Raw genomic sequence first — 72,089 nt, 5'->3', positions numbered from 1 at the left:
GGAATTGTTTTTATTACCATTTAATTCAGACTTTGTGTGTGATCAGTTACAGGAATCAGTTGAGCACCTATTGAGAGGGCACCATATAGGTCCAGGATGTCAAGTGCTTCAATTAGTCAGAGATGTTCCAAGATAGGCCTTGCAAGGGAATAAAATAATCTGTGTGCAGGAACAAATCAATGCTTAATAAGGGATAATGTTAAAAACAAATCTTGTCATAAAGTATTTCAGTAAACCTTCTTGGAAGTACAGATTTGGTAATGAGAGGCAAGTTGAACTACTACCAAAAAAATCTTGGGAGGATTTAGAGCAGAAAAAAGACCTTTATGATCATCTCATTTAAACCCCTCATTTAAAGTCAAATGACTTGCCCAAGGTAACACATGAAGTAACTAGCAGAGATGAATTCTGAATCCAAGTTCTCTGGACTCCAAAGCTGTTTTTACTATTCCAAGTTGTCTGAGTTAGTCTGTTCACTGTCCAATTTATAACATTGTTCTATAAGGTTAAATTTCCTTGAGTTTTTTGTTTTTAAATCAAGCATTTATCAAATGCCTGCTCTCTGTCAGGTGTGGTTCTAGGGATACCAAAGACAAAAATGGACCAATCCCTATTCATCAGGAGCTCACATTCTGTGAAGAGAGATGTGTACATAAGTACATACAGAGTTAGACAAAAGAAATGGAAGGTAGCTGGACATACTGAGCATATAGTAGAGCTTGAGGAAATCGGGAAAGGCTTTGTGTAGAAGGGGGTGCTTAACTGGTCTTGAAGAATGTGAAAGGTTCTGAGGTAGAGGTGAGGAGGAAGTACTTTTAAGGAATGGCCAGTGCCAGGCCATGGAACCATGTGGTGCTTTGTGTGAAGAAGAGATGGCCAATTTGACTGAACCAGCAGAGAGCAATGTATAACATAGTAGGAAACCTTAGGCTGAGAGCAGTTTATCAAAGCCAGTTTGAACTCTAAAGGCCAAACAGGAGTTTGTTATACCTTAGAGGTAATGGGAGGCCACTGGACCTTAGTAAATAGGGAGAGGGATGATATCTGGGCTTGAGAAAAATCTCTATGGCAGTTGTATGGAGTATAGATAGGAGACCAGTTAGGCCATTGCAATAGTCAGGCAAGAGGTGATAAGGATCTGAAATGAGGTGGTAGCTATGTCAGTAGAAAGAAGTATTAAATGGGATAGATGCTGAAGTAGAAATGGCAATATTTGGTAATTGATTGGATATGGAGGGTGAGAGGAAAGTAAGGAAATGAGGATGCCACCAAAATTAAAAACCTAGGAATAGCGGTGCCAAAGACTTGTTACTGAAGTAAACTCACAGAAGTTCTGAGAAAACCAGAAAACAAGTCTGTAAAAAAAATTAGACTAACATGTGACAGCATATACCAAGATTAGCTCCAAATACATATACAACTTAGATAACATAAGGTCATATTATAAGCAAATTAGAGAAATGAGAACATTTCTTTTTGGATCTATGGATAAAGGACAATTCATGATCAAACAAGGGATCATAAAATAGAAAATTTTGTAACATAATTTTAAAGTTTTTGAATCAAAACCAATAAGGTTAAAATTAGAAGGGAGACATAACTGTAAAAAAAAATCTTTTAAAACAAGTTTTAGCCATAAAGGTCTGATTTATAAAATATTTAAGGAATTGGTTCAGGTTTATAGAAATAAGAGCCATTCTCCAATTGATATGGTCAATGGATATAAACAAGAAATTGTCAAAGAAAGGAACTTCAAGCTTTCAATAGCCATATTTTCAAAATGTTTTGCATCACTAATAGAGAAATGCAAATTAAAGCAACTTAGGTTCCATTTCAGACCCATCAAATTGGCAAAGATTTTGAAAAAGGAAATGATAAATGATGGAGGGGCAGGAGGAAAATGGGTGCATTTCAGCCAATTCTAAAAGCAATTTGGAACAATGGCAATGTATTTTCTTGCCCTCTTGTGGGAGGAAGAGAAAATAAATACTTGCTAATTGAAAAAATATTTAATTTCTAAAAAGAAAGATACCATCAACATAAATAGGAAGTTCAGAGGGATGGATTTTGAGGGAAAGATGAATTCGGTTTTGAACTTGTTGAATTTAGGCTATCCAGTTTTAAATCTCCAATTGATAGCTTTGTGCTGTGTCAGACAGATGGATTAGGCTATGGATCTTTGAGTTACCTGGTTAGAGATGACAAATCCATGGGAACTGTGGTCACCAAAATAAAGAATAGGACCTAGGACAGAGCCTGGGGAAATATGATATGGATATGAATAAGATATGATGTGGATGATGAGACTGAGGAGAGATCAGGTAGGAGAACCAGTAGAGGCCAGGGTCATAGAATCTCCGAATATCTAGAAGGTTAACTGTCAGATTTGCTGCAGATCATCCAGAAAGATAATTGAGAAGAAAGCGTCAGATGCCAGATTAAAGAGGGTTGAGGAGTAACAGAAAAGAATGTGGAAGAAATCAGTGTAGACAGTTTTGGCTGGGTTGGGTAGTAGACATACAGGATGGTAGCTTTAAGGGATGGTAGGGGCCAGTGAAGGTTTTTTAAGGATTGGGGAGACCTGGGCATGTTTCAGGGTAGAGAGGGAGTCAGTAGCTTGGGACAAATTAAAGATGGAGGTGGAGGGGATACTTTGAGAGGAGAATCTACTTGGAGGCAGCCAGTGATGAGATCAAGAGCACATACAAAGGGTTGGCTTTGGCCAGTAGAAGGATCACTTTATCAGAGACCAGAAGAAAGAAAGAGTGGGGGCTATATATAAGGGACTTGAGAATGAAGAGAAGGGGGAGCTCATGGCAGTCTCAACTATCTTAGTATAGTACAAACTTCCTGTTTCTGAAACACAAGAGTTGGCCTATATGATCTCAGAGGACCTGTAGTCCAAACTTTGAAAACCTATCAATATCATGAAATAAGTTATATTTATAATGTCTGTATACATGGGGTATTCTCCCACTTAGGTTTTATTAAAATGAGGGGCAATGACAATAAACATTTATTGAGTGCCTTCTATACTAAGCACTGACTATAAACAAATCTTAACAAGGAAAAGTGCCAAATAATAGCTCATATTTCCAAGCTACTTTAAGAGTTCGCCAAGGGTTTTCCCCCAAACAGCCCTGTGAGACAGGGAATACAAATACTTTATTACTGTATTACAAATGAGGAAATAGAGGTTAGGAAACTGCCTACCCAGCTAGAAAATGGCAGAACTGAACCCAGGAACCCAGGAACACTCCCTGTTTCACAGGGTTATTCTGAGAAAAGTGCTTTGTAAATCTTCCAAGTGTTTTATGAACTGAAACTACTGTTCTTAATGATTGAAAGGTGACCAGTCTGTCTCTTACATGGCATTGTATAAACTGTCTTTTGGTGATTAATACTTTGAATTTCAATACCATATATAGTTTTCCACATCCTTTTCTTCATCTTATTTGATGTTCACAATCCCAAGAGGTAGGCAGAGTAAGGATTTGTTTTCATGTCTGTAAAATGAGGATAAGACCCAGAAAAGGAAAGTGCCCTGGCCACCTTCATGTGGTTAGTTAATCTAAGAGCCCAGGCTTTCCCCACTATCAGCCAAACCCGATAATCCCTAGCTAAGTGTTATGATTGTGATATCCTAGACTGTGGCTCCCTTCACCCCAACACTGCCATTTGTTCAAACCTAGCCCAAGCCTTCTGCCATCCTGGCCACTGCAAGCTGCCATTTAGTCAAAGTACACACCAAAGGTCCTCTTAGGTGCTTCCCTCATAGCCACCCTGCGTCAGACGGAGGACAAAAAAGTGCGAACGATCATTCCTATTTTAAAGATGAGGAAACCAAGGCTTAGATGAAGCTAATTGGACTGGTCATATCTCTATATTTGTGTATATATTTCTCTATATCTCTCTCTATATTTATAAAGATATATCTCTATATTAAATCACAGAGATATATCTATTATATAATATGTTATATCAAGATACAGCTGGGCAAATTACCTACATAAATGTGTTCGCATATTTACTTATATATGTGCATATATCTGTATGTATATATGCATATATGTGTGTATATATCTGTTCACATACCTATACTTATGTATATGTATCTATGTGTGTACATATAAATTATCTATATATGTGTGTATACATGTGTGCATGTCTGTACATATGTGTAAATTATCTGTGCATGTCTACATATCTATATCCACATGTATCTACAAATATGTAAAAACATCTATATTTATACATCTGTGTATAGACATCTCCACTATATAGTTGGGTCTATATCTACATATGTGTATCTATATAGAAGTATTTCTATATATGTACATGTATGTAAATATATTTATATGTGTGTGTAGATAGATAGATAGATTATAGATATAGATCTTTGTAACTAGAGAGATAGCTGGGCAAGTGACACCTCTAAGGCCTCACTGCAGTCCAGAACTCCAGAACACGAAACTTCTGCCTACAATATTGTGCCATAAATGGGGGGAAAGCCAAGATGATGGAGAAGTGGCAGCAATTTGCCTGATCTCTCCCCAAAATCCCTCTGAACACCTTTAAATAATTCCATAAAACGATTCCTGGAGCTGCAGAGCCCACAAAAGGACAGGGTGAAGTCATTTTCCAACCTAAGACAACTTAGCAGGTCAGCAGGCTCTCACCTGGGAGAGAGTGGAACATAGTCCAGCGCAGGCTGAATAAGCACAGACTGGGCCTCAGCAAACCCGGAGCAGATCTTGGGAGTCAGTGAGTCAGCAGCGTCAGCTACTTCTGCAGCTCTCAGCCCCGGTGATAAGGGGGTTGAACAACTGATCGGATGGAGATTTCAGGTGTCTTTTTGCTGGCACTGGGGGCAGGACTCTGTTGCTTTGCCCAACATCAGACCCAATCGCAGTCCTGGGTGGCACTCCCAGGGCAAGGAGGAGCAGTAGCATGCCAGAGCTTGTGGCCACGGGGCAGCAGGCCATGGTTCCAGGGCAGAAAAGAGTGTTTGTGGTTGCTCAGAGACCAGGAGAATAGTAAACAACCTCTCACTGGATCATATCACCTTGGAAGATCTGAAAATGTACAGGTCCCTAGACATATCTCTGAAAATAGCTGCACAGAAACCCTGAAGTTTGGGACAGCGTGTCTTCCACATCAAGACATAGATCAGGGAAATGAGCAAACAATAGAAGAAAAAATTCTGACCCGACAAAGTTACTATGGTGACAAGGAAGATCAAAACACAATCTCAGAAGAAAGATAACAAAGTCAAAGATCCTATATCCAAAGACTCCAAAAAAGAAAAAAATATGAATTGGTGTCAGGCCATGAAAGAGCTCAAAAAGGATTTTGAAAATCAAGTAAGAGAGGTAGAGGAAAAATTTGGAAGAGAAATGAGAGTGATGCAAGAAAATCAAGAAAAATTAATCAACAGCTTGGTAAAGGAGGCACCAAAAGAAAAAATACTGAAGAAAATAACACTTTAAAAAACAGACTAGGCCAAATGGAAAAAGAGGCACAAAAATTTTCTGAAGAAAAAAAAAATCCTTAAAAAGTAGAATTGGCCAAATGGTAAAAGAGGTACAAAAGCTCACTGAAGAAAAGAATTACTTAAAAATCTGAATTGAGCAAATGGAAGGTAGTGGCTTCATGAGAAATCAAGAAACAATAAAATAAAACCAAAAGAATGAAAAAATAAAAAACAATGTAAACTACCTCACTGGAAAAAACAACTGATTTGGAAAATAGATCCAGGAGAGATAGTTTTAAAATGATTAGACTACCTGAAAACCATGATTTAAAAAAAGAGCCTAGACATGATCTTTCAAGAAATTATCATGGAAAACTGCCGTGATATTCTAGAAACAGTAGGTAAAATAGAAATTGAAAGAATCCATGATCACCTCCTGAAAAAGATCCCAAAACAAAAACTCCCAGGAATATGATAGGCAAATTCCAGAGATTCCAGGTCAAGGAGAAAATACCGCAAGCAGCCAGAAAGAAACAATTCAAGTATCATGGCACCAGTCAGGATAACAAGATTTAGCAACTCCTACATTAAAGGATAGGAGGCCTTGGAACACAATATTCCAGAGGGCAAAAGAGCTAGGATTACAACCATAAATGACCTATCCAGCAAAACTGAGCATAAACCTTTGGGGAAAAAATGGATATTCAATGAAATAGAGGACTTTTGAGCATTCTTCATAAAAAACCCAGAGCTGAATAGAAAATTTTGCTTAAGAGAATCACAAAAAGGTAAACAAGAAAAAGAAATCATAAGAGACTTAATAAGGTTAAACTGTTTGTAGTCCTACATGGGAAGATGATACTTGGGACTCATAAGAACTTTATCATTATTAGGCAGTTAGAAGAAGTATATATAAACAGAGGGCACAGGTCATGAGTTAAATATGAAGGGATATCTAAAAATATAAAATTAAGGGGTGAGAAGAATATAAGAGAAAGGGAGAGGAAGAAAGGGGATAATTATCTCTCATGGAAGAAGAGGCAAAAAAAAAGTTTTTATAGTGGAGGGGAAGAGGAGGGAGGTGAGGTGGAGTGAGTGAACTCATCAGAATCGGCTCAAAGAGGGAGTAACATACACACTCAATTGGGTGTAGAAATCTCTTACCCTACAGTAAAGTAGGAGGGGAAGGAGATAAGAGTAGAAGGGGGAGTGTGAGAGAAGGGAGGGCAGATTGGGGGAAGGGCAGTCAGAAGCAAAACACTTTTGAGGAGAGACAGGGTGAAAGGAGAGAGAGAGAACAGAATGGGGGAGAGGATAGAAGATGAGAGAAATACACTTAGCAGCTGTGAAAAAAAAATCTGAAGCAAATTTATCTGATAAAGGCCTCATTTCTCAAACATATAGAGAACTGAGTCAAATTTATAAACATAATCCCCCAGCTGATAAATGATGAGATGCAAATGCCATATGAAAAAATGCTCTCACTACTGATTGGAGAAATTAAAATTAAAACCTCATTCCTATCATATTGGCTAATAGGACAACAAAGGTAAGTGACAAATGTTGGAGGTGTTGTGGGAAAAATGAGACATATTAATGCCATTGTCGGTGGAGTTATGAACTGATTCAACCATTCTGTAGAGCAATTTGGAACTATGCCCCCCCCCCAAAAAAAATCCATGCTTACTTACCCTTTGACCTAGAAATACCACTACTAGATCTGTATCCCAAAAGAGATTAAAACCAAAAGGAAAAGGACCTATATGTATACAAATATTTCTATCAGTTCTTTTCTGGAAGCAAATAATTGGAAACTGAGGAGATGGTCATTAATTGAGGAATGGCTGAACAAATTGTGGTATGTGATTATGATGGAATACTGTTGTGCTATGAGAAATAGTGAGCAGGATACTCTTCAGAAAGACCTACATGAGCTGATGCAAAGTGAAACGTACTGTGTATAAACGATACTGTAAAATGATCAGCTGTGAATGACTTAGCTATTCTCAGCAATACAATGATCCAAGAGAACTCTGAAAGGACTTAAGATGAAAATTGCTATCCATCCCCAAAGAAAGAACTAATGGTGTCTATGTTTTCTTTTTACAATGCGACTAATAAGGAAATGTTTTTTGCATGACTACAATGTATAATCTATATTGAATTGCTGGAAGGGAGAGAATTTGGAACTCAAAATTTTAAAAAAATTTTCCATGTAACCAGGGAAAAATAAAATACTAAATAAAAAAATTTTTAAAGGGTGGAAAAAAAGATTGTGCCATAATACTGAGAAGACCAGACTGGACAAGGCTAATCTGGTGTGCTATGCCAGCTAAAATTTAAGTTATTTTAAAGTCCAGGCAGCATTACTAGTGGAAATGAAAAACTGACTTTCATAGAGACCCATGTGTTAATGTTTTTAATTCTTTGTAACTGAATGATCAGAAATTCAAATCCCTCTCCCTGAATCATCAAGGCCTTTTTTGGGCTGTGCTATCTGAAATAATTGCCTTGTTTTTTTCTTCCTATTTCTGTTTCACACATCAGGAATCCATGTTATTCAGAGGGGATCAGTGGTTCGGTGGCTGGCTAAGGCCAGTAGAATGTAAATTTAGTAAATGCTTATGTGTACTGTGCTCAACACTGCAAACACAAAGAAAAAGCAAAAATCCCCTGGAGTCTCCACCCTCAAGAAGCTCACCGTCTAATGGTAGGTGAATCATACCTCCCATTGTACTTCCTGGCTTTTCCTTCCAGCTCACCACATGCCCAATGCTTTCATACCAGTTCGTCTTACAGATGAGGAAACTGAGTCCAGAAACTTGCCCCCGTCACACAGCTAGCAGCTAGCACAGCCAGCATCTTCTAGCTCCAAGATGAATGTTCTTATGACTTTCACTGAGATGTAGTAGGTAGGCTACAGTGAATACACTGGACTCAGAGGCAGGAAGACCTGGGTTCGAATCTTGAATCAGACGTACTATAGCTGTATGAGTGCAGGCAAGACACTTAGTCCTCTACCAAACACCTTCCATTTCATTAAGTATAAGCTGAGACAATGGGAATGGATGGCCTCTGAGGTCCAGCTTGTGAAACTAGTCCACCCTCTACATCCAACTGCCAGTAGTTACAAAACCACTGAAGCAAAATCTCATCCTCCTTAATCAAATTCCTTGAAGGCAGAGACTTGATTATTTTTGAATCTCTAATAATAATAGCTAATTTGTCTACTGCTTTGATGTTTGCAAATATTATTTCCTTTGATCCTTTCAACAACCCTATTATTATTATTACCCCCATTTTGCAGAAGAGGAAACTGGGGCAGGCAGTGGTTAAGTGACTTACATCCAGGGGTTTATGTCTGAGGCCAGATCTGAACTTGGGTTTTCCTCACTTCAGACCCTAGCCCTCTTAACCACTGCAATGCCTAGCTATCTCACTGAGAGGCTTGCCACGTTCAAAAAGGTCCATCCTTTGGAAGAGGCATGTAGGTTAACTGCTTACAGACACCATTTTCACAAAAGACCTAAAATCCTCAGAGCTGTTCAGCAGTGGAACAAATTACCTTGTAGTTCGGGTGGTGAAAAGCCCCATCCAAAGAACCTCAGTTACCGTCTACTAGATGTGTGACGATGGGAAACTCATTTCTCCTTCTTGGAGTTTCAGATGAACTTTCCTCATCTGTAAAATGAGGGGAATGATTTTTGTACTGATTATGGGGCCTGATGGGGCTGTGATGAAGAAAGCATTTTGTTAAGTCCAAAGCAGTTGTGACCCTAGAGCCAAGGGTATGAAAAGAAGGAAGTGAAGGAAATCAAGTGGGAACTTAGAGGGAGGTGTTGGGGGAATAGTAAATACCAGGCTGGTCAGGAATGCAAGACACAGAAGTAGAATGAGGGGCTGAAATCAGACCTGGAGGGGTCCTGGACACAGTCTCCACACCTACCACTTCATTGACCAAGGGTCCCAGAGTTAGGAAGCCCAAAAGGTGGTTGAGCTGGGCCTGGAAACACCATCTCCTGATTCTTACCTCCTGGCTCTCTCCACCACACACAGCATCTCAGAGCTGGATCTCATCCACTTGTGGCATGCATAGCCACCCCCCTCTATGACAGTGTCTTCAGGTGTGGTTGGCTATTCAGCCTCCACTGGAAGGCTGCCAGCGAAGAGAGCTCGCTCACTCTTGAGGAAGTCCATTCTATTTCTGATCGACGCTAATCGTTAGGATGTCCTTCCTCTCATCAAACTGAAATCTACTTCTTGGCAATATCTATCCACTCTCCCCTGAAAAATGGAAAAGACCAAGCCTCCCGATCTCTGTTATGGCCAGCCACAAAGATGGCACAGTATACAGAGCACTGGGTTCAGAACTAGGAAGACTCATCTTCATGAGTTCATATCCGGCCTCAGACACTTCCTAGTTGTGTGACCCTGGGCAAGTCACTTAACCCTGCCTGCCTCAGTTCCCTCATCTGTAAAATGACCTAGAGAAGGAAATGGCAAATCACTCCCGTATGTTTGCCAAGAAAACCCCAAAATGGCATCACGAAGAGCTGGACACAACTAAAACGACTCCACAACAAAATCCCTTTTCTATGCTAGCCCTTCAAGCACTTGGATCATTGCTCCTCTCCACCCCATCCTGTATGGCCCCAAGGCTCTCAGTACCTCCAAATGGTTTTCCTATAATGTGGTCTCTAGCGCCTTCCGTTCTGGTCACCCTCCTCTAGGCATGTATGCTCCAACCCATTGATGACATCATGCCTAAAACGTAGCTCCGAAACAGAACATGAGATTCCAGACAATCTGACCAGAGCAGGGGTCCGAGTTCCCCTCAATCTGGACGCTGTGGTTCTCAATGCTCAGATCATTTGGACTTCTCAGACCTTTCATTCAGAGCCTTTTTTTTCCACCTCACATGAATTCCACCTTTTTCTTTTATGAAAATTGGGACATTCATCCATTTCCAGTCCTCCAGTCTCCCCCCTTTTCTTTAGTTCCTACCAGTTTACACAGACTGTCTCATTGGGACAGCTCCACTGGTGAGAGTGGCCAAGAATCATCTGTCAAAGTCTCTGTGCTATTCGTGTGACTGGGATGCAGAGATAGGGGCTCGACAACAATACTGCTAAGAGGATTGAGAGCCAGTTGAATGGGTGGATCCAAAAAGATGTCATTAGTGATCTGATGTGTAATCTGGCCTTGGCTTTATGTTGCTTAGCATTGTTTTCAATGACTTGGATAAAGGTATCAATGATATGTGGAACACGTAAGACTGGAGAGACAGCCACATGTACAACAAAGGCAGGATGCCCTCAACCCACAAATCTTGACCAGCTAAAATATGGTCTGAAACACATGAAGTATTTCATCGGGATAAAAGAAAAGTCTTCAATTGGGGTTGGAAATCAACTCCGTAAGGATGAGATACAGGCACAGTGGGACATCAGTTCACCTGCAAGAAAGAGATCTGGCTGTGACATACCAGCTAAAAGAAAAGTCTGAGCTGAGACTACATTACGCATCCTGGTGCCCCAGCCAAGTCGTCGAGGGCCCTACTGCGTACCTGGCCCTAGTCAGACCACACCTGGAATACTGTGTTTGGTTCTGGTGCCTTACTTTGGAAGAGACACTGAAAACCTGAATGGGGAAGGGCTTCAAGATTCTGCTATATAAGGATCCACTGAAAGAACTGATTTTAACCTAAAATAAGCAGATAAGGAGACTTAGGGGGAACATGATGGCTCCCTCTAAGTATCTGAATGTCATGGGAAAAGGGTCAGGTTTGTTTTGCTGGATGTCAGAGAGTAATGAGGTGGAAGTTTCAGAGGCAGATTTAGGCTCAAGGTCAGGAAATTATCGTAGGACTTTGAGGCCTGAAAAGCGCATCACAAAATATTAGCTGGAGATGGTGTCTCATTAGCTCCTTACAACTCTGTGAAGTAGATGCTACTATGACCTTCATTTTACAGATGAGGAAACTGAGGCAGGCAGGGGTTAAATTAACTTTCTCACAAAGCCTTCCTGATGCCAAGTCTGTCCGCTGCAGCCAGATGTGCTGTAGAGATTTGTAGGCAGGTACAGGTTGGACTAGATGACCCAGGTCCCTTCCAACTCAGAGACTACAGTAGGAGGCAAACTGCATGCACATTCATAGTGAACTGCACACATGTGCAAAGGTACATGTGCTGCGTACTTCCCTAGGCCAGCTGGCTCTTGAAGGCCATCTTGTCCACACATCTGGCCCTGGCAGTTTTTTTCAGTGCTTTACTGACACTTTAAAAATCTTTCTGCATTATTGTCATTCCTCATTAACCTGCCCTTTCCCAACACTCCTCCTTTGTAAACAGAGAAACATTTAAACCAAACAAATCAATACACTGACTATTACATGCATGCAGTCAGGACTTGGATTTTTCCTTTTTTTGGTATTCATATTCCCAGCATTTAGCAATGCAGGGTACATAGTAGGTGCTTACCAAATCAGCAAAAGTCTTGTCAATAGTCTTTTTAAAAAATTTAAACTTATAGGTCTAGAAGCTGTTTAATGCCCCTACCAGCCACAGAGCACATACGCTAGAGCTGGCAGGGACCACAAAGTTCACCTAGATCACTCCAAGGTGGGAGCAGCCTAGGGCAAGGGCTCTAGATTTGGACTCAGAAAACGAAGGGGTGAATGTGGTGTTGGCATCTCATCTGGATGACGTCAGTACCTCTGGTTATGAGAGCTGACAGAGAACATACATGCTCTTCCTTTAAGAGAAATTCCTCAACTAGCTCCCACCTGATTTTTCCTAAGCCCATGGTGGTGCCACTGCAAGTGAGCCCGGTAGTGTTTCCAGAAAAGTGAGGACTATTGGGTGTTCAAGGAACTGCCTAAAAAACATAGCAAGCCCTTCACTCACAAAGATGCTGCCCACCCTTTTCCCCTGACCTGTCCCTCCCAAACCCCTCAGTAGCAAGCATGTTTGAGATCACAGCTTGGTTAAGTGCCCCATAACCAAGTAAACCAGAGAATTGATGAAAACATCCTTTGGACGCTTAAAACTTTACACAATTTCTTTAGAAAATCTAAACTTTTATTATACAGACTGTATGTATTACACTGAAAATACGTACCCAGAGACAGAAGATCTGTAATATTTTTACAACTGTACAAAAACCAAGAAATAGAAAACATAAGGGGCTCTGCTGGAGATGAAACATTTTACAAAATGACTTTTTCTTTTTTTTTATTTAAATAATCAAAGGCACCAGATTCATGGGATAGGGGCAGTCTGGCCAGCTGATGTTTTAACTCTTACCAGTCAAATCTTGCTATGAAAAATGTTTCTCAGCCTTGAGGGCTACAAACCCTGGGTGGAGCCAGATGTGTGGTCCAGCCAGAGAAGCCCATCTGTAGTTAACATTATTCAGACTGAGGAACCATTCATTGTTCAGGGTAGAGGATGGAAAACGTATTTTCTCATCTATGGCTCCAGGAAAAGTGCTGCCCTCTGGCTCTTGGGACCCTGTCACGCTGCTGAGGGCCTGGCAGCAGCACACCAAAGCAAACACAAATTTCAGAGGGTGAGAGCATTTTCTCATGAAACAGCAAAATGCTTCTGTTCCCTAGAGAATCAAATGCAGGAAATACACCTTGTGTTCTTCTGAATTGTCTGACGCTGTGATGGCCCCTTAATGCAATATGGACAGACCCAACCGAGGAATGGAGGATCTTCAGTGTTTAGCAACTTCCTAACAGAATTATTTCAAAAACAGATGGACTACGGTTGCCTTTTTGCTTCAAACCCTACCACAACTACACTAACCCTGCCCCCCAAATTAGTAGCTGAACTGAGAAAGTTAAAGAACTAAGTTGTTTTGCTAGGGGGCAGCAATAACAGGCCTTTGTTTTGTAAATGTGGAAGGTGGTACATTCCCATTTACTCGTTAAATCTCATCACATATTTCATTATCTATGGAAATACAAGAACATATTAATACATACGCGCAGAAAACATCAGCTCAGGAAGTGGGAGCTTCTCCAGAGGGCTGCAGCCATTCCTATCCCCTGCCTCTGTAGTCCTCCAGTGACTGACTGGACCCAGCACCCCTCAGGAACCCTCACTTTCACCATGCATCCTCTCGCTGGCCATCCAGAGGCCCCATGGATACCACCTCGGTTCTGGAGGATGGGAGTGGCCCTGTTTGGTCACTGTCAACCTCAATCTGATCTGAGCCCACATCAGGGGAGGGGAAGAGCTCTCCCGCTCCCAAAGGCCACAAGCCTCAAACACCATTCCTGGTTCCATGCTCATAGCCAGCACCTGCAGTTCAAAGTAGCTAACTTTCTACTAGCACACAGATACATTTTAATAGAAAAATAACTCAGTTACCAGAATTTCTCTTTAAAAAAATTTAAGTTGGATAAAAGGCCAACAAGGAATATCAGTCACTAAAATTAAGAAAATGCTCTAACTTTTTTTTTTGGTTAAATTTAGCTTTGCAAAATTTAACATTAAACCCAAAACAAAACAAAACATCTAAAAAAGCCCCAAGTCTTCTCTTCCCCCCTCCCCCCAGGAATAACTAAAACCAACCTTACCATTCATTCCAGAGGACTCACTCTGAGAACTAACACACACTGTGGAGTGGTCAGATAGCACAGGGTGGCTTTGAAATGATCCCCCAGGAAGCACCAGCCACAGACCGCCTGCCTGCCCTCCTGCTGATACTACCAGCTGAAGCTCCACACATGTAAACATTCATCTTCAGAGTAACAATCTGGCTTTGTACCTCTGAATTATTGCTCCAACCCCCGCCCCCCCAACCAAAGATTTTGATTGTTTCAAACTTGAACCAAAAAGGAAAAGCTAGTATCAGTTTAAATCAAAGTGCTGCCTCTCTTGATGTGACTGAAGAAGCTAGCAGTGAGGGCCATGGCCACTGTACACCCACAGAGGTTTAAAGACCTCCAATAGTTCTTAAGGCTTTACCTAGCAAGCAAGGGGTGCTTCAATGGCCATCCTTTCCTGGGGGCCATTTCAGTGGCCCACAGTGTCATTCTTAGCCATGGCCTGTGCACAGAGAAAAATTAACTTAGCCTTCAGTCTCAGTAACTGGGGCAGGAACCCCAGCTTTTGATATACATTCTCATAGCTATTCTCACCTCTTCCCTATGTCTCCAGACAAAAGCAACCCCTCACATCTGAGCATGGCTAAGTGCAAGGACTGGTACAACAGGCCATCCCACCACACATCCTGGCCTCCTCAAAGTTACATGACCTTTCTCAAAGCTCTGGCCCTTGGAAGTCTTGGGCAGATGCCACTGATGTTCAGCCAGACTGCCGGCAGGGCAAAGGGTCAATCAGCTTGCAAGCAGTATGAGAGTGTTAGTTTTGGCAATATCTGATGTCCCAATACTAAGGGGTAAATGGGGTCTCTAAGGAGAGATTAATGCTCCTTCTGGGAGTCCCTATTTTACAGTGCACTGACACTAATACATTCAGACTGCACAGGATTCCCCAACTCTCCTCACATGCCATTTTTTTTCCTAGCAAAATGAACTAAAGCACAAAGTCGTATAAATCTGCAGGGAATTTATCCTCTTGGCTTAAGAGAAAATGTGAAAGCAATCCCATAAACTGTATTTCCTCCCCAAGTTTGGAATGGAGCAGTGCTCAGCCAGAGAGGAAGTTCTCAGAGGAAGGACTAGGACATGGCACACTCAAGCCATCTTTCCCTCTGTGGAAGCCCTCCCAACCTAGCAGGCCTCAGTCTGTGCAGCTGTCATGAGGGCACACTCCTGAGGGGGGCTGGGTAAAAGTCGGACAGCCTGGGAGGGAGCAAGGAACGAGAGCGTGGACGTCCTCGGGTCAAGGCTGTCTCTGCCTTCTCTTCAGCAGAAGCGGCTGCCTATGCTTGGCGTGGTCCCCGCAGTCTTGTCCTGGGTCCTCTAGGAAACATTGGTTATGGGCTTGTACTTCTTGAGCCTGGTCCACTGGCCAGTGGCATAGTTCATTTCAAAGACTGTGTCGACTAACATGGTGGTACTCCCTGTGCCATCAGCTTTGTCAAGGACTTCCGTGTGCTCACTGAGCTTGATCTGAATGATGTCACCCTGCTCTTGGCAAGGGTTCTCTGCACAGACAACAAACACCAGAAAAAAGAGAATCAAGCAAAAGAGGAAAATAAAGATTTAGAATGAGTGCTGCAAAGCCAAATCCATTCAGTTCATTTCCCAAAGAATAGTGAGATACAGGTCATTTCCTACCTCGTTTGGAATATACTGGAAGACAAAATATATCATGTTTTTTAAGTAACTAAACCGTCATTATGCAATTTTCCTGCCTAAGAAAACATCGGCCCAGATGACTAAGGTGATTTGCATAGCTCTCTTAAGTGCCTTCACTTGTGATTTTCCTCCTGAGCCCTCACTGGGAGAAAGGAGTGACCCTGTGTTCTCAAGGGCTACAAGGGCTGAGGTACAAGCTGTGACAGGGCCCTCAGTGAAGGCCTCAGAGGCTCGGCACCAAGAATGCAGCTGGGAGGGGAAACAATGTTGTCTGGTCACAGTGATCTATGAGGTCAGGCTTCCAAGATGCACTCAGGCTCTGATCTACCCTTAGGGGTGAAGGGGAGGGGAGGAGGGAATCTTCCCCAGAAACCACAGATCCTTCAAGTCTTACAGTCGTTCCTGGGCTCAGGTGAGACAAGGTGTCAAATGGACCAGCCAACCTGGTGGAGGCTGGACTTGTTTAGTCCAAAGGTGGGGGATACACACTAGCATAAACACAAATGAAAATCTACTTCACAGACAAATGGACCATAAAAACCCCTCAAAGGCAGGGAGGGAAAAAAATCTGGAACTCAAAATCTTGTGAAAAATGAATGATGAAACCATCCTTACACATAACTGGGAAAAAATACAAAGCAAAGCCCCCTCAAAGGTCAGCAGAGAGAGTGCCTCCTCACCCCGGGATCCTGCCATGAAGCCCAGGATGAGCGCCTTCTCCGGCCTGGTCACTTTGTTGGCAGTCTTGAACATTTCTTGTGCAGCACACATTTGCTCCCTCTACAAACAAGAGAATAAACACAAATACACACCACAACTTAGCTGGTCTGAAAACTGTCTCTGATTTGGAGTCTAAACGAAATTGTTCCAAAGGCCCTGACACACAGCCAGCCTCATTACAATAAACAGCCCTGCTGGAGGAAGGAGCCTGGCCTCTTAGCATCTGGGTATGAGCTCTGACTCATCTCCTAGGCCCAAGAAGCCTCAAGGCCAGGTGCGGTGACTAAAGGGGCAGCTGCCCTCCCTGGCCCAGTCAGGAGGAGGGCACAGAAGCTCCTCCCTACAAACAGCCTGCCCCCAGAACACTCAACAGTGTGGAGACTTTCCTCAAGTGCATCAGTGGAAAGAGGAGTCCCAGAGCTCACAAAGTAACTGAAGTCAACTCTCAGAGCCCAGCCTCGTTCTCAACAGAAACGAGGACTAAGTTCATTTGCACATATCCCACTAATCTTTCTGGAAGTGACAAAGTGGACCTTGTGGGCTGGTGGTCTTCTTTCTCTTGTTCTAATTCTTTTCTTCCCTCCAGTACATTTCAAAACTGCCAGAGTGTCTGTTCACTGCTGCGTGGGAACACAGACTTAGTGCTGGCAGGGGCTTTAGGGCCATTTAGGCCTGTTGCGGTCCAGAGAATCTAGGTCACTTAACCTCCAAGTTCTCTGAATCTCCATACAGCTTTCCCTCCCCATGAAGTCGGTCATCACTGTCTGAACTCTCTCTCTTCCACAACACCCACCTCCCCCAACTAACAAGCTGCCTAAAAGACCCCCAAGTGAACGGCCCATTGATCCGCACTGACAAAGACGCCAGAAAGCTGCCAAAGGAAGAGACCTGCAGAAAGGAGAGGACAGGCCCGTCATGCTGTGCTGCAGTCAGGCCACATCTGCCGTGCTCTGTTCAGGTCTGAGGGCAGGGCAGATGGCAGAGCCTGCTGAACGAGAGCCCACAGAGAAAGGACATGGGCTGTCATCGGGTACTTGAGGGGCTGTCACGGGGCACACACATCAGACTTTTCTCTCAGTCTGAAAGAATAGAACTGGAAGCAAGCTGCGGAGGTTGGAGAGGTAACTTGGGTTCCATGTAAGTGGAGTTAGGGTCGGATAACCAGGAGCTCTCCGTCCCTGGTCGGCAGGATGGACGCTTGGTCAGATTTTACTGAGTGTATTTTTATTCATGTATAGACTGGACTAAACGTGCTCTGAGGTCTCCTCCTTCTGTAGGTGGAACCATCTGGATTTCATTCTTCTAGACTCAACCACAAGGAGAAGTCCAGATCTTAATGAGACCCTCCACAAACATCAGGAAGCAGGAGAATTTATACCCAGAGATACTGGCAGCATATTAGGACTTAGATAGGCTCTAAGGAACTGAAGCGAACGTGCTTTAATGGTCACTATCAGTCCTAGGTCAGGGATGTGTCACAAGGGGATCCCCACTAGAAGACAGCAGTATGGGCCTGTAGGAAGGGTGCTGCAATGCTAGTCCACTTTGTTACAGCAGCAGTCTGAAGGCATCACCTCCAAACTTTTTTTTTATTCAGTAACTCAGCCACAAACTTAAAACCTTCAAAATCTAAGAGACAGAAACTAAGAGCTGGAGGATACTGGGGAGAGATCACCTCCTCTAGGCTGCTTCCTAGGTTCAGGAACCTCTCATTTTACAGATGAAAAATAATGTGCTCAAAGGGAGAAGAAAGTGAGACTGCTGACTTTGCACAGCCCTCCCTCACTTGCAAGTCATGTCCTTGATCCTTTTGGAGAATAGACAAACCACACCAATAGTCTGAGCTGCCCCACTGGAGACCCAACTGGCCAATGCCAGACAGGCAACTAAGCTCCTCCTCTTTCCTCTCCTCCCCCCCCTGCACGGAGTATTGTGCCCTTATCTGAGGGTGCTCTGCTCAAAGGAAGGCAAATTTTGATGGCCAAAACCTACCTGATATCTTGGGGTTTACTGGCTATATTTCCTTCTCAAAGACCATGCCTTAAACCCAATTCACTCTGGCTCTCATTAGGTGGCCAACAATAGATCCCTGACCAAACACCACTTAATAGTTATTTTGGGGCCCCATTGGCTCCGTAAATAGTAATTGTTTTTCTTTTGGCCAGAAGCAACCCTGAGGGTCTTCCCCTCCCAGTTTGATTTTTTTTTTAAATTAAAGGAGTCATCCCTTGGCTTACTTCTTAAACAGCCCTAATCACTGAAAGTCAAAGTTGGAAAGACCTTAGCTCAAAAAGGCCAAAGTCTCCCACTACATCCTGGGCCATCTCAGTCATGCTGATCCATATCTGGCCACTGAACCTAGATGGCTCCAGAGGTGAGTGAGGCTAGTGATTCTGCCCACCTTCCCTCACTTAAATGCAATTCACTTGTAAGTCCTGGCATCACCTTCCTGACATCATGGTCCTCTTCAAGAATGAAGGACAAACCACAACCACAATGTGCTCAGAAAGTTCAAAAGGCCTTATCCAATTGATAGTCTGAATACAAACTGAAGCATGCTATTTTCACTCTCTTTCATTTTACTTCTTTTATCTGAATATTCTTGTAGAAAACTTTTCTTAATATGGCCATGTTTTACACACCTATATCTGACTGCTTAACATGCCAGGGAGGCAGAACGGGAGGGAGGATAGAATTTGAACTTAAAGCTTGTGAAGGGGAGGAGCAGACCTACCGTGAGCGACAGGCCTTTCTTGGGCTGCGGCTGTGGCGCTGGCTGGGTCTGCGGCACCACCGGAGGAGCCTGGGCTGCGGGGGCAATGGCAGGCAGGGTTGTAGGGGTCAGAGGTGAGGTAGGTGGAGCAGCAGCAGCAGCAGCAGGAGCAGGGTTGGCATTGCTGTTGTACATGGGCGTCCTCTGTTTGAACTGAGCGGGAAGAGCAGTGTTCGGGGTCGCAGGCTCGTCTGGCTGCCGGATGGTCTGCAATGTCTCTCGAGCCGAAGGAGCTGCAGGTATAAAGTGAAAGATACAGAAATATAATCTCACGCCTAATACAAACTTGCTTCTATTAATATCATCACTCAAAATGGAGTGAGGGCTTTTCAAAAGAGGCAGAGGACTTTGAAAGGGGAATAAAACAGCAAGTGCAAGAGCAGGAAGATGGGTGACCAGCCAGCTGCAGTCAGACCAGGGGGTCAGTGCTGGGCTGGAGCTTCAGGAGGCCTCCCCAACCTCCCCACCCCTGCTTAGATCTAGCTGGCGCGTGAGGTGAACACAGATGAAGACCACAGGCAGGGCCTGGACTCCACGGAAGCACAGAGAGTGCAGCACACAAGCCGCCATCTGTAAGCCAGCTCGCCTGTGTGGGTTTGGTGGCCTGCCGGCGGGGCGGTGGGGGTGGGGGGTTGTCTGTCAGATGAGAGTGAGCCTCAGCTGGGCTCCTCCCAGCTCTAAGTCTGATCAGAAGAGGGCATGTGCTCCGCCTCTGACAGCAAGGCTCCGTCACCAAGTCCTCTGCTGCTGCTTCACTCATCTCGGCAAATATTTCTTCAGTGCTGGGGCCCTGTCCCGGAGTGGGGGGTGAGGGGGAATGGCCCTGGCTTCAGAGATGAAGGTCTGAAGAAGTGCCCTCTTGGCATTCTCTTCTCAACTCAACTCTGGCTGTCACAGCAACACGCTAGTCCCATCTATGCCCACTCCACAGTGAGCCGGAAGGGCCATCAGCCCTCAAGATCACCTTCCAGGAGGGAACAAAGATTTCGGCTGTATCTCTCCTGGCCGCCCTGGGTAGCACTGCCACACTGGGCCACCAGGACTTTCAATGAACACGGTCACTGGTGAAAACTAAACTTCTGTTCTTCCTGCTTTTTCAGGATCTAGCATGGAAGGAGAGACGCCCAGACCCCACAGTCCCACTCCTTGCCTTCTCCCACCCACCCAGAGCTGGCTTCCGCAGAGCTGGGTAGGCTTGCCCATCTTTGACAAATGAAATCACCAGTGAAGTAGGATGAATTAATGGAGCTGAGCCAAATACCCGATGTCAGGGACCGGAGACACCTTCCCAAAAACCTGTCCATTCAAACCATTCGTTTCTCTCCCAGGACAAAAGCCACCCTTTGCCCCCTCCCCTCCCCTAACCCTGTCAGAGGCTCCTCTAGCAGCTAACTATGGCAGCTCTAGGAGAGGGGGAGCCTTCCTCACCCTCCCAGAGAAAGCTGTCTCTCCTCCTTCTTTCCCCACCTAAGAGGTCATGATGGCTGTTGGCCAGTAAAGTACAACATTCATGCTTAGGGTTCTTTTCCTGTCAAGCTTGGACCTGGGCTCTTATTTTAGCTGGAAAACTCTAAAATCTACACCAGCAGTAACTGCAAAGAAGGGAAAAAAGCCTTGAGAATGACATTTATCCACCTAATTGTCCCCATTTATCCCTCTAAAATAAGAGTAATTAGTTTAGCATTTTGGATACAGACATGCCACAGTCCTCTTAAATTTTGGCTCATTCCTGGGATTCTCCTGTTGCTGCCCAAAGCCTAGGGACTCCCACAGCTACAGGGTAAGCCAGGGAATTGCAATCTGCCTATGCTACCATGCCTTCCTTCCACAATTGACTACTGCTTAGGGAATCCTGGCAATCACATGAGTGTTGCTGGGCAGGGCGCCAGCCAGCAGAGGGCTTAAGAGAATTTTCACCTTCTGGATTAGGTGCAACACTCTCTTGTTAGTGGCTCTGAGGCCAAGGAGCAAAAGAGAAGGAAGTATCTTGGGCTCAGGGGCAACATCAGAACATCCTCAGAGGTGGCCAAGTGTGGGATGTGTTCAGACCAGGAGAGCTTGTTTGAAGTGCAGGCTGCAGGGAAGCAGTATTTCCAGATTAGGCTGGAAAGATAAGGAGGCTGCAGATTGTGAAGTCCAGGTAAGGAATCTGACTCTCACACTCAGTCAGCAACAGCAAGTCAAAGGAGAATTTGAAAACTTAGATGGGAGACACTTTTTTCTCAAATATTTTAAAACTGCCAGGCAAGAGGCATGTAAGAAGAAGGGCAATGAAATCAGAATACATAAACTCACTTGGGTCACAGCTTCCTCTGCCCCCTCCATGCCACCACGTCCTCTGGTAATCAACTTCCCTGATCCTCTCGAGCTCCTTTCAGCCCCCAAAGGTCATGGCAGCCCTGGCTGTTGTCAGGCCTGGCTGCACCTTCCCAGGCGTGGCCCCTGGCTCTTCAATGCCAGGCCCAGACTCTCCCTCGGCTGACCTTGGAAGGTCACTTCATCGGTCTCTATTGTCCTATTCAGATCCTGGTTTTAACTGTCTACTGACCTGTATCACTCTTCTCCCTTACCTGAGTTCAGCTCACACCCATATCTAGAGCCTGCCTGAGGCTCTATGAGCCCAAGGGTCACTCCCTAGTCCAGTTCAGCGCCCAGCTTGGAGCATTCTACACCCCACACAAGGCCGTGGTACTTACAGACTTCCATCCACCTCCGCCACTAAGAGGGATGTCAAACCCATAAGTGATCTCACCACTGCCCACAACCGGTCTACCCCTTCCTCCTCTTCACTGTGACCATACAGCCTCAGTCTCCTCTACAGCTCCTCCCCTACACCCCACCTTCAGCTCTCCTACATGCATCCTGCTGAATCCATCCTGGATGTTAGACTGTGGTAACTGAGCAAGTGAAGGAATTCACCTCATATACAATCTCATCTTGGCCCTCACTATTACATGGCCATTCTTTTTTCTTCTCAGACTAGCACACTCCCTGTAACAACTACCCAAAACCTCTTCTCTTTCCTTCCTTACATCATCCACTAGTATCTCTCTCTCAGAGGAGGACCTTACCTCTTACTTTACTGAACAGAGGCCAGCTCTCCTGAGTTTTCTTTTCCTTAAACACAACTCCTTCATACCACTGCCTATTCTTTCCTCCTTTGTTCCAATCTCTGATGTAAAGGTGGCCCTTCTTCTTGCCAAAGTCGACCCCTCCACTTGGGTCTTGACTGCACTGTTTCCCATCTCTCCATTCAATCTCTATCTTCTTCCTCCTTCCCTGCTGCCCACAAACATGCCCGTCATGTTGACTCTTTAAAAAACACAACTTCCTTTGATCTTGCCACCCTTCTTTTCTGTTCCCTTTCACCACCAAACACCTAGAAAAGGATAGCCAGATTAATTTCCTTTCCTGCCTTTCCTGCCCCTCTCCCACTTACAGATGATGGCTATCTGGCTTCCCACTCCCTTAATCAGCTAACATCATTCTCTGTTCCCATATTAGATTCAGGATCTGTTTTTCGTTACTCCTGAAAGTTCAGCATGTTCCTGAATACATTCATTCCGTTAAAAAACAAAAACAAAATTTCATGGTTCTGTACCAATGGCACTGACCTGGCCAGCTCTATTATGAGAAGATACTCTGAATGGAAGAATACCTTTAAAGTGAACATAAGCTAGACATCCAGAAGAGCATTTAAAGAGTGACACAAATAACAGGCTACTTACCTGGCTGTGTTTCAGAGCTTGGTATGTAGGATGATGATGGAACCACACTAGGAGTTGCAGGCAAGTAGCTTGTAGAAGGTAGTGCAGGCTCATTGTTCAAAGAACCGAGTTTCTGTAAAAGTTTTTGAAATTCCTCATGGGTTATATAACTAACTCCAAAAAAAACTGCTCTTCAATCTTAACAAGTTACATTCTCCCACAGTTCCAAAGATCCCCATCTGCTGGTCTCATAGCTCACATCTGTACAGCTTCCGGCTTTCTGAAGCACTTTGCCAGATGTTGTTATCCTTGTAACAACCTCACAATGGAAATCGGGGCTCAAAGTGAGATGATTTGGCACAGTGCGACCATAGCTAGTGGCTGAGAAATTTTGCAATCCTTCTTTCTGCTAGACTGAGACCGCTGGTAGGTTTGATTGATCATTATCAGAAGAGGAACAGGGGATACAATCCTCTCCTCCTTTCAGGGAAAAAAGACAGATACTTCCATATGTGTGTCACAAGTTAAATCTGGGTCATGACCAGCCTAGAGAGGATCCTTTTCCATGTGAGCTGAGTGTCTTAAAATAAATGTAATGGTATATTCAATATCCTTTAATGGATTGCAGAAATAAGAGTATCAACAAAAGCTCATGAATTAAAGTCTAAAACTATCTTCCTTTGGGGGGGGGGTGTTAAGGCAATTGGGGTTAAGTGACTTGCCCAAGGTCACACGGATAGTAAGTGTTAAGTGTCCGAGGCCAGATTTGAACTCAGGTCCTTCTGACTCCAGGGTCAGTGCTCTATTCACTATGTCACCTAGCTTCCCCTAAAACTATACTTTTGCCAAAATCAAAAGGCCAAGTTAACTTCAGAGAACTCTAACAAAACTTATCATTAAATATATAGATGATGTTAAGACCAACCTGTGTAGAGACAAGGCCAGCAGCATAATCAGGAGTAGCGTTTTCGACAACAGTTTCTTCTTTGGCTTGCTTTTCCACAACTTCTGTATCTGTTGATGATTTTTTTTAAAAAAGGTCTAAGTAAGTTATTTCTTGAAAAATATTCTTACACAAGCAAGAAATAAATCCAATCTTCAGCTCTTTCTGGAGAAAGTATGACTTTGAAATTTTAGGTACTATAATGTGTTCCTTTTTTTTTTTTTTTTGCTTTTTGGAGGGCAATTGGAGTTAAATGACTTGCCCAAGGTCACACAGCTAGTTTTTGTGTTAAGTGTCTGAAGCCAGATTTGAACTCAGGTCCTCCTGACTCCAGACCTGGTGCTCTATTCACTGCACCACCTAGCTGCCCCTTATAAAGTGTTTTCAATTCAAGACTGCTTTGAAATCTCCAAACCAATATTTGCTTAAAACCCAATTTAAACCTCAAGCTAACTTCCGAAGGTCACCCTGATATATTCAATGAAAGGCCCACGTAGAACACTAAAAGCTGCTAGCATTTATATAGTTCTCTAAGGCTTGCAAAGGGTAATCTTTTCAGTCTCAGATTGACTTTTGTCGCTAATTCATAGAACGCTATCAATAAGAAGAGAAAATTAATGTTTAGAGATAGTCTTGATTGATATGATTCTCCACACCTTCCGCTCCTGTTTCTCCCACCGTTAACAGGCGTAAGCAGATGGCAGGCAGCCAGTTTCCAATGAACACCTAACACCTAAGCACATGAAGTGTTGTGAGAGATGGAGCTGCCTGTCAACCAGAAAAGGAGGTGAAGGCTGTCACAGAGAAAGACAGCAGGATTAATACAAGGATGACCTCAATACTACACAGCTGCCAATAAAAAAAACAAGTTAAAGACCTCCATCTGGAGGATGGCAGTCTGCACTAAGGAGGACCCACATGGATGAGATCAAAGATCCACTAAATCTGTGGTAAAATAAAATATGAAAAACAAGTCTCTTGTTAGGGATCAAACAAATTACAACTGGACAGCAAGAAATGCATGCGTCAAGGAAGTGATTTAGCCCAAAAACAATTGAGCTAGAGGCCAGTTATAGATTCTGAGCCCTTCACTTTACAGACTGAGAGGGTTCCCCTTCCCTTTCCCTTTCTCCTTCTCCGGGTGTCAGTTTCCTCCTTGGCAAAGGGAAAAGGATTCTTCCCAGCTCTGAAATCCTGTAATCCCAGGGTTCTACACTCCTCTGCAGCATGGCATTTCCCCAATTCCTTGAAAAGCCAAAGTAAAGTTTTCAAACATCCTTCAGTAGAGAGGAGGTGGGTAGTGAATCCATCATACACACCTAAAGTCTTTCTTCTTCTTTTTGCCTCTCGGCCTGCACCAACCATATCCAGCTCTGAAATATCTAGTAACTGCCAAAAAAACCAAAAATCCAAAACCTTTATTAAAACAGAGAACAGCTAATAATATGACTTTGTTTCAAAGGCTACTATTTGGTGGAAGAAGGCAGAAATCTAAAGAAGTCCAAAATAATTTGCCCACCTTTACTCCCCGTTCTTTTCGTAGAGGGGTTCGAGAGGGGGGGATTGGAGTCCGGTTTCCAGCAGGACTAAAAACACTGGGTGTGGTTGGGCTTCTGAAAGGAGCCTGTTTTGGGATGCCTTTAAGAGGTGCTAAAAGAGGATAAAAATGAGGGAGACAAATGGAGCAATGGTAAATACTTTTTACAAGTCATATTCAAAAGCCCCAAAGGTAAGATATATTTAACTGAAAATACCACCAAGAGATAAAAAAGCAATATAAAACTCCTGTTTTAACACTCTATATGTAGTCTTAGTGGAAGGTGTGGTTCTAAAACAGGAAAAGGCAAACTACAGGCTGTTTTTTGAGCTCAAAATGGTCTTTACATTTTAAAACACAACAAAAACTATATTTTAAATTGCATAAAACATACTTACCTTATGGGCTGTACAAAAATAGGACTAGATAAACTTGAAAAAGCAAGCTGAGTGGTTTGATAGCTCTGTATCCCTTAGTTAATTAACCTGGTGATTTGCATATGATTATTTGGGTGAACATACCATACAATTATAATATAACCACCAAGGCAGTAATGGCAAGTTACTGATATACCTATGAACTACTGGAAATTCAATCTAATACAGCACTACGGGACCTACTATGAATAAGGTTAGATGGGCAAACCCGAGATTGAAATGTGCACTTCTTTTTACACATCCTGACACATCTTTGCAGGCAATGACAATATGTGAAAGGTTTATAAAATTCATCTTGTCTTATCATGTATAACTGATGCAGTTTAGAAAACTAATGCCAATTTTATGCTTCATAGGTTTTATGCATTTGACTGAATTTTCTAAATGGGAAAAGAATATCTTCAAATCAAACTACCACATAGGACAATGGGGCAATCCACAAACCTCTTCCTTACAAACACCCAGAGATAAGTAAGATCGGCATGCCTTCACGTGTGTCTGCAAACATTTTGTCTCCAATTTAAACATTAGAAGTTATGGAACTCTTACTTGTGGTATCAATTTTTTTGACCAGTCCCCTTCCTTTGGCATGGAAAGGTACTCCAGCTGTTTTCTTGAGCTGCTGGGCAGTCTCTGTGGCTACAAAAGAAAAGGCATAAGTCACAAACATCTACTCCCACAAAACTGCTTTTTTTGAACACAATGACCTGCCACTCATTTAGAACACAAGTCTGAGAAGATCTTAAAGAAGCAGGTTTTTGTAAAGGAAATCTTTACACTTAAAGATGGACCAAGTTACTGGGAATGGTCATTTGGGATCTGAATGCTGCTTCCAGTGGATATTCGGTAAGGTCAGCCTAAAGAAACCTACTTAAACCATAAGAGCTGAGATACTGATTAACTGCAACGAGACAGGAGCAGAAAGCAACATCATTAATTTTTTTTAAAAAAGCAGTATGCATGTTTTACTCCTGAATACTGGTGCCTGAAAAAAAAAATTTAAACTAGAAGAAGATGAGAATAAAAAGAAATTTTCAAAAGGCCGAAGAATGCAAAGGAAATTTGTGGGCAGTTTTTGGCAGCACTGGTTCTTCAATATTTCTAATTTCAACTCAAACCTTAACAGCTCTTTTCTCATACAGGCTTATCACAAACACAGTGTTTATATCTATCACTAGTAGTAGTGTTTTTTTTAGCTCACAAATGGAATGGAGATGAATGAATGCAGTGCATACTTTTCAGCACTGTGCTTGGTAAAATCTGAAAATGATAAATAAATGTGATTTATCTTCATCCCCACCCTCCTCCAAATCATATTCCAGTGTCAATCTAGGCAACAACAACAAGATACTGGACACCAAATAACTGAGTTATGAAAAGAAGCAAAGGAAGGGCAGTGCATGCATACCATACCCCAAGGCTAGCGAAAAGAAAGTGTGCATGTGTGGGGGATGATGGTCATACAAGCAGGCAGCACGGCTGGGGCCGAGGGGGAAGCACTAAATCACTGAACTGTAAGGTAGGTATGAAACACATAAGGCACTTTAAGGCTCTCAAGAGCCTTCTAAAACAAGTGCTTCTGTTAACATATTTTAGTCTAATTCTTTGAAAATTTTTATTTCTCATTTGGGAATATTAGACTATTAAATTAACCAAAACGTCTTATTCCCCAGCCATTCTGTATAAGCAAGTTTCTTATGACACAATGCAAAATGGTGACATACACAAAATCCAACTTTTTTCCTGTCACCTCCCCCATCAGCAATACCACCCACAACAGATTTCTATTTCACTCTGCCAAGTATCTGGAAAAACTAAGTTACAAAAACATTTCACACTTTTTATAACAGGTAAAAAGCTTAAGTGCAAAACTGAAATAATCTGTGGCTCAAGAAAACCCCAAAGTTACAAAAATAAATAAGCCCCTTGCCTCAATTATCCTCAAACCTTATAGGATCATCTATTCAGAGCTAGAAGGGATCTTAGAATCCATCTGCCCCACCCCCCAATTTTACAGATTAGAAGAAAAAGGCCCAGAGAAGCTATGTGCCCAGCAAAGGTCACGGAAGCAGTTAAGGGACAGAATTGGCATTGGAACCCAATCTGCCAGACTCTAATCTAGCACTTTTACAGAGATTCCCCTAATTTAATGAAGATGGTCCTCCAGGATAAGTATATGATATGGTGAAGCACTCTGTAAAGGCCCATGGCATAGAAGGCTGAGGACAGCTTTGGAGTCAGCCAGGTTCAAGCCCTTCCTCTGACACGGAGTTATGGAAAGCCAGGCTAGATCCCAGGGCCGCAGGGCCATATTCACAGAGCAGTGGAGAGGAGAGGGAGAGCCTGCTCCTAAAGTCAGTATCTGCTGCTGTCTGATAAGAGCTCCTTATGCAGCAGACTCTCCTGGTGCTTCACGAGTCTCAGCACTCATGGAAACGAGGCTCCAAGCTGCTCTCTGGTGGAGGGAGTACTCCACAGTAATAAACGTCACATTTCTGGACCCCGATAAAATATTATTTAGGGAGCTTTTAACTGAATGTGATGGTATGCTACTTCCTGTGTAATGTGGGCCAAAGCAGGAGACTGTCACAAGCTCACGGTGGAACTTTAGGCAAGTCCCTCACATCTCTAGGCCTCAGCTTCTTTATCTGTCAATTCAATCTAACAAACATTTATTAAGAAAATATGACACTCACTGTGCTATGCTAAACATTGAGGATACAGAGATGAATGAAAGCACACTTAGAATTTATGGCGTTCAACAATTGTCCAAAGGGGGTTAGAAAAGATGATCTCTCTGGGACCTTCCAGCTCAAACAAATCATATGACAACCTGCCTTGGTTTTCTAAATCTAAACCAGTGAAAGAACAAAAGTGGATGCTGAGACTTCCTGCTGTGAAGGTAACTTGTTCTAATTTTGCTTTTATGAGAAAAAGACCTGGTTGCTTTAACCACACATTCAAGGGAGCTTCTGAAACAGAAAAAAAGGTCATCACATAATTGCACCAAAGCAGTTCTGTTTACTTTCCCTTAAAATATAAAACATTCCCCCCCACCACATATAAAAATACAACCTAATGAGATTTCTACCGCAAACACTCTAGGCACCTGATTTCATAGATATACACCCCTACTTACATTTCTGCAAGAGCTCTGCTCTCAGAGTGGCACTTTTCGGCTTTCTTTTCAGCTGAAAATGCTTTACAGGGGGTGTGAGTGGTCCAGCAAGTGTGGTCAAGGCATTTTTGTTCAAGTACTGACACTCCAAAGGCAACATAGCAGATGCTTCACATTCGCTAACTGTTCAGGAGAGAACAAGACAATACATTGGGAAATAGTTCTCCTACAGTTGATACACAAGGTAAATCACAAGTAAAATCTGTAGTTTAAAATTATAATATTCTAACTGCATAACAGAAATATATACTATCTCACCTACAAGCTTCACATTTTGTGGTCACCTTGACCACAATCAATGAATCAGAAATTAATATATAGTTCAAAGTAACTAGAGAAATGCAAGATAACTTTGGTGATTTCAGAAACAAGAAATCAATTAAACATATTAAAGGCTATAAATCTAATACCCATATATCTCTTGGTTTTGTAAATAATCTTTAGCACCTTTTGCTTCCAAAGAGCTTCTCAGGGGTGCATAATTACACTGGTGTTCAAAAAAGACTCTACAATAGCTCTTAATCCAAAGGTTAGTATTTGTCTATCTAGTAAGAGCTTCTGCCTTGAACACAGTTCCTTATGAAATGAAACTGTGTTTGTGTTTGAGAAGTCTTGTCATTTATCCACTGAGCCAAGGCTCATCAAGAACTTCCATATGCTAACAGCACTGATCAAGGAAGGAGCTCTTTAGCTAGAGGGAAATGGGGCTACAACTGTCAGTAATGACACACAATTCACAGCCTTGTTCATTGTTCTCCCCATTTCCTAATATGAAAAACTAAAAAGACTTGGATGCTTTAGGAAGAAAAACAAAGGTTTGGGGTTTTTTTTTGGGGGGGGAGGGGGACTGATGGAGCTCTTAAACATTCTGAAGTCTACAGAGAGGCTATCCATTCCAACCTAATATACAAAAGGGAGACAGCCCTTAAAGAATGGAAAAAGTTAGTAAAGCCTCAGGGGGCAATATTTACTCTAGTACAAGGATGTCAGACACGTGGCCCATGAGCCAAGACACATACCAAGTGTCGCCCAAACTAGAATAAAATGTAACTGGGAACTATTTTTAAAAAATAAAATAAAAATATAACAAAATACAGATGATATTACATTTTAAAACAAGTAACATACACACACATAGCCCCCTTCAAAGAGATCCGTATGTGTGGCTTAGGGGCCCCTGTTTCTGCCCAAGTGGACACTAGTACTCTACTGGATCCATGATCTAACTGATGCGAGCAAGCTCTCCAACAATGTGAGTTGTGACCCAGCCACGCCTGCCCATGCAAGTGTCATCCATGTCTTCCCATAAATGGGCCAGAGGGGACCCGTAGGCTGTGTTTGCTGTCATGTGAAAGGAGCATCTCCCCCCATGACCAACTCAACTATTTTAAAATAAGAGAAATGCAAACACATCCAAGGAAGGTCAGTTATTGGTTTCCTCAATTGAGAAAATGTAGGACAAGAAAGGCAGATGGACCAATCACACAGCAAGAACAAGGAATAACTGATGAACAGCATGAAGGCTGGCAGAGGGCAGTGCTAAGAAGACAACCCAGACAGAACCTATGGGATACCACGGACCAGAATCACAGGATGAAGAGGCAGGGTGAGCTTCTGACTGTTATTGAGAGCAAATAACCAGTCTGACGACAACACCGATGACAATGCATCATTAAGGGAGTTGGCCCGCATGATCTCTAAGACCACCTCCAACTTCAAAGCGCTATGGTTTTAAGTTTGTAACCTCGGACAGACCAACTCAAAATACTAAGTCTTAGGTTTTTATTTTGTTTTCCCTAGGAGCACTTGACTGTGTTTCTGGAGAACTTAAACCCTGTATTTCCCCTTTACTTGTAAAAAGGGGAACTGCTTGAACTACAAGGTGTCAACTGTGACAGAAGCAGGACAACCTATTTTAAATGAAGAAAACGTATACCTAACCAGATTCCCCAATTCAATGAAAATACAACGTACCTTTTTCTCTAAGCTCTCCTAAAATATCCTGAACATTGGGATTCTGTTCTTCAAGATCAAGGTTAAGTGAACCGGTGTCTGGGAAGGATTTTAAAATATCAGCTACCATTAAGACCCAAGGGTCTGAATCCAAGGTTGCAAGCTGGATAATTTCAGTCAATGCTCCTTTCATCTGAGGGGAAAAAAAGAGGGGAAAAGTATATTGGAAACAATTCTAAGCAGAAATGACAAAAACATACCAAATCTTATGTATGACTTGTACAAATGATGGCTAAAATGTGTTCCATATTCTAGATTAATTAAATTTAAAAGGTGAATCAACTTTCTTAGCCTCTATCTCCTCAATGTAAAACATGAATATTAGTTGCAGACCTACATCACAGGGCAGTAGAGAGGAAGTATTTTATAAATAGTAATGACTGCATAAATGTAGGTTTTAAGTGTCCATTTGACAGTGGCTTTTTTTCCTGTTGAACTGTTTGCTCTAAGGAAGAAAGGGCTTTGAGGCTCCAAGATATGGGTAAACTATAGAAGTCCTTACTAGGCACCCACACTACAGAATTTCGGAGTTGGAAGGGACCTTGGAGGCCATCTGGTCCACCTCTTTCCTAAGAAGAATCTTCCATACAATGCACTCAACAAGCGGTGACCCTGACTTTTCTAATGGGGGTGGGGGGACAGAGGAGGAAGTGGAACCTCCTCTGGAAAAGGAACTCTGATTTTTAGGAAATGTTTCCTTACATCAAGCCTAAATTTAAAATACAGTTTTAGAGTCCCCCAAAAGGATAGCAACGTTCCTGCTTCAGGTAAGATTTAAAACCAGACAGTCCCACAGAAAGAGGAGCTAATTCTATTTTTTCACGATGACAGCTAATCCCAAACAATAACTCTTAACAAAACTTTAATGGGAACACATCAAGTCCCTTTTGCAGTCTGCACTAGCAGTGATCCTTTCTACAGGACTGGACCTCCTGGAGCAAGGAAACATCACTGCTTAAAAGTGCTGACTCTGCAAACACAGACCACTACCCTACGTTACAAATCTCCACCCATGAAGCAGGGAGCCTAAATCATAAGGAAAAAAAGAGGTTTGTTTTTTAAAAAGAGTCGTTTTAATTAATTACTTCTGAAAGGTCAATTGCTCTGTATTTTAGCCAAGACCAAATTGTAGGATCTGAAAATCATATATGGACTTATACCTCGGAAGAGCCAACCCAGTGATTTCACAGATTAAGAAACTGAGTAAAGAGGACCTGGAGAGGTAAAGGGAATTGCTATACCAGAGGGAGCAAGTGCCAGAGCCTGGTCCTCTAACTCCTAACCCAATCCCCTTCCTGTCAATACTATGCTGCTTGTACAAAGACTTTATTATAAAGCCTGTCAGAAAGAAAACAAACTTCAGCTAAAGAAGTTCCCAACTAGCCCCAAAGGGTTAGTTCTGATATGAAATAAAAGCAAATGCTAAGGAGATGCCACCATTGTTGCCTATGGCATCAAAGTCTGTACACACTGGGCACACTCAACACATCTCTGTTGAGGAGCACAACAAATCTCTTATCTCAATCCCTAAAATATAAGATACTTTAAGCCTCATGGTTTGTTAAATGAACTTTAAAGAGCCTGTTTATTAATTGGACTGTTCCTCACTGAGGCCTTGGACTGTTCTTTTCCTTTCTTTGTATCCCCAGGCTTAAACAGAACCTGGCACATAGTAGGCACATAATAAAAGCTTACTGCCTATTAAGTTTCTTTCTTTCTTTTTTGTCTTTGTTTTTTAAAAATTCTGAACTTAAGCATAAAAAAAGAACATTTCAATACACCCAGCAGAACACCAAGAGCCTTCCATCTGAAACCATGAACCTCGTCTCAGACAAGTATGTAACAAACCCCACAGGTTACAAAACTGCCCTCCTCCTTTTCAATGCTTTCTTCTGTACTTTCTAATATTTCAAAGTTCCTATTCACTTCTGATCTTTTCATCAATATTTGAAATCCCTCTGTTCCAGTAAAGGTCCATTTCCCCCCCTAAAATTATACTCGGTTTTGCCAGCATAAGTTATTCTTGGCTGTGACCCTCTCTTTTGCCTTTTGGAATATTATATTCCAAGACCTTCTCTCATTTCTCATGGAAGCTGCCAGATCTTATGTGATTCTGACAGTGGTTCCTTTGTAACTGAATGGGTTCTTTCTGGATCCCAGCAGTATTTTTTCTTTGAGCTCTGAACTTGGTCTATGACATAACTTGGACTTTTCTTTTTAGGACTCCTTTTGGGAGGTGAGTGGTAGATTTTTCTGCCCACTTTGCCCATTGGTCCTAATAGATACAGGCAATTTTTACTCATGTTTTCTTGAAATATAGTAGCCAAGAGTATTTTTCCTCCAGTTCTTTAAAGATTTTTTATTTCAGTTTTAATCTTACTTAATTTCTTCTATGTACTGATACAATCCTTGGGAAAATCCATTGTTTCCTTTGAATATTTGCACTTAGAGGTTACAGAATTAAATTTGTAATAATTTTGAGGCTGGTGTTGTCTTTCATTTACTTATTTCTCTAATTCCTGAAATGTGGCTTTGTGCCAGAGCAAAACTACTACTCTGCTGTCCTTTTGGGAGAGGCGGTCGGCCCAGCTGTATCTTGTTTTGGGCTCCTATGCTGACTTCCACCTCCATGGTTAGGCCCCCTGGATCTTTTAGACTGAGAGTGTTGAGCCCTCAGGGTCCTCCTTGGTATCTCAGGACAGTGAGTTGTTAGGTTGTTAGGAATCTCAGACCCCACTCCAGGCTTGAGCCTTCCCAGTCTGTATACTGTGTAGATGCAGTGGGAGGCACCAGCCTATTTGCCGCCCTTCTCTGGGACTTCCATGAACTTCCTGACAACCCTGAAAGTTCTCAGGAGAGCCCTCCCCTCTTGCTGTCTTTAGACCAAGCTTTGCAGGGCCCTTATGCTATTTCTCTCTGATCAGAGAGAGAGGTTAGTTATCCTGCAATGGCAGGGTTTGGTTCAGCTGTTTTTGCTTCAGGTAAGTTGGAGGGGCGAAAGGGGATTGCCTGGGGGCTTCTGGATTTTTATGTAGTTTTGGTGTGGAAGATGCTACTTACTGTAGTTTCTCACTGGATTCTTGGTCATTACTCAGTCTAGAACTCTGGGGTTTTACCAGAGGAGGTACATGGGAACTGGGCAGCCTGCCTCCTGTTCAGGCAGGTATCTTATTCAGAAATGATCAAGTTTCATATTTACAGAATAAGAAGAAAGTAAGTGCCTAAAAATGATGAGCTTTATAAAGAGTTACTTCGATGTGGTCCCTTTCTATATGTTTTCTTTGGCTGCCTACTCAAGGTAAAAACAAATGAAAAAAAAAAAGTTTCATTTTCTCCTGACAGCTTTTCCTCATTTTAAAGAGTCAGCTTTGGTATAGTAGGAAAAAACCCAATAACCTGGGGAGTTAGGAGATTCAGGTCTATCACTAATTAACTGTTACCTGAGGCAGGTAATCCACAGGCAGAAATACTTAGTATCCTGAGCAACACTCTCTTGAAACACATCTCACTCCCCAAGCTTAATGTCAGGCACACATCCTACAGAGCAAGGCAGTATCTGAGGTTCTTTTAAATTCCCATTAAAAAAAAAGTGTACTTTCACCAGAAACGTTCTTTAAAAGCTCACCTTCCAACCACACAAAAAAATAATTACAGTGGCCTGTCAGTTTTATTTTGGGAGTTTCTGCACCACAGTCATATGCACATGGTCCCAGTTTCACTCTCATTTAAAAAACAACAGATTAGTCACAGCAGTTTTTCCCGGTTTGTGTAATCCACACTGATGGTTTAATTGTTTCCTGACTCTCAGATAGGGTACCTCTCACTACTTTTAAGGTTTATGGTGACTTTCTTACAGGTCCAGTGTGAAGATAAATGACACACTAGCATCTAAACTTATTTACTAGATATGATTGGTTAGCTCCCTTTTGTGTCGCCTTTCCCCGTTAGGATGCAAACTTCTTGGGAGCAGAGACTATCTTTTTTACCATATCTGTATTCCCAGCTCTTAATACATTGTGAGAGCTTAATAAATGTTTATTGACTAGTTTCCACTGACTTTGATCCAATGCTCAGCATACACCAGGTGTTTAATAAATGCTTCTTGATTGACTCCCTACTTTCATGACCTGGGATTTCATCAGAATGGGTACTTGCTTCCCTGAAGCAGATCATAACAGCTACAAGAATTCATAAACTGGCTGAGTGTTGTAGTGACCAAAAAGTGAACGAGATGAAGAGTATCTCTGAACCACCCACTTGGGTCTTTTGCATGGCAGACATGCTCGCTGGAGAAACTGCCAGATCAGTATCCCCTGGCATAAGAACATCTCTACGTAATGACGAATCAGAAGGAGATTCTTTGAATCATTTTAACACAACTTAACAGCTTTAATGTGTCTAGCTAGATGTTATAGTGCCCTGTAGCTTAAAAAAAAAAACAACAAACATGCCAGTTACATGCCAAGATGCAAACTTAGGTCTTTCAAATCCAAGCAGTTCAATGCTAAGGCATGAACAAGATATAAACAACTCAGTAAAAAGACACTCCCTGGGGCAGCTAGGTGGTGCAGTGAATAGAGCACCAGTGATGGAGTCAGGAGGACCTGAGTTCAAATCAAGCCTCAGACACTTAACACAAAAACTAGCTACTTAACCCCAACTGCCCCCCCCCCCAAGACTCCCAGATCAAACAGCTAGAAGGATCTTAAGATCATTTGGTTTCATCTTACCACAACTTTAAATACCTGGGGTCACCAACGTTTTAATGGTAGGAACTGCCTGCCTGTTGGGGGTAGAGGGGATGGGAGGGTTGGGAGGAGAATCTAACTAAAAAATTTTTTCTTACCCCTTATTCCAACTAGATCTGAGTTATTAGTAGCAACAATAATAGCGTATTTCTATAGCACTGTAAGACTGAACAAACTTAAAAAAACAATTATCTCACAAGAATATTATCATGCCTTGCCCTGGAAGGTCAGTCAGCCCCAAATCCACAGCTGTTACCTCCACCCCTCTGAAGTGCCTATGCCTCCGTTTTCCACTTAGCTTTTCTACCATATCACCTTCTGACAACTACCCAGAAGCCAATTCAATGACTGGCGAGTCCCAATCACTCAGCTCATTCCTCACTAACACCTTCCCCTCCCCTCCTCCCACCCCACTCAGAGGCAGCTGGTGGCACAATGGACCCAGATCTGAAGTCAGGAGGCCATAAATTCAAATCTGACTTCAGACACTTACTAGCTGTGTGACCCTGGGGGTAAATCAATCAACTGCTGTTTGCCTCAGTTTCCTCAACTAAAAGTGGAGATAATAATAGTACCTACCCCACAGGGTGGTCATGAGGATAAATTGAGATATTTGTAAAAAAGCACTCAGCACAGTGCCTAACAAGTGAGATAATATTTGTAAGAAGCACAATGCCTGGCACATAGTAGGCACCATATAAATATTTATTCCCTTCCCCCTTCCCAGTCCACACAGGCTGTCAGACCCCCAAGGGGCTACTAATAACATGCTAGAGATCTCTGTCCAATGAATTTTGCTGTGGTTCAGTCATTTTCAGTTATGTCTGACTCTTTGTGATCCCATTTGGGATTTTCTTGGCAAAGATACTGGAGTGGTTTGCCATTCCCTCCTCCAGCTCATTTTACAGATGAGGAAACTGAGGCAAACAGGGTTAAGTGACTTGCCCAGGGTCACACAGCTAGTAAGTGTTTGAGGCTACATTTGAACTCAGGTCTTCTTGACTCCAGGCCCAGTGTTCTATCCACTGCTCTCAGCAATTTCCTATCTCATCATACAATTGAAACTGCTCTTTCCAAAGTTACTAACCATCTCTTGATTGCCAAATCTAATAAGCTTTTCTGTCCTCACTTCTCTTGACTTTTCTGTAGCCTTTGACACAATCTGTTCAACCACTCCTCAGTCTCCTCTGCTGAATCTTCATTCAACTCATGCCCACTAACTATGGGATTCCCCCAAGGTTCTATCCTAGGTCATCTATTCTTTGTATTTGTTGTTCAGTCATGTCCAACTCTTCGTGACCCCATTTTTGGGGTTTTCTTCACAGAGATTAACTAGAGTGGTTTGTCATATCCTTCTCCAGCACATCTGACGATGAGGAAACTGAGGCAAACAGGGTTAAGTGACTTGCTCAGGGTCACACAGCTAGGAAGTGTCTGAGGCCACATTTGAACTCAGGTCCTCCTGACTTCAGGCCCAGAGCTCTAACGGCTGTACCACCTAGCTACTTTCTATGCTATTTTACTGGGTGATCTCATCAGCTCCCTTGGATTCAATTATCATCTCTATGTAGATGATTCTCAGATCTATTTATCCAGCTTTAACCTCTCTCCTAAACCCTGGTCTCAAATTTTCAACTGCCTATTAGACATCTTGACCAACAAGTCCAGCAGATGTCTTAAACCCAAGACACCCAAAATCAGACTCATTATCTTTCCTCCCTCAAATCCTCACCTCTTCCTACCAGTCCTAGTACTGCTGTCAAAGGCACTGCCATCCTTCCAGTCAACCAGGTTCACAACCTAGGTGTCATACTCAACTCCCTGCCCTCTCTCATCCTCCAAATTCTGTCAATTGTATGTTCACAAAATTTCTCAGATACACCCCCTTCTGTCCTTACACTGGTGCTCAAGACACTGGGCCCTGGAGTGTAACAAGAGACTGCTGGTTGGTCTCCCTTCCTCAGGTCTTTTCCCCTGTGTAGTCCATCGTCCACTTAGCTGTCAAAGTGATCATCCTTTAAATTCATGTCCCTCCCACCCCCATTCAACAAACTCCAGGGGATCCCTTTTATCTCCAGCATCAAATAATAAAACCTGTTTGGTTTTTAAGGTTCTTGATAATGAGGTCCCTTCTTACCCGTCCAATCTTCTTATATCTTACATGCCCTCCCCACGTACACTTTGATCCATTGACAATGGTCTCTTTGCTGTTCCTCTAGAAATTCACCTCTCAACTCAGTGCATTTTCACTAGCTATGCCTGGAATGCTGTTCCATCTTCACCTCTTCCCTTTGGTTTCCCCAGCTTCCTTCAAGTCTCAGGTAAGTTAAGACCACAGAGTCAGTTGTGTCAGAGAAGAGACCTGAAGAACCCTGGCTATCTAGTCACTAAACTGTGCTATCTCTCAACAAAAACAAAACAAGAAGCCAGAGGATACACTTTAATATGATGCTAGTGAAGCTATTACTACCACAATTAGGCTGCTTGTTGGGAAGGGAAGCTGTTGACTAAGAAGGAGTTTTAAAGAAAGGAAAATTCTGGAAGATAGCAGATCTAGAAAGAATATAAAAGTGGAAAGCTTTGGACTGAGAGGGGGAAAAAAAGGGCCCAAGGCACAGAGGAGGCCTGGAAGAGACAGATATAGAGAGCATGATGAGAAGGCTCTGAAGACAATTTTAGGGAAAGATGTAAATGACAAGAAAATAAGCAAGTACCTCAGATGTGCAGTGGACAAGGATGACCTCCTAAACCTGGGTTCAAGTCCCTCTTCTGACCCAAATATTTTCTGGACATGGCCAGTATAGAAATTTATTTTTAATAACTACATGTATTTGTAATGGATTTTGTCTTTCTTTTGCTCTCAGTAGGGAAGGGGCTGAGAAGGTAGATTTCTTGAAGATTAAACAAAAGTAAAAAATGAATTTTTAAAAAATTTAAGTTGGTTAGTGAGTTCTTTGTGCATTTCTGCCTTTCAGAATCCTAGCCTTCAAGGCTCAGTATAAGTTTTCTGAAAATGCCAATGTGGATGCATGGAGAACCAGCCAACTCAGATTTTTAAAAGATAACTACAGATTTTCAATGCCAACATGGTAGAGTGAGGAAGGAACCCTCTGAAGCCCTACCAAATTCCCTCAAAAAAAGAAACAAAACACAAAAAAACACAAAAACCCCCCCACCTCAGAACTGATTTAGGAGCAGGGAAGTATCTTAGCAGACCAGCATGAAAGGTCCGCCTCACTGTGGTGGGAGGGGGCTGAGGTCAGCCATATAGCAGCCAGCCTTATAGAAAGAGGCCTGTAGCAAGGCTCCAAGCCTGAGGCAATCCACCAGCAAAGTCCCCACCACCAATACAAACCACCAGAGAGGCCTTGACCCCACTGCTGACCAGTAGTGAAACCCTGCCTCTGGGGCCTACCAGCAGAGAGACCCTGTGTCCATAGTAACCCAGCAGCAGGTCCCCACCCCTGGGACAGACCAGCAACAAGATCCTCTTCCTGGGCCAGCCACCAGACAGACTCTGTTACCATAGCAACCAAGCAGCAAAGCCTCACCCCTGAAGCAGGCCCCCAACTAAACCCCACACCCTGGAGAGGCCAACAGGGAGGCACCACTCCCCAGTACAAGCCAGAAGGAAAGTCCATCCACCAGAGAAAGCAAGTACCTAAGCCCTGAAGCCAAGTGAAAGCTAATAATAAGACCCTGAATTCCAGGACAAAAAGCTTGGGGTGAAGGAACAGAGCCCAGTTATTGTATAAAAACAAAGTCCCCCCAAAAAGCAGAAAAAATTACCAAAAAAAGGGCTTGACCATAGAAATTTACTGTGGTGAAAGAGAAGATCAAGGCATAAACTTAGAAGAGAACAATAGTGTCAAAATGGCTACATGTAAAAGCCTCAAAGAAAAATGTTATTTGGTTTCAGGCCCCAGAAGAATTCCTAGAAGAGCTTAAAAAGGATTTTAAAAAGCAAATTAGAGAAGTAGAAGAAAAATCAGAAAAAGAGAGTAATGCAAGAGAAGCATGGAAAAGAATCAACAGCATGGGAAAAGATATACAAAAATTTACTGAGGAAATTAACTCTAAAATACAGAACTAGCCAAACAGAAAAGGAAGTATAAAAACTCACTGAAAAAATAATTCCTTAAAAATTAGACTAGAACAAGTAGAAACTAATGACTCTACAAGACATCAAGAAATGTTATAACAAAATTTTTTTAAGTTAAAAAAAAAAGGGGGGGGGCAACTAGGTGGCACAGTGAGTAAGAACACCAGCCCCAGAGTCAGGAGAACTTGGGAGGACCGGGGATCAGTTCTGGCCTCAGATACTTAACACCCACACAAAATAACTGGCCATATAACCTCGGGCAAATTACTTAACCCCAATTGCTTAAAAAAAAAAAATGTGAGATTTCTATTGGGAAAAAAAATGACCTACAAAATCAATTCAGGAGAGATAATACAAGAATTACTGGACTACCTGAAAGTCATGATAAAAAAACAAAACCAAAAGCAAAAAGCCTAGACAGCACCTTTCAAGAAATTATCAAAGAAAACTGCCTTGATATATTAAAACCAGAGAGTAAATAAAAGAATTCACTTATCACCACATGAAAGAGATCCCCAAATGAAAACTCCCAGGAATATCACAGTCAAATTCCAGTGCTCACAAATCAAGCAGTCAGAAAGATACAATTCAAATATCATGGAGCTACACTCAAGGTTACACAGGATTTTGCAGTTTACATATTAAAGAACTGATGACTTAGAATATGATATACTGGAAGGCAAGTATTTCTAATTAAAAGACCAGAGCTGAATAAAAAATTTGATCTCCAAATACAAGACTCAAGGAAAACATAAAAAGGTAAAAAAGAAATGAGAAAACAAAAAATTCAATAAGGTAAAACTAATTCTATTTCTATGTGGCAAGATAATATTTCTAACTCTTAACTTTATTACTATAAAAGCAATTAGGAGGAGTATATGTAGACAGTATAGATATAAGGTGACTTCAATGGGATGATACCACTCCCCCAATAAAAGAGTGAGAAAGAAAACTGCACTGGAAGGAGAGGGGAGATTGAATGGGGCAAATTATCCCACATAAAACAGGTATAAAAAAGCTATTACAATGGAAGGGAAGATAGGGCGTAAGCAAAGCTTAAACCTTAGTCTCATCAAAACTGACTCAAAGAGGGAATAACACTCAGTTGAATATAGAAATCTATCTTATCCCATAAGGAAGTAAAAAGGGATGGGGATAACAGAAGGAGGAGGTGGGGATGATAAAAGGGAGAGTATATTGGGGAAGTGATCCAAAGTAAAACACTTGTGAGGAGTGAATGAGTGAGAGGGGTAAGAGAGAGAGGGGGTAAACAAGCGAGAATAACACTGAGGGAAACACACAGTTATCATAACTATAACTGTGAATGCGATGAACTCACTCATAAAACTGAAGCAGATAGCAGTATGGATTAAAAACCAGAATCCTACAATATATTGCTACAAAAACACATCTGAAGCAGAGACACACACAGGGGTAAGACAAAGGTAAGGGGCTGGAACAGAATCTATTATGCTTCAACTAAAGCAAAGAAAGCAGGGGTAACAATCATGATCTCAGACAAGCAAAAGCAAAAATAGATCTAATTAAAAGAGATAAAGGAAATTATATCTTGCTGAAATGTACCATACACAATGAAGTCGTATCACTACTAAACATATATGCAACAAATGGTATAGCATCTAAATTTTTGAAGAAGCTGAATGAGTTATAGAAAGAAATAGATTCTATACTAATGGGGGACCTCAACCTTCCCCCCTCAGAACTAAATAAATCTAACCAAAAGATAAACAAGAAAGAAGTAGGTGAATAAAATTTTGGAAAAGTCAGATATGATAGCTCTCTGGAGAAAACTGAAAGGGAATAGAAATATTCCTTCTTCACAGCAGTACATGACACCAATATAAAAACCGACCATATATGAGGACATAAAAACTTCACAATCAAATACAGAAAAGCAGAAATAGTCAATGCATCTTTTTCAGACCACAATGCAATAAAAATTATATCTAATAATGGACAATGAAAGATAAAAAATTAATTTGAAATTAAATAATTTTTTTTGTTTGTTTGTTTTTGGATGGGGGAAGGCAAGGCAATTGGGATTAAATGACTTGCCCACAGTCACACAGCTAGTAGTGTGTCAAGTATTGAAGGCCTAATTTGAACTCAGGTCCTCCTGACTCCAGGGCCAGTGCTCTAATTCACTGGCCTCTTAGCTGCCCTACAATTAAGTAATATAATCCTAAAAAACAAATGGGTCAAAGAACAAATCATAGAAACTGATAATTTCATTTTAAAAAATGACAACAATGAGACAACATACCAAAATTTATGAGGTGCTGCTAAAGTGGAGCTTAGGGGAAAATTTTTATCTCTAATTCCTAACATCAATAAGAGAGAGAGGGGGACGGAACCAAGATGGAAGCATAGAAGCAGGAAAACTCCATGAACTCCCCGCCCTATAACCACGTCAAATACCTACAAAATATGATATGACTCTGAACAAATTTTAGAGCTACAGAACCCACAAAGAGACAGAGAGAAACAAAATTTCCCACTGAAGGCAGCCAGGCAGGTGGACAGGAAGGGTTCATCACAGAGTACTAGAAGCAGAGCCCAGGCCAGTGTGACCCGGAGGTTTTAGCCCCAGGGCAGCCTGACCAGCAGCTGCAGCAGACTTTGGGAGAGTGGATCACCAGCAGCTGTGGTGGTTTCCAGAATTATCGACCCATAAATGCCAAAGAAAAAGTGAGAGGTCAATGTAGAACTCTGTTGGGGGGGGGTGCCAGTCCAGCTCCTGCCCCAAGCTAGAAGCGGTGGAGGTGCGGTGGCCCTGCAGCTACCTGCAAGTGGCTGCTCCACAGCTCCTGGCCTGCAGATCATAGGGGGGGAAGAGACCATTCAGAAGGTAACTGCTCTTGCTTTAACCTGCCTGGATCTGGATCGTGGCCTTGGGTGGTGGTCCTGAGGAGTGAGACCTGTGAGCCAGAGTGTGTGGGGGCTATAAAGACAGAGCCCTCCTAATAGCTCTGGCAGCTGCGAAAATCCCAGCAGTTTGGGACAAAGTTCTCCTCTCTGGAAGCAGAACTGTACTGTGGCAAAGAGCTCAAAAGTCAAGTAATTGAGTGGCAACATGAGCAAGCTAAGGAAGCAAAAGGAAGCATAGCAACCTAACTTTAGATTCCTTTTTTGAAGACAAAAAGAATCAAAGCATGGAACGGGAGGAAGACAACACTGTCAGAACTCCTGCACCAAAAGCTTCCAAGAAAAACATGAACTGATTACAGGCCATGAAGGAGCTCAAGAAGGATTTTGAAAATCAAGTATGAAGGGGCGGCCAGGTGTCCCAGTAAGTGTGCCGGCCCTGGTGTTGGGAGACCCAGGATCAGTTCTGGCGTCAGATACTTGGCACCCACACAAAATAAGTGGCCGTGTAACCTTGAGCAAGTTACTTAACCCCAATTGAAGAAAGGAAGGAAGGAAGGAAGGAAGGAAGGAAGGAAGGAAGGAAGGAAGGAAGGAAGGAAGGAAGGAAGGAAGGAAGGAAGGAAGGAAAAGAAAGGAAAGTGGAGGAAAAACTGGGAAGAGAAATGAAAATGATGCAAGAAAATCATGAAAAGAGAGTCAACAACCTGACTGAAGAAAATAACACCTTAAAAAATAGATGAATTCAAATGGCAAAAGAGGCTCAAAAAGCCAATGAGGAGAAGAATGCCTTAAAAAGCTGAATTTGCCAGATGGAAAAAATTTCAAAAGCTCACCGAAGAAAATAATTCCTTCAGAATTAGACTGGAGCAAATGGGAGCTAATGACTTTATGAGAAATCAAGATACTATTAAACAGATCCAAACAAATGAAAAAATAGAAGGCAATGTGAACTATCTCACTGGAAAAACCACTGACCTGGAAAATAGATCCAGGAGAGATAATTTTAAAATTACTGGACTACCTGAAGGCCATGATCAAAAAAAGAACCTAGAAATCACCCTTCAAGAAATTCTCAAGGAAAACTGCCCTGATGTTTTAGAACCAGAGGGCAAAATAGAAAGAATTCACCAATCACCTTTTGAAAAAGATCCCAAAAAAGAAAACTCCTAGGAATGTTATAGCCAGGTTCCAGAGTTCCCAGATCAAGGAGAAAATATTACAAGCAGCCAAGAAGAAACAATTTGAATATTGTGGAAACACAATCAGGATAACACAGGATCTGGCAGCTTCTACTTTAAGGGATTGAAGGTCTTGGAATATTATATTCTGGAGGTCAAAGGAGGTAGGGTTAAAACCAAGAGTCACCTACCCAGCAAAACTGAGTATAATGTTTCAGTGGAAAATATGGTCATTCAATGAAATAGAGGCCTTTCAAACATTCTTGATGAAAAAAAAAACAGTTGAATAGAATTTCACATTTAAAACAAGAAGCATGAGAAGGTAAAGAGGAAAAAGAAATCATAAGGAACTTATCAAAGTGGAACTATTTACATGCCTACATGGAAAAATGGTAATTGTAACTTACGAAACTTTTCTCAGTATGAGGATAGTTAAAGGGAATATAGATGTGTGTGTATATATATATGTATATAATACATACATATGTCTATATAGGAGGGTATATGTGCATATGAATACATCAGTGTGTGTACGTGTATGTGTACAGGTATACATAGATAGAGGGCACAGGATCAATTGAATAGGAAGGGATGATATTTAAAAGGTGAAATTGATGAGAAGAGAGGAATATAATGAAAGGAGATGGGGAGAGACAGAATGGGGTAAATTTTCTCATATAGAATAGGCAAGGCAAAATTGTTACAATGGAGGGGAAGAACAGGAAGGCAAAAGGGAATGGGTCAACCTTACTCTCATTGAATTTGGCTTAGGAAGGGAATGACATACATACTAAATCGGGTATCTTGCCCTACAGAAGAGTAGGGGGGAAGGGGATAAGAGGGGGGGATGATGGAGGGGAAGGCAGGTTGGGGGGGAGGGTTTAGAAGCACACACTTTTTAAAAGGGATAGGGTCAAAGTAGAGCATAGAACAAGTTGGGGGGGTGGGATAGGATGGAAGAAAATACAGTCTTTCACAATATATCCACTATGGAAATATTTTGCATAACTACACATGCACAACCTATAATGAAGTGCTTAAGGGTGGGTAATGAGGGAAGAAGGGAAAGAATATGGAATTCAAAGTTGTAAAATCAAAAAAAAATTTTTTAATTACTATTATTATTATTTACATGCAACTGGGAAATAAGATATACAGGCACTGGGGTATGGTGATCCATCTTGCCCTACAGTTAAGTCGGAGGGGATATGGGGGAAGATATAGGAGAGAGCAGATGGGGGAGGGGGTATATAGTGGGATTGCTGTTTTGAGGTGGTGGATAGGGGAAAGATGGGGAGAAAATTTGTAAATCAAAATCTTGTGAAAATGAATTGATAGAAAATTTTTAATTTAAAAATTTTTTTTAAAAAGAGAGAAAAGCAGATCCACAAATTGGGCATGTAACTAAAAAAACTAGAAAAATAACAAATTAAAAATAAAACTGGAAATCCTGAAACTCAAATGATAGATTAATAAAACAGAAGGTAAGAAAACCATTGAACTAATACAATTAGAAGCTGGTTTTATGGGGGAAAATCAACAACAATAAAATAGACAAACTATTGGTTAATTTGGTGAAAAAAAGAAAACCAAGTTACTAGCATTAAAAATGAAAGAGATGAATTAATTCATCACCAATGAAGAGGAAACTAAAACAATTGTTAGGAGTTATTTTGTCCAACTACATCCAATAAATTTGACAACTTAAATGAAATGGATCAATATGTACAAAAATATAAATTACTCATTAGCAGAAGAAAAAAATCAAATATCTAAATAACCCAATCTAGAAAGAGAAATTGAACAAGCCATAAATGAACTTCCTAAGAAAAAATCCCCAGGACCAGATGGATTCACAAGCGAATTCTACCAAAAATTTAAATATTAATCCCAATACTAATAGGTGAAAGTCCTACCAAATTCCTTTTATAACACAAATATGGTGTCAATATCCAAACCAGGAAGAGCCGAAACAGAGAAAACTATACACAAACTTCCTTAATGTATATTGATGCAAAAAATTTACATAAAATACTAGCAAAGAGAATACAGCAATATATCACAATTATACCAGGAATGCAGGACTGGTTTAATATTAGAAAAACTATCAACATAACTGACCTCACCAATAACAAAAACAACAGAAATCATATGATTATCTGAATAGATGCAAAAAAAGGCTTTGAAAAAAATACAGCACCCAAAAACACTAGAGGGCATAGGAACATAGGAATAAATGGTGCTTACCTTAAAATGAAATGTAATATTTATCTAAAATCAACAGCAAGCATGATCTGTAATAGGGATAAACTAGGTTTCTAAGTCTGCTCAGTACAATCAGGAGGGAAGCAAGGATACTCATTATCACCTCCATTATTTAACACTGTACTAGAAATGTTAGCTATAGCAATAAGAAAAAACAAAGGAATTAGAATACAGATGAGGAAACAAAACTACCAGTCTTTGTAGATGATATCATGTTATACTTAGAAAATTTAGAGAATCAATTAAAAAACTACCTGAAATTATTACCAACTTTTAGAAAGTTGCAGGATACAAGATACAAAATAAACCCACACGAATCATCAGCATTTCTATATATAACCAACAAAGTCCAGCAGTAAGAGATAGGGAGAGAAATTCCATTTAAATTATCTGTAGACAATATAAAATACTTGGGAATCTACCTGACAAGACAAACCCAGGAACTCTATGAACACAACTACAAAACACTTTTCACACAAATAATGTCAGATCTAAACAATTTGAAGAATATTAATTGCTCATGGATAGCTAAAGTCAATATAATGAAAATGACAATTCCAACTAAATTAATCTATTTATTCAGTGCTATACCAAACCATTAAAAATTACAAAGCTAGAAAAAATAATAACTAAATTCATCTGGAAGAACAAAAGCTCAAAGATAACAAGGGAATTAATTTTTTTTAAATGCAAAATAAGGTAGTCTAGCAGTACCAGATCTCAAACTATATTGTAAAATGTTAATTATCAAAACAATCTGCTACTGGCTAAGAAACAGAGTGGTGGATCAATGGAACAATCTGATTAGGTACAAATTACATTGTAGAAAATGACCACAGTAATGTAGTATACGATAAACCCAAGGATTCAAGCTTTTGGAACAAAAACTCCTGAGAAAACCGGAAAACAGTATGGCAGAAACTAGTTAGAGACCAGTATCTCACATCCTGTGTGTGTGTGTGTGTGTGTGTGTGTGTGTGTGCTCGTATTACACACACACAAAGATAAGGCGAAAATGGGTATATGATTTACACATAAAAAGTGATACCTTAAGCAAACAGAGCATGAAATAGTTACAATAAACCATATAAAAAATAAATCTGTCAGATTTACGTATAAGGGAGGAATTTAGGACCAAAGAAGCTATAAAAAGCACTACAAAATATAAAATAGATAATTCTGATATAAAATTAAAATGTTTTTGTACAAACAAAACCAATGCAACCAAAATTATAAGAAAAAAACTGGGGGAAAAATTTTACAAGTATCTCTGATACAGACCTCATTTCTCAAATATATATAGAACTGACTCAAATTTATAAAAATACAAGTCATTCCACAATTCATATATGGTCAAAGGATATAAACAGGTAGTTTTCAGACAAAGAAATCAAAGCTATCTATAGTCATATGAAAAAATGCTCCAAATCAGTATTGATTAGAGAAATGCAAAATTAAAACAAGTCTGAGGTACCACTTAGGTATCAGGTGGCCTAATGTGAAAAGAAAATGTTGGATGGAGGGCATGTGGGAAAGCTAGGATACTAAGGGACTGTTGGTGAAGCTGTGAAGCAATCCAACCATTCTGGAGAACAATTTGAAACCATTCCCAAAGGGCTATCACTTTGATCAAGCTAGTTCAATATCCCAAAGACATCAAAAAAAGGGAAAAGGGCCTATTTGTACAAAAATATTTGGAGCAGCTCTTTTTGTGGTAGCTAAGAATTGGAAATTCAATGGATGTCCAATTGGGGAATGGCTAAATAAGCCATTGGTAAAAGATTGTAATGGAATATTATTGTGCCATAAGAAATGACAAGCAGAATGCTTTCAATAAACCTGGAAAGAATTGATGCACAGTGAAATGAACAGAACCAGGAGAATGTTGTACATAGTCACAGGAATACTATTCAATGAAGAGCTGAATGATTTAGCTATTCTCAGCAAGACAATGATTCAAGATAATCTCAAATGATTAAAGCACAATATCCACCTCCAAAAAACTGATATTGATTGAATACAGACTGATGCATGCTATTTTTCATTTTTTTCTTTTGAGTCTTCTTGTACAAATTACTAATATGGTAAATGTTTTACATAACTGCACATGTGTAACCTATATCACATAACTGTGCACATGTATAACCTCTGTATAATATCTGATTGCTTACCATTTTTCAGGGAGGGGAGAGTGGAGGTAAGGAGAGGGACAGAATTTAGAATTCAAAACTTTAAGTAAAAATGTTTTTTAAAAATTGGAAAAAAAAAGGTTAAGTACAGAAGATAGTTGTTTAAGAAAAAAGATCTTGCTAATAAGTAGAGTGGCAACTATCAAAGTGATAGAACAGGGAAGAAAAGAATTCTGAAAGGGAAAGATAAGTAGGAAATGAAATTTAGGGGAAGAGAAAGTATGGCTTATGCAAATGCACAGAAACCAGAGGTAGAGAATCAGGAGCAGTAAAATTCTTTGGGAAGAGATGGTCAATTAGGGGAGTAATGTGAAATCAGCCTAGAAAGATAGGCTGTAGACAAATTGTGGAGGACGTTAAATGTCAGGCTAAAATCATTTTTATTTTATCCTAGAGGCAGTAATATGAAATAAAAATTTCCTCCTCATCAGAACTATTTCCCTTTGTGGTAAAAACAATTAGAGGAGCTTAATATATTTTTGAGATTATATTAGCGAATACTAAATGTATCTCGTTATATCAAGTTTGGGCTCCAACCTATCTGAAGGTCTTTGTCTCAGCTCTAAAGTGAGGAGTTTTGATTAAGTAACAAAGCCTGGTATATAGTTAAGTGCCTAATAAATGCAGTAGGCCTTCAGAGTTGATTGGGTTATCTTGCTAAAGTTACTGACAATATAGCCTTTGGGACTTGGAAAGCACCTCCCTAGAGAGAGTGTGTGGATTTACTCATTAACATCCCTTTGAGATTAACAGGGACATTTCTTGGGACAAACTTGTTGATCTCTTCTCATTGAGCATGAGTGATTAAGTTTTAGTTTCTCAAAGATTATTTGATTGGCTCAGGCTATCCTGGAACCAGCTCTCAACCTCAATCCTCTCAAGAAATCTCAATCAGTCTCAAACAAAGACTTACTATTTTCCTTCCTAGGACCTCATTAAATTAATTTCTCCCTACTGTAAGGTCTACTTTAGCTTAAAGACTCACTCTGATACTTATTCAAAGGTATTGGAGAAGAAAAAGGAACAATTTTGGGGGGTCAATGTTACAAAATCTATATAGCACAATTTACTAGGGAACACATTTTCTTTCAAAGGGTTCTTAATGAAGTTTAAGTTAATTTTTAAAAATAATGCTAGACCAGGGGTTCATAACCTGTTATTCATGAACTTAAAATTTAAAAAAAAAGTATTTCTTGATAACTATTTCAGTAACTGATTTCTTTTGTAATTCTATGCATTTAAAAACAGTTCTGAGAAGGGGATCCTAGGCTTCACCAGACTGTCGGAGAGGTCCAAGACACAAAAAGGTTAAGATCTCCTGTACTAGATAGATAACATAAGATTTAATTCAACAAACATTAAGTGACTACTATATGGAAGGTACTGGTGACAGGAAGGGGGAAATGGCAATGGCCACTTCCCCATGAGTTAATGGTCTTATAGCTAAGTTATTATACACCAACAAACAATTCCCAGATTTTCTCCTGTCATCTTCTAAGATTTCACAGATGATCTATACAGCACCTACTGAGCACTGCTGATTTACACACACAGTCCTCTCCGAATTATTTTCATCTTTTGGCATTGAGAATCTTTTACAAAGATTCTCACTAAATATTGAGAAGAAAATAAGCAAGGATCAGGGACTCCTTAAAGTGTAGCAATCTTCTTCTCCTTAGTATGTAAATCATAGAAAAAGGTTAAGTCATTTGTCCAAGCTTATACCAGCAAAGCCATGTAGTGTCCAAGGTGGCCTAAGAACCCAAATATTCCTAATAACTTCCAAGTCCACACTTTATGTGTGCCACATCTTCATTGTATCAAAACTGAACTAAAAAGATAAACACCTCCCCCTCCACCCACAATCCTAAGGTAGTAATAAAAACAAGATTCCACCCACAATCTAGTCGACTTGAAAGCTAATTCTCTTATAAGCATTTCTAAAATCACCCAGGTGATGAGGTATGGGCTCTGGGAGCCCCCTTGAGCTCTACTTGAATCTTTGGGGTATAGGCTCTGGGAACACCCCCCCCCCTTGAACTCTGACTGAATCATCCTATTTGATGAGGCATTTGCATGAGGCCATAAACTAAGGTTTGTGGCTGGGTCCAAACCTCTGTTACTAGATTTCCCACCCTTGACCCTTGAGCCTATCAAAATATCAATCCACCCTTGAACTGGCTTAGCCCACCATTGTCTGCAGTCTCCAGGCAGCCTCCAGCAACTTTCCACCCTTAATCACTCTTTGACCCTCCCCAAACTCCTCCTCCAGACCACCCCTAGATTCCTCCCACTTACTCTGTGTCCAATAGAAGCGAACTTTTAATATTTAAAACTTCACTTTTCTTTGGCTGAGAAGACTTGAGTCAAATTCATTCAGCAGGACCCGGCGTGTTGGTATTTTGCCGTCTCTAGAGCAACCCTAACCCTCCTTATGGGTAGCTTCTGTACAGGGAGCCCTATCTTTGGCCTTACTGCAGTCCTGTCAGATGTAGCAGCTGGCCCTGGGAATGCCAAGTTCTGAACTACTTCAAGTTGCTCTACTCCTACTTATTAAACACCAAAATCCAACACTGTGCCTCAGGAAAATACAGTGCACACAGGTGTATTTAATCAAGTCTGTTGAACTGAATAATCCCAATAGATGTAATTTCTCGGGTAAAAACCTGGCATTTTCAATACTAAATTTTTTCTATATTTTTTTTCCTCTATTAGGACAGCCAACAATGGTTATTTTCTTCTTCCAAAACTTCTTTAAAGACAGCGCTCCTGAACCTCCAACTGCTCTGCTTCCAGGCTTTTCTACCACACAAGAATCAGCTGCCCCCATGTCCTTTCTGTTTCAGTCATTAAAACCTCTAACTTCTGAACAACAAACCGGCAGGAACAACGAAGGTATGCTTCAATCCATGAAAGAACTTGACAAACAATTCTCAAGTGACACATGGGAAAGTTTTGATTAGAAAACAAGAGAAACAAAGTTTTAAAGTCACACCAGGTTCCCAGTAGTTTGCAACTACTACTAAACTGTTGCCAGATATATGATGGAAAAGGGGGTAGGGAGGAGAAGCAGACAGAAGGGGATCGACTGCAGGTTTGGAAAGTAAACCAGTGACTTCAGGAGGTACAGGAGTGCCCAGAAAATAGAGAGGTAGGCATAGAGTGAATAGGAAAGGATTTAACAGGAGCTCAAATTAGAGATACTGAGAACAGCTCACTGTGATTGGCCAAAGGAAGTCGTCTAAGAGGAAGAGAAAAGGTTACATAGAGATTCATTGGGCCACTGTTCTATACCTTCATTTAGTGTGTAATGGTTGTCTAGTGTAAAATGGATAAGGTGGGGATATGCTACATATGCAAAGGGACTGTGCACAAATCTAAGTGGCGGATTACAAAGGGGGATGAGGAGAAGGTGCAGCGTGCATAAATCAGAAAAGGTAACAAACAATGGGTGCTGGAGGAAAAGTGTGCGCCAGAACGGGAGTATGTGAAAAAATACAAGCGGTAGGAGAGGGTGGGAGGGGAAGAGGAGTGTTTGGGGTATGGAGAAAAAGGCCAGGGGATTAAAGAATTGAGAAAAGAGTCTCGCGATCTTAGTTACCTTACCCCAGGATAAAGTCAAGTAAGTGCCAGCCCACTACTCCACCGTGAGCGCTCCCACGCCGAGATTACTTTGTTTTTATTTGTAGGTGCTTTAAGTTTCCTTCCCTGGGTACGCGTCATCTCCCCACCCCTCCCCGCTCCACCTCAAGGACCGGGACAGCTTCCATTATTTTTGTGCGGTGCACAAAGTAGACACTTATCGGGCTGAACGAACTGAGGATTCACCTCAGTAAGCATTTTGAAAACACTCAAGTGCCAGGCACATAACTCCCATACTCGGCGCTTAATAAATGCCGGCTGATTCATTCACTGGTCCAGCAAGAAGGGCTGGAGTCGGCCAGCATTTAGTAAGCTCTTCCTATCCGCCAGGCACTGCGCTAAAACGCTGGGGAAACAAAGAAAGATACAGACAGTCCCGGCCTTTCAGAAGCTCGCAGTCCAAGGAATCAAATAACCCGAATTCGAATTCTGCGACCAGAGGCCCTAGCTGTGTGACCTGGGGCGACTCACTTCTTTCACTCTGAGCCTCAGTTTCCCCATCTGTAAAATGATGGAGACTTGGCAAACTCAGGATCCCGAGCGCAGGTGTTGGGCATTCAGGGAGTGCAGGGGGGAGGAGAAAAGTGCTGCCCCAGCGGGGGGTGGGGGGGGAAGCAGCTGAGGTGGGGGAGGGGCGGCGAAATGGGAGAAGGGGGGCCACCCCCCCTCACCCCCGCCATGGCCCGGAGAGTCCAGTCCTGCCCTGCTCCTCAGGCCCTGGCTCCAGGACACCCGCCCCCGGCCCCGGCCGCTGCCCTGACCTCATCCACGGCGCGTCGGGGGAGATGCAGGGTCCCCAGCAGCAGCTTCAGCTTCACGGCAGACGAGAGGTTGTGGAAGCAGAGGCGGATGTTGTCGATGACCGTGGCCGTGAGCAGCGACGCGATGCTCGGCGGCGCCCACAGTTCGTCCGTCGCCCCCAACTTGTTGTGCAGCCACAGGCCGGTGTCGCTCTCCCGCATGGACGCCATCTTGGGGGAGAAAAGAGGGGGGAAGCGCTCAGCCGGCATCTTATGGAGACACCTACACGCCCGGAGCGAGGACCCCGCAACATGGCGGCGCCCGCCCGAAGGCAGGCGGGCAGATCGAGGGCGAGGCCGGAGTGACGTCACGGCTCATGGCCGCACCTGCGTCCTATTGGGTCGGGACTCTAGAGGACCGCGGCCGCGGATGGGAGGGAAAGGCGTTGGGCGAGACACCCGTTCCGTAACCGGACATGGCAGCGCCCGCCATCTTCTTTGGAGGGAGCTTCGTCCGTAACGGAAGATGGCGGCTCCCGTGTTCCCATTGGGCGTCCCTGGGAAGAGGACGGTTTGCCTGCGCCGTCCGTAGGGAATTGGTGGGGGTCTAGGGGAGGGGGCTGAGCAGCCACGAGGCCTAAAGAGAGGAGCAGCCAAGGGAGGCCCCCAGAGCGCGCGGGGCCGGCCGGGGCTGCGCTGCCTGCAGTTGGTCTAGTAACGGTTCTGGAGGCCGTGCAGCCCCTGGTGGTTAACGGATCTCGGCCCCCAGGCCCATCCACGCATGCACTCAAGCTGATGTGGCTCCCAGTGTAGACACAGGCACGTGTGGAGTGGAACCAGAGCTTAGATTTCAGTGGCGTTGGGAACTCCCAATGAGGAAACCTCTACCAGTGTAGATCGCACTGCAGCGACTCAGCCACTTACTATCCCAGAGGGTGACCTAGAAAGGAGTACTGAGGGTCACACAAGCCGAAGGTGGCGGGAGGGGGAGGAACTTGAACCCTGGGCTGTTCAGGTCTCTCCTATTCCACATTGCATCTCATACACAAACACAAATCGTGCATGCGTATGTGTACGTGTGTGCACGCGCAGTAACGTAATAAAAATAGCTAGCATTTATAAAGTTCTTTGAGGTTTGCAAAGTGCTTTATAAATATTGTCAGATTTGATCCCCTTGACAACCCTGGGGAGGTAAATGCTTTAATTATTCCCATTTTACTGATAGGGAAACTGAGGCCAAGGCTAAGTGGCCCGGGGACACAGGTAAGTGCCTGAGCTGGGATGCAAACTCAGCTCATTCCCTAGGACCAGTAGGCTCTCCACTGGATCAACTAGCTGCTTATGTTTAATATATACTATATCTATATACACACACAAATATATATATATATATGTGTCTATATGTTATATAAGTACATATACAATGTGTACAGGCACTGATACATTATATAAACAGTGAAATATACACAAATATGAGAGATAAGCATTCACACATGGCACCTGATATAAAGAGTGAAATGTACAAAAATAGATTGTACACTCATACAAGAGATGTCCAACTACACATGATACTACATGATATAAGCAGGGAAATATACACATGAATACACCCAGATAAATCCATTACAGCAGCAAACAATAGACAGAGAACTGTGCATATGTTTGTGCTCACTCATTCATGCACCGAACATATTCAGAAGTAAAGGGTAAGAACATCCCACAGAGGAAGCATCTGCAACTTCAACCCCACCCCCACTGGCTGTTGGAAAGGTACCAGGCCAGCCAAAATGGTTCTCTCTTCAACCCAGCCCCCTTTCTTCCTACTCTTTTACTCCCCCTAATTCTCTTTCCCTCCCTGCCATCATTCGTGGCTTCCCCTCCCTATTTTTCTTTATTAGTTCACCCCCTCTTCCACTTCCCCTTATCTCAAGTCCTTTCTCTTATCTAAGTTTCCCCACATTCCCCCAGCCTGGGATGGGGAACTTACAGCCTTGAGGTCTTCAAGTTCGGCCCTTTGACTGAATCCAAACTTCACAGGACAAATCCTCTTAATAAAAGGATTTGTTGTGTAAATCTTGGACTCGGTCAAAAGGCTGCACCTGAGGACCTAGAAGGCCACATGACTCTCCTTCCTTCCCTCCCTCCTCCTTCAGTTTGCCTACCGTACTCTCTGTTCCTCTCTTACTCCTTTGTAGCAACCCTTCATAAGCACCACTTTTTTCTTGGGCATCACCTGACTTCCTGAGCCCTCTTTCTGCGCTTGCTCCCTTTGGTTCTACTATTTACTTGTTAGTCTGCTTCCAAATCCCTTATGCTTCTCCTCCATGTCCTCTCTACTACCTCCCCATCTACCCAACTCCACCCTTTAAAAAAAATGACAAAAATTACTCCCAGAGCCAGTCATGAATGTGATGAAATCTGGGTGCAAGGGTGTGTTTCACATAAACAGGAGACTTCCCAGGAGCCTGCCTTCTCTTCCCAGAGGCAGCTCTTAGTGGAAATGGCCCTTTGCCCTTCTCCGTTCTTTCAGATATCCCCCAGAAAAGAGGCTGATTTTATTTTGATCTTCATTGGCTGGGAGGTCTACTAAGCCATTGGTCATGTCTACTAGAGGCTAGCCATTGGACATGTCACACATTTTTCTCTTCTCTTGATACCGTAGGATTTAAAGCTGGAAGGGACTTTAGAGATATCTGGACCAAACCTCTTCCTTACACAGAGTAGAAAACATCTCCAGAGAGGGGAAATCATTTGCCCAGACTCACATAGGTAATTCCAAACTCAGTACTTTTAGCTCTCTGCCACCATGCTTCTCCATTTTAATTCCGTGGATTTAACATTTGTAAGTCTTTGTGCAAAGTAAAAGTGCCTCGTGGCAGAAAGAATCCTGAAACTGGAGTCAGAAGTTACTAGGATTTGGAGACCCAGCTCTGACAATGATTTCATCGCTTTGAGCTATGAAATGGTGAAAGTCACTTCACCATTACAAGTCTCTGTAAAATGAGAATGATGCTACTGGCATTATCTATTGTATGGAGTTCCTATGAAGCAAGGTCCAGACCAGGAATAGATGGGGCAGGATTTTTTGCCAGGTGGAGCTGGGTGGGGCAGATATGTTGATGGTATTCCAATGGGAGGGCACATCCTAAGGAAAGACAGGGTGAAGATACAGCTGAGAGGCCCAGATTTGCACTGCGTCACACAACACATAAGCAGCAAAGTGAGGGGATCAAGTCCTTCACTTCCTTAAGTCTCAGTGGTATCAAGCTCGAACAGAAATAAGGATCCCCAAATCTTACATAAGTATCTTTGTAAGCTGACTTATAAAACCACAAATTAACATTATATATGTTGCATTTTGATTTTGTTAACTATTTTAATCTGATTTCATTGACTGTGCTTTTGACACCTCTGGTATAGACAATCAAAAAAGGAATAAATCCACCCCGAAGATGTAGATTTTTATTTTGGTTTTTCGTTTTTTGCAGATTTCAGAGATGTAAATGTTCAGATTCAGAATTTAACGGTGTGCTCTCATCAGCCAGTTCAAGCTGGTTCTAACACATTCCTGGATATAACTCATACAAACAAAAGCTCTTTGAGATCCTCAATATTTTATGTTTTAGTTAATTTATTTATTTTTGGTTTTCAACATTAACTTCTCATTATTTTTTTTCAAGGCAATCAGGGTTAAGTGACTTGCCCAGGGTCACACAGCTAGTACTTGTCAAGTATCAAGAGGCCAGATTTGAAGTCAGGTCCTCCTGACTCCAAGGCTTGTGCTCTATCCATTGTACCACCCAGCAGTCCCTGTCCTTAATAATTTAAAAAAATATATGGGTACGAAGACCAAAAAGTCTGAAAACTGCTGGACTAAAACACAGAAATCCAAGTCCTTGTTCCCTCATTCAAGGAACCTCAGCACACCTTGCTCTACCTAGAGGACAAAAGTTTCTTTGTGTAGGACCAGGATACCCCACCACTCATAGGGTAAATCTCAAGAGAAACCTATGGTCAGGTTCAAGATACTTTATGGGTCCTCATCCACTCAAAACCAGAGCTTTCAAGTCTCCACTGATTATGTTTACTTCTAGCAATCAGAAGGCAGAGGGGATAATTATGCAAAATGCAAAGGCAGTTAATGAAATAGGAGCATAAGAAAATAATAAAAACATTTCCCCTATACTCTAGGGCAGGGGCTAAGGAACCTTCGGCCTCGAGGCCACAGATGGCCTTCTAGGTCCTCAAGTGCAGTCCTTTGACTGAATCCAACTTCACAATTCTGTGAGCTTCACAGTTGTGAAGGCCATATGTATCCTCAAGGCCACCGGCTCCCCATCCCTGCTCTAGGGTAAACACACCCTATTTTTAAAAAATATTTACACATAGATTTTACAAGAACAAACACTCCATGGGTGGGAAGAGTGGAAACACATGTGGAGAGGCACACACATAGGGGACACGTGGTAAGAGCACGCATGAACAGGACACACAAAGAGAGCATGTACTAAGTAAGGGTATATTTGTAGATGAGAAATTTATGGCTCTGTCTTATGGTGATGCCATTGGGGTGCTGAGTTGTCTCTGCCAGGTGCTACTCCACTGGACACATAATCCTTGTTAGACACTGCTGTCCTTTGCCTTTCCCCTTCCAGCTTCTAACTTTAGCTGAAGTCCTTGGCTAGATAGGGATGCTTATGGCATGGGAAAAGTGGCCTTTGCCATGCTCTTTTTAAAATTTTTAAAAAATTAATTTGTTTACTTTTAGTTTACAGGATTCAATTCCACAATTCCTTGAGTTTCACATTTTGTCCCCCTTCCTCCCCTCCCCGCCATGTCGGCATACAGTCAAGTATAGGATCTGTAAATACTTTCACATTATACAATAGTCAGGTTATAAAGACAGATTGTATCAGATGGAATGAAAAATGGTAAAGAGGACATAAAACTAAACAAGAAAAGGAAAAAGATCTGGTATTTTGCTTCCATCTGGATATAAACTCAATTCTTTCTAGTTCTTTCTCTGGATGCACACATTGCTCTCCATCATGAGTCTTTTGGGATTGACTTATATCACTGCATTGCTGAGAAGAGTCCAGTCTATCCAAGTTGGTCATCACACATACGCTGTGTCTGTAATTGTGTACAAGTTTCTCCTGGTTCTACTCTTCTCACTCAGCATCAGTTTGTATAAGCATCTGCCCAGTTTCTGCCATACTATATTCCAGTTTTCCCAGCAGTTTTTGTAAAATAGTGAGTTCTTATCCCAAAAACCAGGGTCTTGGGGTTTATCAAATAATAGATTACTGTAGTCATTGACTTCTGAATCTCGTGTGCCTAATCTATTCCATTGATCCACTCCTCTATTCCTCAGCCAGTACCAAGTAGTTTTGATGACTGCTGCTTTATAGTACAGATTTAAATCTGGTATAGCTAGGCCACCTTCCCTAGCATTTCTTTTCATTAATTCCCTTGATATTCTGGACCTTTTATTCTTCCAAATGAATTTTGTTACTACTTTTTCTAGCTCTATAAAGTAGTTTTTTTGTAAATTAATTGGTATGGCACTAAATATATAATTTAATTTGGGTAAAATTGTCATTTTTATTATATTAGCTTGACCCAGGCAGGAGCAATTGATATTTTTCCAATGAGTTAGATCTGACTTTATTTGTGTGAAAAGTATTTTGTAGTTGTGGTCATATAGGTCCTGGGTTTGTTTTGGCAGGTAGATTTGCCATGCTCTTTTAACCCAAACCCTTAAGTTGTTTTTATGGCTCTTTTAGAAAAGCAGCTGCCTTTGCCTCAAATATAGGACCAATTGAAATCTCTCTTTAAGGCCAAAAAACCCCCAAACCCACCTTTTTAGCTCTTTAAAAAATTTAGAATAATCGGTTTCTTTCTAGAATTTTGCCTAGAAGGGTTTCCATCTGTAGCATTCTTTGCCTCACATGTCAAGCTTGTTAGGACACAGCAAAATTAGGTAAAGGCCTGGATTTAGAGTAGGAGGATCCTTCCTGTTAGGTTTAGTCTTTTCCTTGAACTGGACTTCCTGGTCCAGGGGCTTGGACCTCTCTCAGAGAGCTCATTCTAGTTAATTATGAACATTCTCTCTCCTGATTTTAATTTCTGAAGGTAAACCTACACCTGGTAACCACCCTTCATGTAGGAGCTTCCCAGCCAATAACTGGCCAAGAGCTCTGAAGCACTAGGGTTTCCCTGCCTTTGTTTTAGATGAATAGGGGCAGGGAGTGGAAAGCACAGGGACAAAGCCAAATTTTGGGTGGGAAAGTCATTATCTCTCCTGTTAGTTTAGTTATATTCCATTCATGGCAGTTAATCCTGAAAAGGTTTTTGACCTCACCTTTAGGCTTTTTTTTTTCACCACCTTTCCCAGAGGACCCTCCTTTCACTCCCTTTGAATTCCTGGGTCTGGTGAAATGCATATCCCTTGCTCCCCATTGCCCATTCCAAACCATTTCTCTCCCACACCATCCCTTAATGTCCTCCACTCTTTCAAGGCCCAATTTGTATGCCTGTACTACATTCTCCTTATTCTTGTTGCTGCCATTGAAATATCTCCAGGTCATTCACCTAACTTTTTTTTTTTTTAAAGCAATTGGGGTTAAGTAACTTGCTCAAGGTTACACGGCCAGGTGTTTCTGGGTGGGTGCTAAGTGTCTGAGCCTGGATTCGATCCCCAGGTCATCCCAACACTGGGGCCGGTGCTCTTACTCGCTGTGCTACCTGGCTGCCCCATTCACCTAACTTTTTAAATGACAGCTATGTCTACTTCACCATCTCCCTCTCCTCCCCACCTCCTGCATTTGCCATCATCTTCAGACATATCAGCTTTCATGTTGCCCATTCCTATAGCTACCTAAGCCCAGGATTCTTCTCTTCTCTCCCTCTTCAGCCACACACAGTTATAGACACATCAGACCTTAAGTGTCTCCTGGAATCAACTGAGTATAACCTCTCTCTGCACTCTCCCCAAGAGATAGGATGGGCTAAGCTACCTTCACAAAATAATTCTAAAAATTAAAACTTTTTTCATACTTGCCTAATTCTTTGGCTAACAAATTCCTACCTTCTGCTCCTAAAACCCTTTGTGATTCAGAAGGTTTAGCCAAGCTAAAAAAAAAAAATAAAAGTCTCTTACCTACCTACCTGTCATTGAATCCTCATCCCTACCCAGCACAGCTCAACTCTTCTCTACTATGGCTCTCTACTTTCTCCTTCCACTACAGTTTTTGGAATTCTCGTTTTATTGCTAACAAATTCCCTTTTATCACAGACTTCTAACATTCCTTCCATCTTGAGAAAGAGTTTGGTATAGAGAGAGGATAAAATTCTGGACTGAGAGTTTAGAGGACCTGGATTCAATTCCAACCTCAGATACTTAATCCTGGGCAAGTCACTTGACTGTTCAGTGCCTTGGTTTCCTCATATGTAAAATGGCAATAATGATATTTGAACTACCAACCTCATACGTGGTTGTGAGAAATGGTCCTGGTGTTTGATGCTGCCCCCTGTAGACCTGCATATCATGCTGCTTCCTTCTTCAATGATTTAAGCACTTGGTTCACCTGCCTTCTGCTCCTCTCCAATCCCTAATGTAACTGATTTTAGATAATCTAGTAGTTCCCACTCTAGCTAAGATGGGGCCTTGAGCTGATTGAGGTATGAGTCTGTCATAGAACCCAGTTATCAGTGACATTTCCAGAGTGAATAGAATTATGTCACAATCACCTACCTACTCACTGATGAGCTCTTGGATAGCCCAGATCACACCTTACTAAACTTACTAAACTCCCCCAGAGTTGAGCATACTACTCTGCACATAGTAGGAAATTTAAAAGTTTGTTGAGACTGAAGAGGGTGAGGTAAAAGCTATTTCTTACCTTCCCAAGATTATAATTTCAGGAAGTTCCCCCAGGTCTTAGGGAGCAGCCATGAAAGGCAGGGAGCCAGCCATGTTCCTGAGGGCCCCCCCTGAATCAAACATTCCTGGAGACTCTAGGAATTTGGATAACTTGAGACCTTAGCGCAGCTGTTTTATTAAATCACTGCTAATGGGAAGAAGACAGGAAAGGGACTGTATACAATGGAGCTCATCCTGGCAGCCTCAGAAATAGTTATGGGATACATAAGTGTTAAGAACTTGTGCTGTGACATCAAATTCCAAGGGCAGCCCAGGCATCTCCAAATGTCCAAAGTTATTTATGATCCCAAGGAAGAATAAAACTTGGCAAATCTTGGTTTTCTTTTTAACATTTCCTCGTTTCTTTTTTTTCTTTTCCAGGTGTTGACAGGATTTTGTTGAGCCAGTCTCTAAACTGAGAATGAGGAACATTGGGCCAGAGACAAATTGTCAGTAATCAGGTAGCCATTTCATTAATTAGTTTCATTATGAGGAACAGATTTGCAAATTGGGAATTCTCCTGATCAGAATTCCACCCTGCTGAAGGGACACAGAGATTACAAACATAAATCACAAGTGGGAAGAGAGAAAGAAAGGTGAATTACAAACAATGTTTTCCTGGGGTTAGACAATACAACAATCCTGGCATCCTGTGGGAGCACTGTTGCTTGAGTCCCTGGGGGTTATTACTTGGTGAGTCAGGGGACCAGAGTTCTGTGACAGGAACAGGTTCTACAGTCTTTGATTCACTTCCCTTCAGGTATGCAGGCAGAAGGATGCCAGGGATTGTGAGCTTTGTCAAAGTTTTGATTGATCAGTTCAAGCTTCATTGTGAGCTCTCTCACAAGAGGCAATTCTGAAAAATCTAATCTATTAGTATTTTCATTACACACATCATATAGAATATTATAAAAAATCACAATCCCCTTCACACAGGACTTATATGATGTGAAGCTCAGCAAGGTGAAAATTAGAAGCCTTTCAGGGGTGGGGAAACTTTCAGCCTTGAGGCCACCTGTGGCCCTCTAGGTCCTCCAGTGCAGCCCTTTGACTGAATCCAAACTTCCCAGTGGTCTAAGATGGTCTAAGACGCCTGCTAACATCTAAGAAAAGGTGCTAACCTTCATGGAGAGAGGGGTTTTCCTTATCTGGAAGCTCCCTATACCAATGAAATTGTAGGACTTGTCCCTATATCCTAAGTCTCTTGAGTTAAGAAAGATGAATTTTGAGGGTCATCAGAACTAGTTAGTTCATAGTTCAAGCTAAATGGGAATCAAATACAAAGACCCATGTCTGGGGACGCCATGATGGTTTGGAGACGAGAACCAGGGTCACAGCTTCAGCTCTGTTACTTAGTGACTGTGGGATCCTGCACTGGGCCTAATCTTGCCCATCTGCAAAATCATGAAAATTATACCTCAGAGAGCTATTGTGAGAAAAAAAACTACATTATAAAGTATAAAGTTTTAATAGCAATAAGCTACACTGTTATTAGCCTACAGAGAAAAAAAGAAGTAAAAGAATAGCTTACCTTCCCATATTCAGAGGAATAACAAGATGTCAAAGTGTAAAGGAACCTTAGTCCCATTCCCTCGTTTTACAAATGAGGCACTTTAGGCCCAGAGAGGGAATGTGACATGGCCAAAGGGATACAGCTATGACGTGGCAAAGCCAGGCCTCGAATCCAGATCTCCTGACTCTCAGCCCAGCTCCTTTTTTTGTCATCATACTACATGCTGGTTTCCATCTGTTTTTTTTTTTTTTGCCAATGACCTGCATCCACGCACCAGCCCTGGGTGGCTTGCTGGACACTCATAATTTCATTGCAGCTCTGCCAGGAACAGATGCTGTGTTTGCTTTCCCCTTTACTAACTACGTCCTCTCTTCCCTCAGGTAGTAGCTAGCTGTCAGAGCCGATTTCCTGACTGGCACAATCGATGGGGAACAGCCACTTTTCTGGCAGCGGGTACTTGTCTTGGTGGCTTCCGCTTCGGAGTTCATTGTGCATGAAAGACACAGCTGGTCTAATGCCTAGAATGTCCAAGTAGGTAAGTGTTTGGCTATGGGAGGTGGAGAAGGGAGGAGGGGTGTGTGTGTGTGTGTGTGTGTGAGAGAGAGACAGACAGACAGACAGAGAGAGAGACAGAGAGAGAGAGAAGGATAATATATCTATCACAGAATATCAAAGTTGGAAGGGCCTTTAAAACATTCGATTATATGATTTAGAGCAGAAAAGTACCCTAAAAATAATCTAAATGACTCTAGATCAGAGGTGTGCTGTCTAATGTTTAACAACCAGCTCTCCAAAAATGTGCTTATGCCATACTTTAAAATTTAATTTGCATTATTAACATTTTCTCCATCACTGTCTTATGTTAAAAAAATAATTAAAATAAGAAATCAAGTCCTGATTTATAGCATTTTCTGATTTCTGAAGTATAAATGTTCAGACTGAAAATTTAACAAATCATCTGTCAGGAACCAGATTAAACTGGTTCATAATGACAAGATAAAAATTCTGTACAAGTAGACATCTCCCTAGAGGGAGGCCTCAAGTGTTGGACCCAAGGAGTCTGTTCTTTGTTTTTTTTTTCTTTTTTGCTTTGTGGAGAGTAATTGGGGTTAAGTGACTTGCCCAGGGTCACATGGCTAGTTTTTTTTTTTGTGTGTGTTAAGTATCTGAGGCTGGACTTGAACCCAGGGCTCCTCCTGACTCCAGGGCTGGTGCTCTATTCACTGTACCACCTAGCCACCCCCTCATTGTCTTTTTCTAATCAACATTATTTTATAAATGACTTGGACAAAGGTAAAGATGTTTATCTGGAAGGCACAGTTAACAAGTTGAATGAGAGCATTTGAATACAACAATGTCTGAACAGGATGGAATTTAATGGGGATAAATGTGAATTCCTATACTTCAAGTAAAAAAAGAATCAAAGACACAAACATAAAATGAGGGAGAGACATGGGAAGAGAAGAGTCTGGTTTAGAGAAAGACCTGGGACTTTTTTTTTTAAGTAATTGGGGTTAAGTAACTTGCTCAAGTTTACACAGCCAGTTATTTCTGGGTGTGGTGCTAAGTATCAGAGCCCAGATTCGATCCCAGGCCATCCCAACTCTGGGGCCGGTGCTCTTACTCGCTGTGCTACCTGGCCACCCCAAGACCTGGGACTTTTAATGGACTCAGTATGAATCAACAGTGTGTGTGTGTGTGTGTGTGTGTGTGTGCCATGCTATACAGAGTAGTTGAATGAGTTAGCAGATATTTAACTGGGGAAGAGAAAACTAAGTAGGTAGAGAATAGCTATCATTCAGCATATATAGGACTGAAATAAATTTATTTATTTATATATCTATCCATTCATTCATTCATTTATTTATTTTGGCAGGGCAGTTGGGGTTAAGTGACTTGCCCAAGGTCACACAGCTAGTAAGTGTGTCAAGTGTGTGTGGTCAGATTTGAACTCAGATCCTCCTTATTCCAGGGTTGGTACTCTATTCACTGCAGCACCTAGCTGCCCCAGGACTGAAATGAAGAAGAGGGATTAGACATGTTTTCCTTGAGCACAAAGGATGGAACTAAAACTAAATGTGGGGACACAACAGTGGGGAAGATTTTTGTTTTGTATAGGGAAGAATGGACAAGGTTGACTCGAATAACTATACTTTGCAAACCCAGAGCTGGTACATGTGATCTGACAAAGCATATTTCTTTGGTATGGTCATAAGAAAAATATACTTTCTTTTCTTGAAATCAGTACCATCTGGGAAGGAATAAGAACTGTGCTTGCTATAGGGGTACCTCAGGAAGCAATGGTTTCTAATTCATTGGGAATCTTCCTTCAATGAGGACAGGTGGACCACTTGTATAGGAAGGTACAAAAGAGATTCCTGCTCAAAGATGAAGGAAGAAGAGTGATGCAGTGGAAAGAATATTGAATATGAAGTCAGGAGACCTGGGTTCAAACCATGATGACTTCTATAACCTTGAATGAGTCACTTAACTTCTCTGGGCTTCAGACAAATAAAGGAGTTGTAAAATAAAAAAATAAAGAAGTTGAATAAACGAATCTCTAAGATTCCTTCTGACACTAGATCCCATAATCCTATGATCTATGATCTGGATCCTCTGACCTCAAATCTAACACTGTCTATTATTTTCTTCCATTGCTGAGATTTTATGATTTGGCTATATTTATCTTTTTCTAAGATCAATATCATGTTAGTATGAATCTTGTTATGGCATTACATCATGATTAGGGCTCATCTAATTGTGGAATTTTGTGCAAAATTTTGTCTCTGTTTCCTTCAATTTGTACAAGTGGGATGACCCTATGGATACTCTTTTGGATTAATGCTCAATTGCTCTCTGTTTGAGAAAGAGGAGGAAAAAGAAGAGAACAGATAATGTGATAAATGATTCAACAGCAAGTGAAAACGGCAAAGTGCTGTATATAACTCAGAGTGAATAGAGCAGCAGGAATTCTACAGTCATGGCCGCCATGTCAAGCATGGGCTTGGGCTGCTAGTGAGGTGATACTGTAAGCAGCCGCTAGGGGACAGCAGAGAGCCAGGAGCAAGTGATCAACTCGTCAGATTCGAGGTTGCCTAAACCAGGAAAAGGGATCAGGTATGGTCCCTACGATCAAACCTTCTGTTGCCATTGCCCCCCTGCCACCCAAGCCTCTAGGCGTCCTGGTGCAGAAGGAGCACTTGATTATTCAGAGGACCTGCATTTGAATTCCATTTTCACTACTTGTCTGTCCTTGTGATCTTGGGAGGTCACTTAACTTTTCTGAGACTCAGTTTCCTTTTCTGTAAAAGGAAGATAATGAGACTTACATTATCTGTCTCATAAGGTTGTTCTGGTTGAACTTGAAATGTCACATAAACGTAAACTACTCACTAGGCTTCTACTTTTCCCCCTCTAAAATAAGGGAATTGGGTTATGATCCCTAAGGTTCTACAGGCTCTAAATCTTTATGATTTGCACTACCCAAGGGAAGTGTAACTGATTTAGGGAACAGGGAGTAGAGCGGTCTGGCTGGGAAATAAGACTGAAGAAGTAGACCAAAGTATCATTGTTAGGGGCCCAGAGTGCCAGAATAAGGATTTTGGATATAACAGGAGGCAATGAAAGTGAAAAATGAAATGGTAGAGTGAGAATACTTTTAGTAACTCTCAGTTCAGATGCAGCAAGATAGAGGATTAGACCCTCTCTCTGATCCTCATAACCTTCCAAATTTCTCCCAAATAGGAATTATGCACGAAGGATAAAGCAATTTTTTTTTCCTTTTTGGAGGGGGGAAGGTAGGGCACTTGGGGTTAAGTGACTTACCCAAGGTCACACAGCTAGTAAGTTTAAGAGACTGAGGTTGGATTTGAATTCAGGTCCTCCTGATTCCAGGGACAGTGCTCTGTTCACTGCGCCACCTAGCCTGGCTACCCCAGGACAAAGCAATTTTAGCTTTCTCAGACACCAAGTACCTTCTCAAGGTAAACACCCAATGAACTAACGGCAGAAAAGGCAAATTCCTAGCCCCTGACACGCTCAGTACCAGCTCTCTCCCATCACCCACCACACTGCAGAAACTGATCTGTAGGCTTATGACAGAGCTCAACATAGCCCATCTCTCTCCCAGGGCCACAAAAAACCCCAACCAGCCAACAACAGGTCCCAAAAGGCCAAAGCTTGTTCTGGCTGGGACTACAACAGCCGCGTAGTATTCGGTGCTACAATAGCACTCGTGGAGAAAGCTAAGAACAGAGGAAACTTGTTAGTCCCTCCCATGTCTCCAACTGAGAGAAGAAATGCTCTCCTACAATGACACTGTTCATTCCAAGAGCTTGACTGTTTTTGGGGAGGAGAGCCAGGGAGGAGCTTTGTTATTGATTACAGGATTGTGGTTATGTTCTCTTAGTTTGGCTTTTTTCGCTGTATCTATTCATGTGTCTTCCAATGCTTCTCTGAATTCTTCAGTCATCATTTCCTACAGCACAATAATCTTCCCCTACATTCATGTTTCACTATCTGTTCAGACCTTCCCCAGGTGATAAGGACCCATTTTGGTTTATTTTTTTTGCCACCCCAAAGAGTAACACTATGAATATTTTGTTACATATGAGACTTTTATTCCCTCCAAGATTCAGTTTCTTCATCTGTCTAAGATTACTCTAATACTTGCCCTGTCTACCTAACAGGGTTGTTATGAGGATCAAATGAGAACCACTCTGGGCCTCAGTTTCCTCATCTGTAAAATGAAGGGATTGGACCTACTGATCTCCCTTCTAGCTCTGCATCTATGATCCTATGATATGAAATCACTTTCATCATTTGTACAAATATTGCACAAATATATATATATATACAATACATATACTACAACTATCTATACTTATATTCATATCTATATATCTATATAGTTTATATAAAGGTCCCTGGATTCGGATTCAAGGAATCTAGGTTTAAAATTCTGGCTCTCCCTCTATAAACTTGGGTAAGTTATTTAACTTCTCTGGGTCTCATTTTCCTAACCTATAAATGAAGGAATTGGACTAAAATGGTCTTTAAAGTTACTTCCAGATAGAAATCTTATCATCTTTTTGATGATGATAATGATGCCTGAAAAAGAAACTTCAACACCTTTAACCTAAATGAGTGGGTCTAAAAATGGAATTTTGGGCACTGTGACTGGAATTTCAGACCACAAGACAGAAATCTAGGGTTAGGGATCACCCTCTTATAGCATGATCCTGTCTACTATCCTTTCTGCTTCTCTGATCTAGGCCTTTGGTGGACACCAAGCCTATGACCCAGCAATGTTGTCTGTGAAGGTGAAAGTATGAGAACCTCATTGAGGTACAGAACCCAGAGTTAGAATCTAGCTCCACGCTCTGATCTGCAATCAAAGCCTGGAATCCTAGCATCTCAGAGTTGGAAGACCCCTCAAAGGGCCTCTAGTCTTTCTGAACAGGAATAATTCTTTTTTTTTTGAGGGTCATAAATTGGAACTTATTATTTAGGTTCAAAAATAGGTTCTGAAGGGGTGGGGGACACATTCAGAACAGAGAGTCTAGGGGAGGGAAAGGAGGGAGGAGACAGGGAGACGAACATTTCTCATCGGTGTCTGCTTTAGACAGGGTTGATGCTGATTTCTGAACCTTGGTCCAGGGCACATAATGAAACACCCAATAGGATGGAGTTTCAGGGGGTACAGATTTAGGAAAACATCGGGGAGGGGTGACCAAAGTTATACATCCAACCAGAGGTGGGGGCTGGGATTCCCCTTGGATCAGTAGCACTGCTTCCATTTAGGAATTGAAGCATAGTGCCAAGTTCCATCCCACTTATTTCAGCTCTTATGGAACATTCTTGTAGCAAAAGTCTTTGTGCTGAAGAATACTTTCATTGCCTTTCTAACTTTTTGTACTTTGTTTCTAGTTTCTTTGGATATGCATGCAGCTTCCCAACTTGTAGGCTGCCTGCCTGAGAGCTGGTACTTGCTCCTTGGTTAAAGTGATCTGATCCAGATAAAGCCCAAGTGCTACAAATTTCTGGTTTAAGTCCTTCAGGTTTCCACTTAGGTTTACTGCAATATCTTTCACTTCTAGACTCTTCTAGTCAGTTTGTTCATATTTTCCAGAAGTTTATAGTCTTCACTGGTGACTGTCACCTGTCAGGTATGTAACCATTTTGGAGAACATGTCCTGACCCAGGCCCATATGTTCACCTCTGAGGGCTCCACGGCCTCCTTGCCTGTCTCCACCATGACATTTTCGAGAATGGAGAAGGGAGGAAGGAGAAAAGATGAAGGGAAGGATGGAGATGGGAAAGGAGGGGGGAAAAGGAGGGAAGGGAGAGTGGAAGGGGAAAGGAGAGGGGAGAAAAAGTTGAACAGGGATCATTCTGCATATTCGTAATGAGTCCGATCTGTGCCTAAAGGCCTCACTCACTACTTCTGGAGGTAATCCATTCTGTGCTGGGAAGCCTTTGGGGGCTACCCAGCAGCACCACACAGGTTCTGTGGCATTTTGGAGGGGAAAACAGGGAGTCATAGTCTTTGCCCAGAAGAGGTGCTAAATGAATATTTGTTGAATTAAAATGAATTGTGATGGCCCAGGTTCAGGAAGGTTGGGGCTTCCAAGGTTACACCTGAGGCAGCTGCTTCGGGATAAGCATGCCTCATTCTGGTCAAAATTGTAAGGTAGGGAAACTTTATCCTCAAACATTCCTATCCTTTCTGCTCTTCTTTCCCCTCTCCTTAGTCTTCCTCCCTCTCTCCCTGTAGTGTCCAAGAGAGAGAGACAGAGAGACAGACAGAAACAGAGAGAGACAGAGAGACATAGAGAGACAGAGACAGACAGAAACAGAGAGAGAGAGGATTAAAATTACTGTCACAGTATTAGAAGATTTGCAGCATGAGGAGAATTTGAGAAATCATCAGAGAAATAATTAGGAACTTTTGCATTGTCCCTGGAGTTAGGATGACCTGAGCTCAAATCCCTGTCTCAGACAATTGACACACTTACCAGCTATGTGACCTTGGGTAAGTCACTTAACCCCAATCACCTTGCCTTTCCCCCCTCCAAAAAAAAAATTGGGAACTTTTGTGCCCAGGATAAGAGTCAGGAAAGGCACCCTCAGCTGAAAGAAAAAAGATGAGATTCTGGGATATTGATGTGAAAGTGGGAGGTGAGGAAAAACCCACTCCTTTGGATCATCTGGTAGCTTCCAACCTGAAAGAATCCAATAAATATTTACTAAGCACCTACCACTGTGCTATGCACTTGAGATACAGTCACAAGATTAGAAATAACTATCCTTGCCTTCAAAGAATTTACATCCTCCTAGAGGGATATGACATGGAAGCAAATAAATATATATGAGATGATTTTGACGAGGGAGTGATAGGTGTTACAGGGGCTTCAGTGACCAGAGTCCCTGAGTGGGCAGTCTGGAATGAATTCATAGGACCCAAGCAATCTTTTAAGTCAGGATTGTAAAAGTTTATTGTTACACTTTACAGCGGGCATGAGTTCTTAGAGAACCTGCAAACTTAAAGAAGTCATAGTATAGTTTATAAAGAGTTACAATAGTAAATCAGATGTCAATTATGCTAACTAGGTGAGTAAGGGTGGGATTAGGGAGGAGTTAAGGAGTGGTCAGTACATAAGGGAACATGCACTTTTATTATTTACTGTTCAGGCATATTGCCCATAATTAACTGGGAAATAGCCCAAGGGAGGGCTACCTGGAGGTATGGTTTTAGGCTTCAAACATCACTAAGTCAACTAGTGGTCAGGGCTGACTGGGAAATGCCTAGTCTGCCACCCATCAGTGTCATGTTTGACAAGATGGATGTTGGGAACCAAGGCTAACAGGGATTCAGGATGTGCCTAATTGGCTGAGGAGTTAACTTACAGATAGTGCATTGAAGGATTCATAGGTGCAGCTGGCCATTATACTAAGGGGAGAAAAACAGTTCATGAATTGATGCTAGGCAGAGTGCTGGCAGGGGGAAGGGGCAGAGTTAATGCTCTGAGACTGGAGGGGGCAGTGAATGTGATTTTACAAATTGATTTTACAAACTGATGTTACAAACATACACACCCCAAACACCCCATCAATTTGAGGAGGGAGAGAAACTCACTAATACCTAAGGACATGAAGAAAGGCTTCCTATAGGAGGTAACACATGAACCAAACCATGAAGGAAGCTAGGAATTCTAAAAGACAGAGATGAAGATTAAGTGCATTCTAGGCATGGCGGGGAAAGCCTGGATGGGAAGACCAAGACATAGAGATGGGATATGGAATCCCTGAGTTCAGGCAACAGAAACATAAATCAGTTTGCCTAAATCATGGAGTGTGTAAAGGGAAAAGTTTGAAAAGAGCCTGGCAGAGTATAGTAGAATGAAATTGTTTTGGTGTGAAGAGTTTTAAAAGTCAAGGAATTTTTATTTTATTCTTGGGGCAATGGGCAGGACATGGGGCACCAAAGCTTCTCCAGACATACCATAGCAAGATCATTTTGGCAGCTGTGTAGAAAATAGACTGGGGAGGGGAGAGAATGGAGACAGAAAGGCCAGTTAGGAGGTAAGAAGTGAGAAAAGTCTGAACTAGGTAGGTAGCCATGTGAAGAGAGAAGGGAACAAAAGGTGAGATATACTGTCAAAGTAGACTTGGCAATACTTGGTAACTGGTTATGGATGGTGAAGAAAAATTGAGAATTGAGGAGGATTCTGAGGTTGGGAGCCTGGGGGATTCAATAGAAAAAGGAAAGCTTGGAAAAGGAGGAGATTTAGGTGGGGAAAAGGAATGAGTTTTGGTTTGGGACATTACACTGTCCTGTGATCTCAAGTCCCTTACTGCCTTGTTTTATAGCCATTCATCCCTTGCCAAGCCCCAACCCAGGATTATTCCTGCCATCTGCCTTCTGCTCTCCTAACTCGTGTGCCACCAAATAGAGTGATCTAAGTCACACACACCACTGTGCCAACTAGCCCCACGGCACACTTATATTTCCTATTCTCACCTGGTCCCTTACTAAAGCAAGGCAATCCTTCTGCTCCTTGTTACTACAGTACCCACAGAGACGGTTCTCAACCTTCCCTCCTCCCACATTCTTCCCTACCCTCCATCCTTTCAATGGAAGGCTTTGCTTCATATTTTGTGGAGAAAATTAAGGACATTTGCTATGAGGTCCTTCTTCTCCCCTTCTATAGATCTCAAAAAGCCTTGATATCATCCCTTATTCTCACCTCCTTTATTCCTTTATCTTATGAGGAAGTGACCCTTCTTGACAATTTCCCTTTGTAAACGCTAACTGATGTTAGCTTGTTGGTTGATGTTAGGGAAGCATGCTGGATATGGGCCTTTGACAGTATTAGAAACCCAATGATAGAACCCTGAGGAGTCATCATCAGTTGCCTTCTGGGGAGTGAATCTGCCCACACGAGTAGGGGCTAGTTAGCCCAGAGATTCAGCCCTATATTAATCAAACTACCAAAGAGCTACTTTAAAAAATTCATCTAGAAAAATACAATGTCAGGAATCTCCAAGAAAATTTAAAAAGTGGGAACAGAAGGGGATTTAGCTGCAATCTCAAAATAATAGCATGAAGTGGTAATCATCAAAGTTATTTGTTACTTGCTAAAAAAAAAATAGAAAAGTTACTCAACAGAACAAATAAGGTTCACTAAAACCCAGAAAGTAGATGAACATAGTAACATAGTGTGTAATATATAGTGTGCACAGGTCTGCCTTACTCAAATCCAATTAACCTGCACAACTGGGGCTGACAGTTGACAAAGACTTCCGGAAAAACTGGAAGGTAATCTAGCAGAAATTAGATT

At 41.9% G+C, this 72,089-nt stretch overlaps 1 protein-coding gene and 1 long non-coding RNA gene across 3 annotated transcripts; one reads left to right on the top strand and one right to left on the bottom strand.

Moving 5' to 3' along the window:
* Positions 1–12,530: 12,530 nt before the first annotated feature.
* NELFA (negative elongation factor complex member A) lies at positions 12,531–55,088 on the bottom strand. Of its 2 annotated transcripts, XM_069071091.1 has the most exons (12): positions 54,973–55,088; positions 52,832–53,041; positions 31,019–31,190; positions 29,006–29,167; positions 26,416–26,505; positions 25,412–25,542; positions 25,212–25,281; positions 23,875–23,963; positions 22,971–23,082; positions 19,204–19,475; positions 16,430–16,529; positions 12,531–15,595 (listed from the first exon to the last, which is right to left on the bottom strand). In XM_069071091.1, the coding sequence occupies exons 2-12, from the start codon at positions 53,039–53,041 to the stop codon at positions 15,411–15,413; spliced, it is 1,593 nt and encodes a 530-aa protein (XP_068927192.1). In that variant the 5' UTR covers positions 54,973–55,088; the 3' UTR covers positions 12,531–15,410. The 2 variants fall into 2 exon arrangements, with proteins under 2 accessions (XP_068927192.1, XP_068927182.1); XM_069071081.1 differs by lacking the exon at positions 54,973–55,088 and having other exon boundaries at positions 52,832–53,246.
* Positions 50,721–64,867, top strand: LOC138148443 (uncharacterized). The gene is made up of 5 exons (XR_011165067.1): positions 50,721–51,031; positions 51,144–51,865; positions 61,116–61,195; positions 62,628–62,782; positions 64,493–64,867. It is a non-coding gene; the product is annotated as an uncharacterized lncRNA (long non-coding RNA).
* The last annotated feature ends 7,222 nt before the right edge of the window (positions 64,868–72,089 follow it).

Source organism: Petaurus breviceps, unplaced genomic scaffold (assembly GCF_028583685.1).
Source record: "Petaurus breviceps papuanus isolate PSGF00001 unplaced genomic scaffold, PetGlider_PUasm1.0 140, whole genome shotgun sequence".
Classification (NCBI taxonomy): domain Eukaryota; kingdom Metazoa; phylum Chordata; class Mammalia; order Diprotodontia; family Petauridae; genus Petaurus; species Petaurus breviceps.
The sequence above is the reverse complement of the archived record's forward strand: the minus strand, read 5'-3'. Positions and strand labels throughout refer to the sequence as shown.

What these genes read in the sequence shown, in the direction of transcription:
- NELFA (XM_069071081.1), bottom strand. Translation starts at nt 53,080, where the DNA reads ATGCCGGCTGAGCGCTTCCCCCCTCTTTTCTCCCCCAAGATGGCGTCC. An exon ending in AGGAGAGCTTAGAGAAAAAG is followed by an intron (nt 29,168 to 31,018) that starts GTACGTTGTATT and finishes TCTCCTGAACAG; the next exon opens with TTAGCGAATGTGAAGCATCT. An exon ending in AAGCTCTGAAACACAGCCAG is followed by an intron (nt 19,476 to 22,970) that starts GTAAGTAGCCTG and finishes TTATACCTGCAG; the next exon opens with CTCCTTCGGCTCGAGAGACA.